Source organism: Phyllostomus discolor, chromosome 5 (genome assembly GCF_004126475.2).
Source record: "Phyllostomus discolor isolate MPI-MPIP mPhyDis1 chromosome 5, mPhyDis1.pri.v3, whole genome shotgun sequence".
Lineage (NCBI taxonomy): Eukaryota > Metazoa > Chordata > Mammalia > Chiroptera > Phyllostomidae > Phyllostomus > Phyllostomus discolor.
Window position 1 is genome coordinate 142,797,066 of NC_040907.2, and position 59,201 is coordinate 142,856,266.

The 59,201-nt window shown below is 36.0% G+C and overlaps 1 protein-coding gene, 1 long non-coding RNA gene and 1 pseudogene across 2 annotated transcripts; 1 reads left to right on the forward strand and 2 right to left on the reverse strand.

The window, feature by feature from the left end:
• Positions 1 to 3,858: 3,858 nt before the first annotated feature.
• Positions 3,859 to 43,697, reverse strand: ATAD1 (ATPase family AAA domain containing 1). Its single transcript, XM_036026956.1, has 10 exons — positions 43,646 to 43,697; positions 39,838 to 40,010; positions 35,551 to 35,649; positions 33,437 to 33,557; positions 29,494 to 29,694; positions 22,615 to 22,721; positions 14,598 to 14,687; positions 11,877 to 11,927; positions 7,521 to 7,654; positions 3,859 to 5,468 (listed from the first exon to the last, which is right to left on the reverse strand). Exons 2-10 carry the CDS (start codon positions 39,883 to 39,885, stop codon positions 5,348 to 5,350), a joined length of 972 nt encoding a protein of 323 aa, XP_035882849.1. The 5' UTR covers positions 39,886 to 40,010; positions 43,646 to 43,697; the 3' UTR covers positions 3,859 to 5,347.
• On the reverse strand, positions 42,665 to 42,824 carry LOC114498149 (annotated as a pseudogene).
• An 88-nt stretch (positions 43,698 to 43,785) lies between the features above and the next one.
• LOC118500849 lies at positions 43,786 to 47,597 on the forward strand. Its single transcript, XR_004903433.1, has 2 exons — positions 43,786 to 43,943; positions 44,396 to 47,597. It is a non-coding gene; the product is annotated as an uncharacterized LOC118500849 (long non-coding RNA).
• Positions 47,598 to 59,201: the final 11,604 nt, after the last annotated feature.

A 59,201-nucleotide genomic window follows, 5' to 3' on the forward strand; every position in this document is an offset into this window, starting at 1 on the left:
CAGCCAACACTCAGACAAGAGTGACTGAAAACTGGAAACATTCAAGAACAAACTGCCAGGCTAGACAGTCCCCCTTCCCTGGATTTTGCAGAGAAAATGACAGAAGAGGGGCTGGAAGTCTTGTGCATTCTTATGGTGACTGGATGCCAGAAACTTGTCAGAACGGAACAAAACATATAAACCTGCAACCCAAATTCCTCCCAGCTCAAACACTGTGAAGAACAAAAGGCAGCTTGCATGGGAGGCTAAGGGTTGGATAAGACCAGTCAACTCAACCTCATTAAGGCTACAGCCCACAACCAGCCTGACCAGACCAGAAGGAAGGGGAATGGCCAGCCCTTCACTGTGACTGCTTATCAGAGGAAAGGAGTTACATTGCCTGGAAATAAAACAAAAACCAGTGTTATGCTTCAGTCTCCACTGTTCTTTTTGATACCCACTACCTGGGAACATATATATTACAAGGTAAAAATTGATCACCTAGCTAAAGAGTTGGGCACACCAAATAGCACTCCACCATTATGAGCTCGTGGGATGGGATCAAACTGTCCCTGAAGCTGTCCACACAAACTGTATACATTGCTCATTCTTCCAGCATGGGCACTTGAGTTACAATACTGACCTTCATTTAGCATATGCTTAGGGCTCCATGTGACCAGCTGGTCATTTGTCATTTTTTGTGTCCAGCCACATTCCTCACAATATTCAAGTTTCCTTTGGATGAAAATATTGCTCCCCTTTTGCATTTAGTCTTGATGAGTCACTAAATCCAGATACTTGCTCTCAAACCCTTTAGGCTAAAGGAGTTCATGGAGGGTCATTCTCCCAAAGCTCCAGGACTGCCAGGGTGATTTCTGACCTGTGTTTATACACTCACTTCCCAGATTTTCAATCCTGAATGAATAATTTAAAGATAAACAGTTGGGAGTTAATTTAATCCAGTGCAAGAATAAAAGCAAGATTCTTATGCAATTCCTCATTAAAAAAAAAAAACTTTCTGAACTTTCTGAGTTTCTAACCTAAACCCAGTTCTTTAGCTTCCCTTTGATCTTATGAGCTCCAATATCCTTCAAATAAATTCTTTATTGCTTAGGTCAGCTGGAGGTGCCTGCTTGCAACAGAACCTCCCTGGTACTCTTTTCAATACTATGGCCCAGTAGACAACGCTCACCTCCCTCAGACATGACTGTAAAGGACTCTATTATACGGGGTGATGTAGTATCATCCTCTATTTGAGTACCTTGGCTATTCTTAGAATTTCTGGAAGCTGGAGGCACGCTCATATTTCAAAGCACAAAAGCTTATATCTAAAAGTGTTCTCAGATTTATAACTACAAATATTAGACAATCACAAAAATATACTCCCAGTTCAACATCTGAATAATGAGAGTTTTATGAGCTGTTAAGTTATAATAGTATAAATTTTACACCAGTATTACTGAGAATATTTTGTTTTCAGTCTCATTGCTAAATGGTTTCTTTTACATTGGATCTCATTTGCGTCTGGCATATACACTGTATATCTTCTCAATACAACTTCACGAACATGTTCTAGAATTTTCACCTGTATGTTAAGGAGAGCTTTAACTTTTGAGACAATAAGGAAACTCTACCTTTGATGACTAAATCAACATATTTAACAATGAAGGCACTCTAAAGATTTCTGTCAGCTCTGAATGGAATGATTCAATGGCTTTATTTGAGGCTTCTAGATAATGCTGAAGTTTTAGTCATGCAGGAGATATGCTCAGCATATCAGAATATTCAATATTCTGATACTGACCTTAAGAGAAGCTAAAAAGAGAATTCTAAAATATACATTATCCAATTTATTTTCTTTATCCCAAAGAAAGTTGTAACATTTGTCCACAAACAACACAAATGCAGTGAAATAAAACAAAACCAACCAAACAAAAAAACCCTTACCAATGAGGGATGCTGTTATATTTACACAGGTACACTCACAGCTTGAGACAGCCTCACCTAACACCAAACCTAGGAGTACTTATAGCTGCTAATGTTAGGCCATTATAATCCATATAGACTATTTAGATGATCTAAACCCAGCTCTTGATAACATGGTGAATGCTGGGTCACTCTGCACAGGTGTGTGTGTGGTGGGGGTAGCGGAAAGGGGGTTGAATGAGATAGAAAGAAATCATAAAGGAGACACTGAATTGATTCAAATATTGAGGTACTAAGCTCTGTTTTTAAAAAAGGTCTAGGCAAACTTTGAGACACATCAGAAGTCTTCCAACAATGAGGCTTTTAAAGGACATTACACAGGTGTTCCATTTTAATCCTAAGTGTAGGCTTCAGGATCATAGAACTGATTTAAGCATGCATGGAAAACACTCAACATGTGAGCCTGGTCACCAGATATGTACATCAGTGTGTAAAAGTAATGATGTGGTAGCTAACATCTGGGCAGTTTAACTGTGCCAGACCCTGTGCTGAGTGCTTTGTATGTCTCATTTTACTGCACAGCCCGGTAAGGTGGGTGCCACTGTCACTACAGTTTATAATGAGAAGCTGAGGCTCAAAGAAGTTAGATAACCAGTCCAAGGACACACCGTTAATGGGGAGCTTGGATTCAAAGTCCAACTCCAGATCTGGTGTGCCTGACGATACCTGAAAGGAAAGAACCTAGACTCCACCTACATATGCCATGTGCATGCCTACATCAGAGTGACAGATCATATAACACTAAATGTTCTTTAAAAGTATACAATAAAGTTTCCTCAATTCCACTTCGAGCTATCTGAGGAAAACCAAAACACTAATTTGAAAAGAAATTTGCATTCCTATCTGTATTCACTGCAGCATTAGTCACAGTAGGCAAGATATAGAAGTGACCTAAGTATCCACTGACTGCTGAGTGGGATGAAGATGTGGCACACACACACACACAACATGGAATATGGCTATTACTCAGCCATAAAAAAGAACGAAATTTTGCCGTTTATGACAACATGGATAGGCTGCGAGGGTATTATGCTAAGTTGAAATAAGGCAAGGTAAAAACTCTACTATTTCACTTATATGTAGAATCTAAAAAACAAAATGGAAACAGATTCACTGAGATAGAAAACAAAATGATGATTGCGGGGGGGCGGGGGGGGGGGGCGGGGGGCGGAGATGAAAGGGAATAAGAAGTACAAACTTCCAGTTATAAAATAAGTAAGTTACAAGGATGTGATGTACAACAGGAGGGAGTACAGCCTGTAGTAGTAACTTATACAGTGAAAGGTGGTTACTAGATTTATTGTGGTGATCGATCATCATAAGATATATAAACATTGAATAACTATGTTGTGTATCTGAAACTCATATAATAATGCACTCAAAAATATTTTAGTAAAAATAAATACATAAATAAGGCCTTTCCCAACATTGATCACCCAGGGAAGTGCACGTTCTCACTCAGAAACTATAAGCAAAATAATAATAATAATAATAATAATAAGTTTCCTCAATTACTTTAAGGCATTAAGTTGCCTAGATGAAACATAATTGCTGGAATTAGTAGTGTATCTCTCTAACGTCATTTGATGATTAAAACCATGATAAATTTAATTTAACTACTGCTATTGGATATTCTGAATTTAAGAGAAACTAAAAAGAAGGGATATGGGAAGGAATATATCACCTCTTATTTTTGATTACTATGTCATCAGATTAAAATTAGTGATTACTGAAATTCATATTAAAAAAGAATGATTAAATACCAGTATGTATGTTATAAAGTGTGAAAGCTACACAGCAAGACAAGAGCAGTCTGAGGGCAGGTTCTGCAAACCAAAACCGCCCGGAACGTTTCCATAACTGACAAAGACACGGCATAAGTAGAGAAAAATCAATTAACAGGGACCTCTTTATTACACATTTATAAAATAATAGTATAATTATTAAAAGCTATATTTTTTGGTATCTTGTGTTTTGCATTCAATTTATCACTCATCTTCACAGTTTTTCAAAACTTGATTTTTGTATCCACAGTGTTCTCTCACAACCTCTACCCCACCCGCCATTCAAAGCACAAGTAAAGAGCGAACCATTCAATAGGGTTCTAGTGAGAGACTTACTATCAAAGACATTAATCCAATAACTCACAAATAGAGATTGAGTGTTTTCAAAGAAATACAATAAAAACAAAAATATATAAAGCATCATTTAATCTTTCTGATGATTCAGAACGTGCCTGAATATCAGAGAGTGCCGTGTTCCTCCTGCTGTGTGTTCGGAGTTCTAATGCGCACAGCACCGGTGACTCCAGGCACAATATGAGGCTTTTTCTGTGTGTGTTTGCACTGGTTGGGGTGCAATTTGTAATAGGCTAAGAAAACTTTTAAAATTTCAGTTACAAAAATGAGTATTTTTAGCACATTTAATAAAAGCTACTTGTTTTAAATTACCATTTTATTTTTGATGACCAAATTATATTTGACCATAAATAATGAACATACAACTTTAAAATAACATTAAAAAATCATGGTTACAACAGAACTATGTTACATTAAATGAAGAAAGGAAAAGTCACTTACATGTATTGTATGGCACTGAGGAGTTTCAAAGCCATTCTTCTGAGTGACTTTCAATCCCCTTTATGTCTATCAATTTGAAAATGTCTCTCAGTGTGCTCGCAGACCGGTGGAATCAGTGCTGATCATGCGACTGCCTGAAAACCATTCCACAGTATTATCCTGACCACCAAAATAACTGAGCCACATCTAAACATTCAGATGTGGTAGACTCCAACTATTCAACAGCAGAGAAATACTCAATTAAAAAAAAAGCTGAAACAAGTAAAAACTGAAAGTGGCTGAATCACTGTACCTTTTAGATACAACATTCAATCTTATTTTTGCTATATAGTATTTGGTACTTTTTGATTCAGTAGTTGGGGTAAAAAAAAGTTTCTGTATTCAAACCTATCTACAGAATGTCAATATAAAATGTGTGAATATATACATTTAACACACATACACACTCTCTCTCACATATCTAGAAAGCAGCACTTAACCACATCCCCATTTCTCACTAATGACTCAATCTATGAACTGTTACTTTAAGACCAGCTTAGATGCTATAAGGCTGCAATGTATGGCTAAAAAGGTCAAACACAAGCACCTACACTCAGGCTGGATTAAATTGTTCCTCCTCATGATTTCTGACAAGTGGTAATACCGTTTATATAACAGCTATGTCTCAATAACTTAGAATTCAGAGTATAAAACCAGTGTCATTCCACTCCCTCACTGTTCAAAGAATACTCCTGCTTCCATTCTGGTTCCACTAATGATAACAGGGCACACCGACTGCTGACCTGTACAAATGACCTTTACTCTTAATCTAAACAAACATGTGTTAAAACATTCTGAAATGCCGCATCCTTTGATTTCTTCATCTTTTCAATTGCCCGATGCAGGTCCTGCTGTTGAACAGGTCGAATTTCATCTTCATCGTGGCTAAAATGCAAACAAAACCACCAAACATTCAAATAACTTTAGGACAGACCTCCTTAAAATATCCTTACCATGATTAAAAATTAAAATCTCCTTCCCATTTCAGACCCCAAAGACCACCACAATTAAAAGCTTCTCGTAGACTCTGTCAGGAGTTACCTATGCACACACAAGTCTTAGGTTTTTAAAAAGCACAGACTGAGAAGAGGCAGGAAGCTGCGGTGGCTGCTGTAAACATGACAGCCGTGGTAACGAGAATCGCCCATTTCCCACTGAGACTCTAAGGGCAGTGCAGAACCATGTGGTGACAATGTTACATAAAGGCGAGTCAGTTTGCCCAAGTGGAGATACTAACTCCAATCAAGGAGTCAAAGGTTATTCCCATGAAAACTGGAATTAAAAAGTAGCTCTCCTACTTGTATATTATGTATATGTTTAGCTTTCGATGAACTGAAAATTCCTTACTATTAATAAAAACCAACTAATCTAAGTCCTCCCTCTTGGGTTAATAATACTAAGAAAAACAAAACACAATATATAATGTCTCCTTTGTAATTTATAGATACTAAGGAAAAAACACTTGGGGAAATAGTTATGATAATCCAATCTACTGGCTAGATTTTTCACAAAGAAATGAAGGGTCCAGAAGTAAGGCCTCCTTGAGTGCGGTTGGTACAGTAATAACATGGGTGTAATAATTTATAGTTCTAATTTGAACATTTCACCTAAAATGTCATATGGTGTGCTCAAGTGTGATATTGTTATGTTATAGAATTACATACTTATGATTTTGTAATGAAAGATTTTATAATTAAAAAGGGACATTATTTGTGCTGGACTGTATAAAATTTTCAGGGTTTTGATGACAGCAGAAAAATAGAAATCTCATTATTAACATAATTTTATTTAAGCATAAAAAATTATACATAAGTTGTTCTGCTGTTCTCCTATTAATCTTATATACAAGAATAAAGACCTTCAGCAGATAGACTGGCTACAGAGGTAAAAGTATTTCCAACTTTAGCGCCAGAGTAATTGGATCAATCTGGCAATAAACCAATAAGTAAGTTGCCCTTACATGACAGGGCTCAAGGAAACACTAAAAAAAGGTCTAGAACTAGCACATACCTAGCTACAGTTAAAAGGGTAGTTTTTATGCAAACCTTCCTATACCAAGAGAAGCGATTTTTCTACGGCAATACACTGTAATTAAACACAAGAATATAACAAGTAAATCCAAGTCACTTGGAGTGAAAGCCTCAGGTGGATGAGGGAGACTGAGAAACAAAAGGGCAAGAGATGGAGAACTCATTCAACACAAGCTCCCAAAGTACACTAGCTTGCCAGAGTCAGAAATTCTTCATTAAGAAGGTTGATGCTTTGAACAGGGGTTTAGAACTGCAATGTTCGACTGGCTCAGGACAAGTAGCCTTTTGGAAAACTTCCTTACGGGACATGGTTCATCAGGGCTGAGTTATTCCAGTTCAGTAGTATCTTTGCTGGAATAAGGCTGGTACAAAATTGGTTTCTCAAGCTCATCATACTTTGAAACTGGTTTCAAGTGAAATTGCTGCATTGACAAATGGCTTCTTTGTTTAAGTAAATACATTATTATTAACAAGTTGAAGTCTAGTCTATATCAAGGCCCACCCACTTACATGTAACATTTCTGGAAGACAAGGCACTCATTTCCATAAGAAATGAAACTTAGGAATTTAACATGCAAAGCAATCCAGAGGACCCTGTTTTCCCAGTAGAGATGGGCAAACCTAAGTTTCTGTCAGCTTTCTGTGACTGAGTCCATAAACTTTCAGTAGAAATTTAGCTTTCATTTCTACCTCTTCATTCTAGATGCCCCTCAAGACTCCCTCCCCACAAAATCATTTTCAGAACTCACCTTTAAAAAAAGGACAATAAAGTTGCGGAGATTGTTAATTCAAACTTACCTTTTATTCCATAAGCAGGGTTGGTATTGTAAAGCAAAATGAAAGAAACTAACCTAAAAGCTCCAAAAGGATCTGATAAATATTAGAGATCAACTCTGTATACACATACCTTTCTTCTGATGTAGAGTTAACATATTCCCTGACACAGAGGAGGGCAGCATCTCGACACATCTCTTTTAGGTCGCTTCCTGAAAATCCATCAGTTTCCTGGGCAACTTCTAGCAGGTCCACATGCCTATCCACCTTAAACAAACATGTAAAAAACACACTTAAAAAACAAACATAAAATACACTGCAAAGGATATATCCAAACACTCTTCTTAGAATAAAAGAATGGTAAGCACACTGGAACACCATGGAAGAACAATCATTAAAGAGTACTTTCAGTTTCTAGAAATTTTTATAACCATAGAAGCTTAAAATTTGAAATCTCATTTTTATTAATTATTATTATGACCAAAGAGTGAAGTAATCTCAGTATATATATATTATGGAGTGATAGTGAAGAAATATTCAAACAACGTTGGATTCCTTTCAGTAACTCTAGGAAGATCCCAAGTTAACACTTTTCTATAATATATTCAACACACTTGACAAATAGTCTACATCATTTGAGTCCTAAACCTATTACAAAAAACATATTCCATTGAAATACTCTAACATCCATTTTAACTGTAATGTTCTGGTATTCTACTACCTCAATATTAATTCAGCACTTACAGTCTTGCTCTTTAACCTAAGCTTATATAAATAGTCAAGCCAATTAAGTGATTGTACTGGGAACATAGTAGACTTGGGATAATATAATCATACCAAACTTATATGTAGATGAAGAGAAAAAAGGCAAGAAAAGAAAGTACTTATAATAATTACCATCTATTAAATTATTGTCATTCACTTTACATGTGTTATTCTCATTTAGTCCTGTCAGTTAAGTAATCTCATTTTCATTTTCAGAGAACAGTGAGGCCTGAAAAGGTTAAATTGTCCACGGTTGCACCATTGCCAGATCTAGGATTTGAACGCAATGTAGTAGAGGTCCAGCTACATTGCCCCCATATAGCTAACCATTTGTCCTAACATTTACTTTCCCCCACTGATTTGAAATGCCACCTTTATTAGTTACTAAATTCCCATTTGTCTTTGTGGAAGACCCACTGTCTCAGAAAGAAGAGCAACTTTACACAGGGACTAGGGACTTGGAGGTGACAGGGCATGGGCTCTATTGTCAACTCTGCAACTGTGACCTCACATGACAATATTCTGATTCCTAAACATGGGGATTCAATAAAGAGAAATCACAGCCTTCGATAAAAAAGAACATGAACTCAGAAAGGAGGTGTGAGAGGCAAACAGTAACGGTAAGCAAAGAAAATAGTAAACATACAGATAAATCTAAATCTATAAAGCTATAGATAAAGCTATAATCTATGAACAGTATTAAGAATAATTTGGGGTAGAGAAACCATGTAGAACTAAAATGCTAGACAGTAAGAAAATGTAATAAACAGGGGACATGTAGGTCAAGGCATTCTGAAGTCTTAAAATTATTGGAAAGAGGGCAGATCTATTATCAACTTGGACTTTAAGTATATACATCAAAACAATTAAGGGTACCACTGAATTTTAAGAGGACCAGTCAAAGAGGATGTTTCACTTCCAAACCAGGGGAGGAATAAAGAATACAGGAGCAACACCAAAGAACACAGGGCAGGGGTGCGTTATGTGGAGAAAAAGCAAAGCAAAGCATAACACATGGAAAACACTAAAATAAAAAGGAATGAATCTAAATTCATGAGCAATCACAAATGCAAGCAGACTAAACCAGGCTGGTAAAAGACAAGATCATACTGTATAAAAACCAAAATGCAGCTCTTTGAGGTTTATAATAGCCACATCCTGTCAAAAGGTAAAAGAACAGGCTTAATGTTACATTTGAAAGGAAAAAAGCCAAAATTGAAAGTAGAAGACTGGAAAATGATATGCAAGGCAAGTATTAACGAAAAGAAAGCTAATGTAGTTCTGTGTCCATCAGCTCAACAATTTTTTTTTTTTTTTACTCTAAGTGCATGATTTGGAATTCATTACATAATGATAAAAAAAATTCATCAGCAAAATATAACAATTCTTCACTGGTAAACACTAATAACATGGTCTCAAAACACAAACAGCAAAATTAACATAATTCCATAGAGAAATGAACAAGTACACAAAAACACTGGGAGAGTTTAAACTCTTGTTTTATATACTGACATCAGACACCAAGTTCCTAGGAACGGTTATAGTTAGCACCTGTAATCCAATAGTGTACAAATAAAACCTGACAAACTGATTACAGTAATTTTGTGTAATTTGGATATTGTCTTTTGTTAGTTATAAGGTTGCAAATGTTTTCCCAGTACCCTGTTCTTTCACATTTTTCTTTCTCTTTCAATTATAATTTATGCTTTTTGTATCTGAGGAATTCTCCTTACAAACATACATTTGAAATCAGATACATACAGTGATCTAATTTCCCTACTGTTTGTAAATAGTGTAATAGTGAACACGTAAAAATAACCTACACCTGAATTAATGTATCTACCCACACCCATCACTGGAACTAATGCACACTACCAGCTTCAGGACAGTGGACCACCAATGATGGTGATTAGGGGGATGCAAAGCAAAATATGTTAAGATTACCTGTTAAATCTGGGTGGTAGATATAAGGTTATTTGTGTGTATGTTTCAAATCTTTCATAAGTTTAAAAAATTGCTTAGAAAGATCTTCCAAATTATGCCCTGAGATGTTACAAATTAGCACTCCTCCCTACAACAATCACCACTTCCACCCTGTGCTGTGAAGCCTCTTCTGGGGTCACACTATGTTCTAACCACTCACAAATGTTGTGCACAACAGTGATAAAGTTACAAAGATGAACAAAACAAGGATGAGAAAAGAACAAAAAGGAGAAGACTCCAGTCGCTGGGGAAGCAAGATTAACTAGCAGGTAGCATACCATAGTGGTTAAGAGAAAGGCTCCATCACTGCTTTGCTTTATGAGCCTGGGCAACATATTCTAATGTAACTTATCTGGGTTTCACTTTCCTCAACTGTAGCACTAGTATGGACTCCTTCTATGAATTGAGCATTAAATAAAACAATGTACAGTTGACCCCTGAACAACATGGGGGTTTAAGGGACAATAGCCTCCATTTAGTCAAAAATCCTCATGTAACTTCTGGCTCCCCCCAAAACTTTACTAATAGCCCACTGTTGACCAGAAGCCTTACTGATAACATGAACAGTTCAGTGACATATATTTTGTATGTTATCTGTATTACATACATAAAAATAATGAAGCCAGCCAGAGAAAAGAAAATGTTATTAAGAAAACATAAGGAAGACAAAATATGTTTATAGCATTATATGTAATTACTTTTTAAAAATTCCACATATAAGTGGACAGGCACTGTTAAAACTCGTGTCGTTCAAGGGTCACTCTCACAATGCTTGGCACATAGCAAACACTCTTAAGAGAATCCCTTAACGTAACAGCTATTAGCCCTAGCTGGTTGCTCAGATGGTTGGAGCATCACCTTGTGCACGCAAAAGTTGCAGACTCAATACTGGATCGGGGCACACACGTAGGTTGGGGGTTCTGTCCCCACTTGAGGGCATGTGGGAAGCAAATGATTAATGTTTCTCTCTAATGTCTTGCTCACTCTCTCTCTCTGAAATCAATAAGCATATCCTGGGGTGAGGATTTTTTTAAAAAATTTAAAAAAATAACAGCTATTAGATAAACCATGAAGTAATGAGAACTGTTTTCTATAGGCAACTATGAAGGCAATTCCCAAGTTAAAAAGAGGTTTTGAATACTGGGAGCAATGCTGGAATAAGCTAACAAACTTCTAAAAGAGCTTCAAAAAACAGCACTTGTGTGCAGTTATTTACATTACCTACCACCAGCTGCATGCTTACATGGTCCTATAAGCATCTCAAATACAGCATTTACTTTACATTCTCAAAATGATTATATGTGATTGTTGGCACTATTTTTAATTTCCAAGTGAGAAAAAGGTTTTAAATCTGATTAAAAACCTAAAACACAAACTCCTGAAGATTTTGATTACCACATCTTTTAAAATCTAAATTCCAACTTCAAAAATACTATAATTAAATAAAAAACAAAACCCTCATACTTCTGTACAAAAATGAACATCTTATATAATTGAAAAACAGTCTGAAAAATGTCAAAGAGGATTTTAATCTGTAGATATGAAAACACATGGCTTTTTAAAAAGCAGGTTAGCTTTAATTGGGTCAAGTATACCATAGTTATTAAGTTACATGGACAGCCAAGAGTTTTGTGATTTAAGTTCCAAGTTCCATTATTCTCAACTTTTTCATTTCTAAAATGATTTAATGAACATAAACATGGTATTTATAGGATGGGAAAAATTATTATTTTCTACTTACATTTTCATTTTTCAAGATGAGTTTCAGGATTGCTTCTCTTTGTTTTAGAGCCTAAAACCAGGATAATTTCCAGTTAGCTTTTTAAAATAAATAAATAAATAAATAAATAAATAAATAAAGGATCGACTAGGTTTCCTAATGTTTCTTCTTCCTTCCCTGCAAACTACCTGACAATTGCTATAGGAAATGACAGAAACTCTGACAGAGGTTACAGAAACTAGTGACTACCGTAATTACCTGTGGTTGTCCTACTCAACTGTGTCTTCGTATTCTGACTCCCCAACGCCCAGAACAACATCTGGGCGATGATAACATGCCCTTCAGTGTTTCTTCAGTGAGTAGATGAATACCTATGACCACCGATGTCATTCCTCTACTGCTCTGCAAACCCCTTTCCTTCATTTAGGAAACTTCTGAAAACACCACTGCCATAAAATTTCTACCAGGAATTGAAGAGATGGCAACAGTGCCTTCAGTTCCTCTGCTTTAACAATATTAACTTCCATATTCACTAATTTACATGAGTGAATTTTTATTTAGAGTCAATGTACACTTGTTCATATTCTTGTATGCTCCCCCCAATGATGCTTCATACACTAGAGAATAAAAGCTGTTACACAATATGTTACACACAGTAAGTATAAATGCTTTTAAGAGCCATTATGGCTAAAGTCGTCCCTGTTCCCACAACCATTGAAAAAACAGCCAATTACAATGAATATCAAATCAAATGACCTGAAAAACAAAATCAAACTCCACTGTTTCTGTAACTTAAGTATATTAAGTATGAAGGTGAATTTGGTGTATTAGGTGATCACCAAAAACTACTTATTTAAAAATAAATATTTAACTTGGAGAGGAGTTTTAAGGTTAATCATACAGTTTGACATCATACAGTTATGCAATTAAAAAAAAATACCATCTTCTCTAAAAACAAAATGAAAAGAGGATTACAAAATCCCCGTTTCTACATCAACAGTACTCAGATTTACAACAAATCTGTTAAACCTTTTACAACTTATTTTGATAACTCACAATATTAAACTAAAACTTTAGTGAAATGTACCTTCCAGGCTGTGTGGCCTGTGTTCTACACTGCTGTAATCTACTTTGTTTTCTGTTGGACTACAGGCAAAGATTCTGTCAATGTACTCTTTGTCTTTAAACAACTGAGGTAAACTAATTTTCCGTGAAAATGTTCTGATGTCTAATTAACAAAATAAAATAAAAATTTTTGTGTGAAGCATAACAAGTTCATCTAAATCTGGCAGAAGTCTACCTGTTCAATCTCATCATCTACTTTCCTTGATGTCCTAACTGAACTACTCAGAATCGCAGCTAAACATGAGCTTCCACACCTCCTTGCCTTTATCCATTTGGGCAGGAAAGCCTTTTCTTGCCTCACTTCCTATTAATTTCCTACCATCCTTCAAAACTCAGCTGGATTCTGTAAATTTGATAAACTCCTCAGACAGAATTATTAGTTTTCATCATCATCTCAGGTTCTCACAGTTCTTTAAACATGCCTTTGTAAAATACATTTTATGTTACTTATTTACTCTGACTACACTGCAACACAGAGTTTTTTATGGACAGGGACCATGTTGCAGTCACCAGAACTTCAGTGGTGTCTGATAAATATTAATGCTCAATAAGTGTTAGTCATAAAAAATAAATTGTATAGTCTCCTACATCAAGTTTAAAAATTTCTCTTCATTGATTTTTCAGGTTAACTTTCTAATGTTAGTGGTTAAGTATATGTGTACTCTCAGAGGAACCAGAGGTTGTAGCTACAGCAAATAGTAGACTGGAGTAATTTTACAGAGGCCGCAACCATGGATCTTCAGGGAACAGGTTTGCTTCCACAAACTGATCTCCTAAGCTGCAGATTATAAGGTGGGACAAAGCATTTTTAGCCGGAGGTTGTATATAAATTGCAATATTTTTACTTCAGAATTTGAAGTAAATATATTTAATTCAAAATTTGACAGAAATAGTCCTAGAAGTTTGTCTACGTAGCTATACATGTAACATGTTGATTGTATAGCACATCTCTTCTATTACTAACAATGTTTTCTTTCTTTCTTCTTCTATCTAAAGGCAGAGAAAATTCAAGTTCTGAGTATTCTGTGTAAAGATCAGAGTATTAATAAACTACAACCATCTACTTGAAGGTAGTTCTTTACTAATAAAGGAATGCTTGAAAGAAGTTAATACTAGTTCAGTATCACCCTCACATTCCCAGTAAGTTAAAGTGTAATAACTTAGCTACTGGCTAATTATTAATCCTGTCGAAGGAAAGCACCGATTACAACCATCAATAATTAATCAAATAAATACTAACTGTTTATCCTGTCAGGCCCCAAAGCCCCCAATCTCATCCTATGCTAAACCAAAACTATAATTTAGGCTTTTGTATGTATCTTCCACAGATAACTTGCTACAGTCCAAAGAAAGCCCCTGAAGTGGTCTAGGCAATCTTAACACAAGTATATACTTTGAGGAGAAGCAAATAATACTGATCTTGGGGGAAAAAAAGAATTAAGAAAAAGCAAGAAAGAAAGTAGAAGAAGCAATTATGTGGATTCTTGCCCCATTTCTTCCCTGCCCATCATAAATAAGTACTACTTTTTAAAAAATCATTCCCTTCTTGAAATCACAGGTAAAGACCTTAAAAAAGTAAATATTTCACTGTTCATAACATCCACCAAAACCACTTACAGGCTGGTTGATATGAAATCTTGTAGGCATTCTTCTCATGATAGCTGAGTCCAGATCCTGAGGACGATTAGTAGCTCCCATCACTATGACCTAAATAAAGAAAACAAAGGTGTTAAGTCCAACAATAATATTCCTTTTAAGTTGTTATTAAAAGGGCTTAGAAAATACAGAAAATTAAGTAGCATTTAATCTTCTACAGGAAATCTGATATTAATCCAGTATTTATTACTCAAATACTTACAAATACAAATCGAAGTTAATCCTAAATAGATCAGGGGAGAACAAAGCTTGTCAGATTTTTTTTTTAAATTATTGTAGTTTGCAAAATATGGCTACTCAATGGCTACACACTGAATAATTGAAAGCCACTTATGTTATGGCTTAGGGATACATACAAGGGAATATTTCAAGCCCCTTGATGATGATATTAAGGAGAGAATCATTTCCCCGAAGTCTGAGGATGCTGGTAATAGTAACAGATACGTACTTTTTCCTCTACATTTCGCATCATCATCTCACGGCATATATTAGCACTACAGAGGACATCTTCTAATGCAAATAAAACCTCAAGCAATACAACTTCAACCAAGGGCAAAGGAATAAAAGTAATAATCAAAATTCTGGTGACCCTACCAACCTCTGGGTCAATGTCACTTATTTATAAAGGATGTAGAGATGAAAAATCAATACAAAGATATAAGAAACAAGTTTATTTCTGAAGGGCTTCAATATTACCATTACTGTTGATATTTCTATATGACCCAATAACAGCACACATCATTAGCTATCCAAAATGAAACTTACTGGTATTCTAATAGAAAGTTTTATTTCTTTAATATGATTTTATTTTAGCCTAAGAGGTCTTAGGTTTCTGAAATAATCAGAAGCCTAATTCCAGAACATGTTGAAAGATCTATTAAATCTTATATTCTACTTGTACATTTAATAATATTGAAGAGCCAAATTACTTTCAATTAACTGTGAGAGGTTGCCATCTAGGGGAGAAAAATATAATTACAAATACATATTTGACAAAATGTTAGTTTTACAATGCAATTTTGTGTTTGGGTTAACACATTGTATGCGGGAAACGTATTTATACGTTTTACGTTGACTGGTAGTAGAGCGTGCAATAAAAACTACCTGCAAACAATGTGTTAAGTGTTCATAAAAAATCAAAATATTAATGCTCTTATCTGTTTTCTTTATTGACTATCTGCAACTCCATAAAATTAATAAGTAAACAGTCTACTAATGTAAAACCAAAAAAGTCTTAAAGTGATCAAATAAACTGCATAAGATAAAGGCTAAATATAAGTACATTTTGAAATAGAGTGTAAGTGTTAGAAGAGATAATCGAAGTGACAGGGAGGCAGACTGAAGACTGACCGTGTTAGGCAGTAGAGACTCACAAAAGGCACTGCAGATGAGGCAGTACCTGACAAAAACTGGAACCAGCCTGTATTTTAAGAAACATTCTAACTAAACGAACAGCCTAAAACAAAACAAAGACCTCCCCAGGATGGAAGATGGAATGCTTAAAATTAGGATCAAGAACTCCAAATAAATCTAGCATAACATGGTCTAATGAATACATATAGAATAATAACAGATATTCGTTATGAAAAATCAAGAGTGAAACTACTTGCAGTCTCACTTGAAGCAATTTTTTTTAAGATTTTATTTATTTACTTTTAGAGAGAAGGGAAGGAAGGCAGGGAGGGAGAGAAACATCAATGTGAGAGAGATGTATCAATCGGTTTCCTTTTGCACGCCCCCAGCTGGGGACCTGGCCCACAACCCAGGCATGTGCCCTGACTGGGAATCAAAATAGCCACTTTTTGGTTTGCAGGCCAGCACTCAATCCACTGAACCATACCAGCCAGGGCAAGAAGCAATTTTTTTTCTTTTTTAAATATTATGCTATTTTTATTTTTATTTATTTTTTTAGATTTTATTTATTTTTAGAGAGGGAAGGGAGGGAGAAAGAGAGAGAGAGAGAAAAACATCAATGTGCAGTTGCTGGGGGCTGTGGCCTGCAACCCAGGCATGTGCCCTGACTGGGAATTGAACCTGCGACACTTTGGTTCGCAGCCCGCGCTCAATCCACTGAGCTATGCCAGCCAGGGCCGCAAGAAGCAAATTTTAAGGAATGATTTTAAGAGGCAAAAAAAAGTTACCTTTACATATATATTATCTTTATCTAGTGTAAATGAGCTAAAATTCAAAATGGGAAACAACCATAATTTTTTAGTATTTAAGCAACAAAATTAATGTACCTTTTAGGTATTAGTTGAGACTTCTAAAAATCTTTATGATGAAATATCAAGATAAACATTTATTATTTCACATTTAAAATAACTGGATCTAAATTTATGCCTTAAAACTTTATGTCTATGACTATGTTAAAACACTATTATCTTTTATGTCTCATGTCTGTCAAGATGAAGAATATGTCATCAGCTAACTTAGACTTCCAGTAGCAGTGACAGGTTTAATAAACCATTCAACTATTTTTGTTTCCTTTGTGGCCTTAGCAGACATACAAGAAAGCTTGCTGGGGTACCAGGCTCCATCTATAGTAATAGAACAGACAATTTTAGAGAAAAACTAACTGGTTCATATCAAAGAAGAATATGTCTAAAACTGTTATTCAAATTAATAATGCCAATTCTAACCCCCCTGACACAAAAAAAAGGTAATAAAAATTGTTGCTGGAGTTTAATGAAAAAGTAACATCTTTATTTGCTCCAATAAAAACCTGTCATAATGACAGATTTAGTACGGTAAGTACTATTAGTGTGATGAGGAACTATGGTTCTGAAATTCAATTTCAGGTTGTTTTGTATCAGAACCATGCCATGGGGCTCTGAATATAGTGGCTCTGGAATATGAACTTCATCTAGTTGTCACTTTTTCCTTCGCTTTTAAAATTATAATCTGCCCTGACTGGTGTGGCTTAATGGGTTGGGTGCCGTCCCACAAACGGAAGGGTTGCCAGTTAAGATTCCTGGTCAGGGAACATGCCTGGCTGGGTCGCAGGCCAGGTCCCTGGTTGGGGTCATAAGAGAGGCAACTGATTGATGCTTCCTTCTCTTATCCATTGATGTTTCTCCCCCTCCTCTTCTTCCTCCCTTTCCCTGTCTCTAAAAATAAATAAATAAAACCTAAAACATAAAAAAAAAACTGTAATAGAATAGGATATAATATTAAACTATTCTCTCTTACATGTCCTAAACTATTCAATTTTCTAAGTACTTTAAATTCGGTTGCTTAGGAGGATATTAGTTTTAGGAAACCTGTAAACTACTCCCAATGAAGAGACTTACTAGAACCAATTATTAATAAAAATAGTTTCTATTAATGTTGTATAAGTTTATCTGTTATACTTTCTTCTCTAATCATCTAACAAACACTAAAGGCAACTTTCCCTTAATGAAATTATATTTTCATAAAGGTGATAAAGAAGGGCATGTGGCTTTATTTTCCTCTTAAAAATAGTATGTTTACTACTTTTGATTTATGGTAATGTCGTGGATATAGAAGATCCTTTACCCCTCTGACCCCAAAACATACACATATAATGAAGTATTATTTTATTTACTTACTTACTTATTTATTTAGAGACAGAGGGGAAGGGACCTGGCTAGCAACCCAGGCATGTGCCCTGACTGGGAATTCAACCAGTGACCTTTCAGTTTATAAGCCAGCACTCAATCCACTGAGCCACACCAGCCAAGGCAAATAATAAAGTATTTTAAAAATTCATAAATTAATCAACAAATCTGCAAAAAACTAAAGGAATTAAGCTGAGGCCAGTAATGAAGCCTACGCATAAGGGAGGGAGGCAAGGGTAGAAGCTGACCACATTATGAAAATGTACAGATCCTAGAGAGTTGGGTGTGCACAGGCCAGAGAGCCTGATAAGAGCACACCCTCCATAAAGCTGTACTCATGAAGTACAACAGCCTGAGAAAAGTGGCAAAATATTAGAAAACTCATTCAGCAGAGTCAAGCCTTGATTCTGAGAAAGATATAAAAAGACATACACCCACATGAAATCCCAGAGATTTCATGGTTCTTGGTCAGTTCACATGGATCTTGGGCCTAAATTTACCTATTTGTGTTGGGGAAAAAATTTGGCAAAAGACAAATACAAAATCCTCTTACAGATACCAATCTTCAACGTAGGTTCCAAAAATTCATACACAGTTATTCTACCAAATACAATTTTTCCCCCCATGAAATCACAAAACACTCTAGGACATAAACACCATAAACTCAAACAAATGACAGAGACAGATACACAAAAAGTCACGTTAGAATTATTTTTTTAAATATATTTTATTGATTATGCTATTACAGTTGTCCCATTTTCCCCCTTCACTCCCCTCCCCCCTGCCCACCTCCTCCCACCCACTTCCCCCCCTTTAGTTCATGTCCATGTGTCATAAGTTCTTTCACTTCTACATTTCCCACACCATTCCTGCCCTCCCCCTGTCTATTTTCTACCTATTGTCTATGCTACTTATTCTCTGTATCTTTTCCCCCCTCTCTCCTCCTCCCACTTCCCTGTTGCTAACCCTCCATGTGATCTCCATTTCTGTGGTTCTGTTCCTGTTCTAGTTGTTTGCTTAGTTTGCTTTTGTTTTAGCTGTGGTTGTTACTGTGAGTTTGATGTCTTTTTTACTGTTCATATTTTTTATCTTCTTTTTCTTAGAAAAGTCCCTTTAACATTTCAAATAATAAGGGCTTGGTGATGGTGAACTCCTTTAAGCTGGCCTTATCTGAGAAGTACTTTATCTGCCCTTCCATTCTAAACGAAAGCTTTGCTGGATAGAGTGTTCTTGGAGGTAGGCCCTTGCTTTTCATGACTTGGAATACTTCTTTCCAGCCCCTTCTTGCCTGCAAGGTCTCTTTTGAGAAATAAGCTGACATTCTGATGGAAACTCCTTTGTAGATAACTGTCCCCTTATCTCTTGCTGCTTCTAGAATTCTCTCCTTCATTTTCATCTTGCATAATGTAATCATGATGTGCCTTGGCATGTTCCTCCTTGGGTCCAACCTCTTTGGGACTCTCTGAGCTTCCTGGAAGTCTATTTCCCTTTCCATATTGGGGAAGTTCTCCTTTATTATTTGTTCAAATAACTTTTCCACTTGTTGTGTTTCTTCTTCCCCTTCTGGTACCCCTATAATTTGGATATTGGAACATTTAAAGGTGTCCTGGAGGCCCCTAAGCCTCTCCTCATTTTTTTTGAATTCTTGTTTCTTCATTCTTTTCTGTTTGGTTGTTCCTTTCCTCCTTCTGGTCCCTTCCATTGATTTGAAACCCAGTTTTCTTTCCATCACTATTGGTTCCGTGTGCATTTTTCTTCATTTCACTTATTGTAGTCTGCATTTGTTTATCTAATTTATGACCAAATTCAACCAATTTTGTGAGCATCCTGATCACCAGTGCTTTGAACTATGCATCTGATAGGTTGGCTATTTCTCAGTCACTTAAAAAAATTGGCTCTGGGGCTTTTAACTGTTTGAGCCATCTTTTTTATTTTATTTTTTTCCTTTGGTCTGGTTGCACCTGTTACATATGAGGGGCAGAGCCTTAGGTGTTCACCAGGGCGGGGAACCTCAGTCACGGGGTTGTGACATTGTATGTGAGGGCGGGGTCCACTCTCACCAGGACTCCAGTCCCCCTTGCCGCTTCCCACAAGCAAATTGGTCCCCTCTGGTGCTGGCTCCTGGGCGGGTGGGTTTATGCACTCTCTCGGACTCTGTGGGTTTCTCCAAGAAGCCTCCTGTGAGGCTGAGAGAATCTCCTAGCCTCAACTTCCATTGGTGTTTTCAATCGGTGCCTTCAGGCTTTGTTTCCCGGCGTTGGGTCCTTGGGTTGCGCAGTCTGTGTTGCACTGCCTGTTTTCACTTAGTTTGTCTGCATGTGAATGTGCGGCTGGGGACAGCCAGCTGCCTTGCGTGCCTCACTGGGTCTGCTCATTGCCTCCCACGCCCAGGGTCGGCCACCAGTCCGTCAGCTGCCCCTGAGCATCTGGGGTCCGCCAACTGCGGTCTGTGCCCTGCCTGTGCGCGTCTGCCAGCCACTGATTTTTCCTGCCAGTACCCCTTGACCCCTCTCTGCAGGCCTCCAACTCTGCCCCTCCTTACTGGACTGCATGTATGGTATTCAGACTTCCGTTCGATTCATTTCTCTCTGTTCTGGTTGTTTTTTGCTTGTAAATTCTTGTTGTCCTTAGTTTTGGTTGTGCAAGGAGGTACAGTGCGACCGCCTATGCCTCCATTTCAGATCCCCCACATTAGAATTATTGAATATTGCCCTGGCTGGTGTGGCTCAGTAGATTGAGTGCTAGACTATGAACCGGAAGATTGCTGGTTCGATTCCCAGTTGGGGCACATGCCTCGGTTATGGTCAGGGTCCCCAGTTGGGGGTGTACAAGAGGCAACCACACACTGACATTTCTCTCCCTCTCTTTCCCTCTCCCTCTATCTAAAAATAAATAAAAACTTAAAAAAAAGAATTATTGAATATAGATTATAAAATATGTTAATATGTATAAAGGAATAAAGGCGTAATAAAAATCACATTCAAATATTTTTATAATAAATATATACAAGGCATTGTTATAAGCACCTTACTTCTATTAATTCCTTAAAAACCTACAATAATACTGAGGTGGATAATATTTACCCCCTTTTACAGATATTAACTCCTTCTACTGATAGAGTGAATTATACAATTTGGCCAAAGTCACACAGCTAGTTGATGCCAGGGCTCTAGGTTTCTAATCCAGTAGCAAACATGAGTTTCATGAGGAGCTCATGAAAAAGAATATGACAATCTGAAAAAGAATCTTAAGGAGGTTTTAGAACTAAAAAAGTTAATGACTGAAATAAATACACAATGAAAGGGTTAAATAGCAGAAGAGAGCCAAATGATTTAGAATTATCAAATTAGAAGAGGTAAAGAAATTCCCTAGATTGTAGTACAACAAAGGAAAGAAAACATGAAAAAGAACTTAAAACACATGGATTGTAAATAAGGTGCATCAATCCTTGTATAAAAACACAAGAATTATAAATAAACTGGTACTATATAGGAAGAACACATGGGAATAGAAAAGAAACAATGTTTGAAGCAATCATTTTTTAGAAGTAACACAAATGTGATTCTAAATACTTTTTTTAAATGGCAAAAACACATTACAAAGTAGAAATACTTATAAAGAACAAAACAATATTGTTAACTTTTTCAAAACTTTTCCAAGAGATATAAAAAGAAAAAAAAAAACAGTTCTAGAACTTTCCATTTTTCGGCAATATGGCAAAAAAAAAAAACCATGCCAGATAGTTTTTTTTTTTAAATTGTTCTTTTAAAATGAATTATTGATCCGGCAAGAAAGTATGAAATATTCGCAGGTGAAGAAATTAAGTGAAAACAAGAATCCAAAGAGGTAAACTGAGTAACAATAGCTGTTTTCCCTGAGGGGAACACCATGGTGCTTAACTTTGGCTTTTCATGGCTCTGGAGCAAAGAGAGGCAAAGCCTAGGACAGAAGACTGTTTTAATATAAACTGGACATCTACAGGAAAGTGCACTTAACAGGAAGTGAGAAGGTGTATGTTTCGGTAACTTAATTAAGGTGGTAAAATAAACAATAAGACAAGTACTCAGGAACGCGAGGTAAAAACTGTAAGAACTTATGGCAAGAGTCAAAAGAAACATCCCAGCGCACTGGTCACTTCCTCTTCCTTGGCATAATGGTCCTAAAAATTCCAAGGACAGACTTCACTCTGGGTTTTTCTCTTCTGCTACATTTGTTTAAGGCACTGAGGGTAGTCTCTTAACATTTTATAAACATGAAGCCCTCAAAATAAATGAAAATATATATAAACCATGTTTTTTTCAAATAAATTTCATATGAAGAAGGCGTCTGTAAAAAAAGCCAAACATTTCCTATTACCACCACCACCACGGAACAAGTTTAAGGCACATTTCTTCACATACCTGACAGCTGTGATCTGTGTCCAAACCGTCCCAGAGACTCATAAACTGAGCTTTCATCATGGCTGTAGCTTCATGGTCAGAACTTGAACGGTTTCGTAGAAAGGAGTCTTAGAAGGAAAACGTTTTAGTGTTAAAAATTAATAAATTATTTACTCTTTATATAATTTGAAATTATTCAACCTAAAGCTGACAACTTCATGAAAGATTATAAGGAAAAGGGTTCACTATGCTTTTTTACACATTATTCTGATATAACAATCTTGGCAAATTATTGGGCACATTTAAAAAACCTCATTCACTATCATTTCTTTCCTAAAATACATTTATGCCAACATATGTAGTAGAAGTAAAGAATCTGGTACTGAGAGGTTGGAGAAGGGCCCAATAGAATCTTGGAGAAAATCTATGTGCTCTGGACCTAACTTCCAGATTATCTGGCATTCTTTGTGCTCTTAATGATGTGGTGACATTATTTTCCTCACACTTTCCCTGGTAAATAGATAAATGACATTAGAATATGTCAAAAACACTATTAAGTGGGAAAATGTAGGACAGAAAATGATTTAAAACATACAAGATAGCATGCATGTATATAATGTTATACCTGGTAAAAAAATTCAAATTAATTGGTATTGGCCCAGGATAGACGTAGGAACTTTAATGTATTGTTTTGGCTTATTTTGTCTTCACAATTATCTACAATAAACATGAAATGCTTTTAAGAAGTATGGAAACATTTTCCTCCTACAATGAAAAAACTCAAAAGTAGTACTGCTAAGATTAAAAAGATGGCACAAATAAATCCTAGATTTTCTAATCCAATCCCTATTTCAAATGTTTTGTCTTATATCCCTTGAAATTACTGGCATTTCTAAGTAACTTTCACATTTCGGCCTTGAAAACTAGAACTTGAAGTGGCACCAAATACTTTGTAATGTTCTAGGTCCAAGCTTTAAAAAAATTAAAAAATAAAAAACACATTACCATGACATGATAGTCTTGTGATGGCAAACATATAATCTGGTTATTGTTATACAGTTCTAACTTTGTAAAATCTGTCCATTGTTGGACTATGTATCAAACCAACTCATAAAAAAAACTAATCATTTAAAAATTGTTTAATTTCTAAAGATAAATTGTTTAAGTCCAACTGCCTACTTAACCACCTTTGTGTGCTGCTTACAAAAGACATACTTAAATATAAGGACTCAGAATGTTGAAAAGGATGGAAAAAGACATATATAAACATTATTTTAAAAGCTGAATAACATATTTTTGTAGAAACATAATGCATATCTAATGAATGGTGCTAGAACAACTAGACACCCATCCATATGCAAAAAAAAGTTCTAGACACATGCTTCATACTTTTCACAAAAATTAACTCAAAATGGATCACAGAGCTAAATGTAAAACACAAAACTATAGCGTATAGGAAAATACCTAGGTGACCTAGGGTATGATGATGCGTTTTTACATACAACACCAAAAACAGAATCTATCAAAGACAAATTGGTGAAGTTAGAGTTTATTAAAATTAAAAATCCTCCCCTGGGAAAGATATTGTTTAGAGAAAAGGCATGGCAAGATAGGGGAAAATATTTACAAAACACATGTTTGATAAAGGGCTTGTAACCAAAATATACAAAAAACTCTTAAAATTCAACAATAGAAGAACCCCCCCCCCCCCCAGAAGACCTGATCTCACCAAAGGAAATGCAGATGGCAAATAAGGTATGAAAAGGTGTTCAACATACATCATTATGGAACTACAAATTAAAATAATAAGACACCACTACAAACTTATTAGGATAGCTAAAATCTAAAAAACTGATAAAACAACCCAATAAAATGCTAAAGAGGACGCAGAGCAACAATACCTCTTATTTTTTTTGCTGGTGGAACTGCAAAATGGTATAGCCACACTAGAAGATAGTTTTGGTAGTTTGTTACAAAGCTAAATATAGTTTTACCACAAAATCCAGCAATTGTGCTAGGTATTTATCCAACTGAGTTGAAAACTTACGTCTACACAAAAACATGCATGTTGTTGTTGTTAGTTTTATTCATAATCACCCCAAATGGATGATCTTGGAGCAACCAAGATGTCCTTCAACAGGTGAATGAATAAATTGTGGTACAATCATATAATGGAACATTATTTAGCCATAAAATGAGCCACCAGGCCATGAAAACCTATGGAGGAACCTTAAGTGCATATTGCTGAGTGAAAGAGGCAAGTCAGAAATGACTCCATGATTTCAACTACCTAACATTCTGTAAATGGCAAAACTATAGACAATAAAAAGATCAGTGGCGGCCCTGGCTGGCATACCTCAGTGGATTGAGCGTGGGCTGCGAACCAAAGTATTGCAGGTTCGATTCCCAGTCAGGGCACATGCCTGGGTTGCAGGCCACAGCCCCCAGCAACCTCACATTGATGTTTCTGTCTCTCTCTTTCTCCCTCCCTTCCCTCTCTAAAAATAAATAAATAAAAATATTTTTAAAAAACACAAAAAACTAAAAAAAAAAAAAAAATCAGTGGCTACCAGGAGTTTAGCAGGAAGTGAAGGAGGAATGAACAGGTGGAACACAGAATTTTTAAGATGGTGAAACTATTCTGTATGATACAATGTTGGTAGACAGATAACATAATGCATTTGTCAAAGCCCACAGAACTGTACAACACAAATAATAACACTTAATGTAAACTACAGACTTTAGTCATTAATTACTGATTCATTAATGGCAAAAAATATCTCACACAAATGCAGAATATTAATAGTAGGGCAAAAACTGTGGGGGCGGTATGTTGGAACTCTCTGGACATTCTGCTCAATTCTTCTGTAAACTTAAAACTGTTCCAAAAAAATAAAATCTAATAACTGAAACAAGTTACAAAATGTTATAAAATGTCACGATGCAAGAAAGCAAAAACTTCAGAGTTCAGGGAAAAAAGTAAGTGAAATAAGAGTGATCTCAAAAAAATTATGCCATTGTGTGTGTGTGTGTGTGTGTGTGTGTACACAACAGATATGCACATGTAGCACCAGAAGGTTCTGCTTTGCAGTTAATATCCATGCTAAAGCCAAGATGTACAGTCATAGGAAGTACAATCAAGAAATTCTGACCCTGACTGGTGTGGCTCAGTTGGTTGGGCATTGTCCCATAAAGCAAAAGGTCACTAGTTTGATTCCTGGTCAAGGCACATGTGGATTCAGCGCCCCCCCTGCCAGGGTACTTATGAGAGGCAACCAATCTGTATTTCTTTCTTGCATTGATGCTTCTCTCAATTTCTCTTTCCCTCTCTATCTCTCTCTCTGAAAATTGGTGATTCTTTTAAAAGAAAAAAAAAAAGAAAAAGAAAAAATTCTGCTCACCACTACAGAGAGTTAAAAAGACTTTGCTGCTCTTCCTGGACTGGACCCTGGGGAGGTGTAGGGTTCTCTAACAAGCTTGAAATCTAAGTCTGTACTGGCATTCAGTCTAGGAATATCCAAATTCAGAAGTTATCATAAAAACTAATCCTGAGCGATCAGACTCCAGAGGGTCTATATGGATGACAGAAAAACCATCTGGGTCTTCTTAGGTAACACAGAATTCTCAAATAAAAACAAGCCATAAGCCATCTAATGTTAGAAATGACACAAGGAAACGAATTATTATAAAAATAGCTAATAATATAAAGGAGAATTAGAATTTTTGACAAAAGAACAATCCAAAAAACTATACAAAATAGTACATTATGTTTAAAATTTTGAAGACAGCCCTGCATGGTGTTGCTCAGTGGATTGATTGGGTGCCGGCCTGTGAATCAAAGGGTTGCAGGTTTGATTCCTGGTCAGGCACATGCCTGGGTTGTGGGCTGGGTCCCCGGTGGAGGGTCATGTGAGAGGCAACCACATGTTGAGATTTCTCTCCCTCTCTTCTCCTCTCTCTAAAAATAAATGAATAAAATCTTTGAAGTTTTGAAGACATAAAAGGGAATGAAATTCTAACAAAAGAGCAAGCTACAGTGCAAAAAGATAAATTTGAAAAAGAACCGTATCTGAAGTTCAAATATAATCAACAGTATACAAACCTAATGGTTGTGCTATTAAACACAAACAAGCAAAGATCTGCTTTTTATAACTCACTCAAAAATTGATTTTTGAGTTGCACTGTTCTTTTATGTACCAATAAAAAATTTAAATGCTACCAATTAAATTATGATGCAAAAGAAAAAACTCTGCCTATTAAATTTTAACATGCTATCCAAATTTCAGGGATATTAAATGTAGAAAACAGTATGTTTTAGAATGATGAAATACGTAGAGAACTAGATGATAAAACTGTGAAAATGACTCAAAATTAAGAAGAGTTGAAGAATATACTTTATATAAAACAAAAGTCTTGCAACATACAAAGATATACAGATAGTGGTTGAGAATTTTCCAGAACTAACTAAAGTCACACATTCTCAAATTAAAAACCACAGTAAGTCTTAAAAGAATAACAATAAATATAGACCTACATAAACCACAAAGAGCAGAACAAGAGAAAAACCTGATAGCAATGAAGAGAAAAGACAGATTTCTTACAAAGAAATACTAGGCTACAAACAGAATTCTCAAAAGCAACCAGAAAGACTGGAAGACGATGAACTTATAGCTGCAAAATGCTAATGGAAAATAATTCTCTATCATTTAATAGTGAGAGAAGAATTGACAGACTGTTTACAGAAAGACAGGATTCACAATCTTTGCTGAAGAACTTCAACTGACTTCTGTAAGAAGAAAAATAAATCCACAGAAAAGGCAGGTGCCAAGAAGCAATAGTGAGCAAAAAACCTGGCCAAGATGGGTCTCTAAATAAGCAATGCCAATATAAAAATAATAACAAATATGGAGAGTATAAGACAAAATGTTAGTTAACAACAACATGTTAGAGATGAGAAGACTGATTAATATTCAAGAGTTCTAAGGTCCCTGTGTTATTTGGGAAGAAGGCAGAAGTGATTAGCCTAGACTTTTAAGACAAGTAGGTACGCTAAATACTTCACAAAAGAAAATGTATATAACTTTTAAACCGGCAGCAGGGAAAGGGGAATAAAGAAAGCAAACCAGTCCACTAGATTGGTAAATAAAGAGCACATAATAGTGTGGTAGAAATAAATCTAAATATGTCAGCTATTAAAATGAAGGCAAACTAACCATACCTCCCAGTTCAAGAGTCTTAGATTAAAATTTCAAAAAACCCAGCTATACGCTCTTTTGTGCAAAATGTATACCAAAAACCCAAAATAGTTGGAGTAGACTGATGAGAAAGATACAAAACACAAACAAGTAATCAAAGTACTATATTATCTAGATCTTTCTTTGATTTCTATAGAGCATATTGTACTTTAATAGTATAATTAAACTCAAAGCTATAGTTTTATTACATATGCAATAATTTTATATATTATATATGTAACTTATTATATATTGTATTTTTTTATATATAACTTATTATGCCAGGAACAGAAGAAAATATTGATGATCTATAAAAATACAGAAAAAGTCCAATAATAATAAAGTCATGAAATACATGAAAAGATATCTATATTGTAAGTTCATATGGAAAAGAATGAAATTAGATTCCTACTTCAGGCTATATATTTTTTAAAGGAGAACATTTATGGGGATAGTGAAAGGATTTGAAGAATTCCAGACACAACAAGCATAAATCATAAAGAAAAGGGACTTACAAATATAACATTCATTTTTTTAAATCCTCACCTGAGCACATTTTTTCATTCCTTTATTTACTTTTTAAAGATCTCATCTTTATTTTTAGAGAGAGGGGAAAGGAGAGAGAAAGAGAAGGAAATAAAAATGGATTGGCTGTGTCTTGCAGGTGCCCCAATGGGGACCTGGCCTGTAAGCAAGCTGGTTACCTTTTGGTTGTGTGTGGGGATCCCACAGAAGTCAGGGCTTCTCATTGCTTTCAGAGAGAGAGAGAGACGGAGAGAGGAGAGAGACGAGAGAGGGAGAGAGAGGGACAGGGGATAGGGAAAAGGGTATATTAGAGCATCTCCTACTCCTGGTTGCCTTCTTACACAGCAACCGACCCAGGAACCTAATCCACAACCTGGTTATGTGCCCTGACCGGGAATCAAACCTGTGTAACCTTTTGGTCCATTGGATGACGATCCAACCAACTGAGCCACGCCAGCTAAGGCCTACATTAAAATTTAAATCTCTGTAAAAGTCTTATCTTAAAAGTGAAAAAACAAGGCAGTCTAGAAAATATTGGCAATCATAATGAACATCAACAAAGAACTTCCAAGAAAAATCGTCCCCCAGAAAACAACAATTTACAGTCAAGGATCACAAATGACTAATCAACATGTTAAAAGACACCCAAATTTAATAGTAAGCAGTAAAACCCAAATTAAAACAATGAGATAATTCATGCTATTTAAATTGGCAAATAATAACATCTGAAAAAACGAATTTTAGCAAATATCTGGGCATACAAACTACACAGTAATCAAAGTGAAAACATGTATAACCATATGAAGAACTGGTAGTCCTAGTGAGGTTGAAGATGAACACAACACACAGGCTAATGGTTCAACTCCCAGGTGTCTACCCTGGACACACATGCGCGTGAAGAAATGTGTACATGGATGTCTTGTGCTTTCTGTTTGTAAGATGGAAAACAGAACAAACTATATCAAGCAGGATAGTGAACAGACTCTGCAACACAGAAATTACACATAGCATATCAGGATGTTGGCTATCTCTTTTGTTTTAGTAATTTGACCTAAAAAATTTTTTAAAACTCCACCTGGTCATCTAAATGTCACCCTTAAAAATGGTGTTTTAAAATATTCTCATAGAAAACACAGCATACCTATTTCATCTATAAAGATGATGGAAGGCTGTAGCTTGATGGCAAGGGAAAAAACAGCAGCAGCTAATTTCTGGGATTCTCCATACCACTTATCTGTCAGTGTTGAAGGCTGAAGGTTAATAAATCGACAGCCTGCTTCTTTGGCTGTAGCCTTGGCAATCAATGTTTTACCACAGCCTGGAGGCCCATAGAGAAGAACACCTGGAAATCAACATGTTATTTTATTATTTCCTTTAAAAGAACAAAATTTTGCTTTAGTTTATGTGATAATCAACATAACATTAGTCTGCCCACTTAAACTTTTCCCCAATATTCACTTGTTTTCATTAAATCTTTTTTAATAATAAAAAAGAATGAGTCACCCTGGCTGGCGTAGCTCAGTGGATTGAGCGCGGGCTGGGAACCAAAGTGTCCCAGGTTCGATTCCCAGCCAGGGTACATGCTTGGGTTGCAGGCCATAACCCCCAGCAACCGCACATTGATGTTTCTCTCTCTCTCTTTCTCTCCCCCCCCCCTCCCTTCCCTCTCTAAAAATAAATAAATAAAATCTTAAAAAAAAAAGAAACTGAAAACTTATTTGAAAAAATAATGAAAGAAAAAAAAATGAGTCATATTCTACATTCAGTGTCCGTGATGACAAGTATTTGGGATTACAGCACCTTATGCCTCCTGCCTTCATGAAAAGGTACGGTTCAGGATGTTACAGGCAATCATCTTGACATCCAAACTCACAACACTTGATCAGCGGTTGACAAATAAAATCATCTAACACCCTCTATAAAGATAATAGAGCTAATAGAGCACTCTTGCACACTAACAACAGCCCAGAGAAAATCTTCTTCTTCAAAACATATTGTAGCAAACACTGTTTTGCTATTGCTCAGAGACAAGTTTTACCCAAAAGGCCATGTGCCTTTTTCCAAACAGATAATGACCTCTTCCTAAAGAAATAGAAATGACCAGTCACTCCTGTTTTAATTCCCAAGGAATAAAACTGTATTATTAATCTATAGTCTCCATTGACATCAGTTTGCTCTAAGTACAATTTAAGATATTTATAAACAGGTCGGTGTCTTGAGCATTTTGGGAATCACCAACAACTGTTTTTCAAATAAAATAAGGTAGCATTTTGTAAGCTAATAAAATAATAAATTATGGCCTTGTCTACAGATCAGCTATTGACAGCCTGCACAAATTAAACTGCAGGCTTCTTTAAATATTTGCTTAATTCAGCTTCTCAACTTTTCGCATCTAATAGCACTTAAAGAATAATATATATTATAGGTAGCATGCTTAGGGTAAGATGAAGAGGATTTGAAGGTATCCAAATATTCCTATGTAATATAAATAAATACAAAATATGATAGAAGAAAAATAAATATTATATAAAATCCCCCCTTTAAATTTTCATTTTTTAAATGATAAACTTGAGCTTGTTTCCATGAACCTAACAATTTTTTTTCACATTAAGCACTTCAAAATGTTCAAATTTTTCCTCAAACACACAGAATTTTCTAGTGCTCTTCATAAGAATTCTTTAAGTTTCAACTAACACAAGTTTTAATATTTTAAACCAAACTTTTAAAAGCCTATTTTAAAATTTAAATCCGTAACTTTTACCAAAACATGTTAATGTTTTCAAGCAGTCTTTGCAATTTTTAATTAAATTCATTTAGCTAAGTGCTAAAAATTTTATTTATTAAGTCAGTTATAATTTGAAGCATCTACTGATACTCTTCTTTTGGATGTCTCATTCGAACAATACAGATTAGCAGTCTAATGCCATTTAATTCAAAGCTGGAAACAGAATGACTGCAGAAGCTTGAAATTATTATCACATTTACTATTTTGATCACAACAATTTAATACAGAATGAAGACCTACTAGCAAACTTTTAGTTACATATTACTTGAATCTCAGGGTTTTAGAACTAACTATCAATGCGACAATCCTCATGTTTGATTGTACAGCTACACCATCACTTCATAAATTTATCTAGTTCAGAAACAGGTATGGTACAAGTGTGGTACAGAACTAATTTTATACTCCACTTCTGTATACTAATATTCTATTTATATTGTGAGTCAAAACAATCAATGATTTTTCAAACTTTTATTTATGATAAAAAAAATTTATTTTCCAAAATAGCAAAGCTGAAAAAGCTCAAACAGTAAAACTTTAGATTATAATAATCGAGATACTCGTGTAAACTTTAAAAAAATTTAAAATACACATAGGAATCACCTCTAATTTTGGATAATGCTTTCAAATAAGCAGCAGATTTACACAAAACTGTCAAAGTATCTTTTCATAATTTTGAGATTTTGCTGTGCTTGGGGCTTTAAACGAAGTCCAACTGGTAAAATCACCCAATTACCTAGATTAAAACATTGCTCATGAGAAAAGCTTTCTCTAACAACATATAAAAAGCACTTGTCTGTCCTAAATTTGCTAATATTGTGAAACTGAGTAAGTAATTACCTTAGCTTTTTAATCTGGGCTCAAACCATTAGACATTTTTTTTTTTGTGGGGGAGGAATCACATAAACTAAATGCTTTTTGTTAAGGGGATAAAAGTAGCTTTGTTGTTTCGGAAAATAAAAATACCTAATAAACAACTTTGTTGTTTTAGTTAATGAAAAGAACATGACATTTTTGGTGATAATTTGTCCTCCTCTATTTACCGGAAACAAAAATTATCTACTTCATTAAAATGTATAGGTATCAGCTTTAATTACCTTTGAAATATGAATTAACACACTTTTTGATATAGTTGCAAAATAAGATTGTAAGCAACTACAACTTACACAAAGCTGCAGTTTTGATACTTACACAAAGTGCTATCGTGATACTTCTAAAGATTCTATTTTTTGAAAAATGCACTTGCCTAATAATTTGAATTCAGTCTTGATTATCAACGTAAATCAAACTTGTATAGTTTTGGCACCCCAAAAAGAGAAGGTTCAACTAGGTGAAAATAAATAAGCTACACTATAGCATTGGCATCTGAAAGTCATGGTTACACACCTCCATCTCACTGTCAAGTATTATTTAAGCTTCATTTAAGACACCTTTAACAAGGTTTAAACATGATTACTATTTGACTGAAAAAGAATGAAAATATTACATTTAAGGGTGCAGTTATAAACCCTTTCAATTCTTGAGTTCCAAGGTTTTCAAAGTGATTACTAACTAGGAACAAGAAAAAATTTCCTTTACAAATAAGGTGTATTTAATTTCTAATTCATTTGTAGTTCACTATTTTGTTTTAAAAAATCACTGCACTAAGAATAACTAAGTGGAATCATTAAGAGGGGGAAAAATCACTAAAATTGTGAAACAACAAAAAGTCTTATGGTGCACCTGAAACCTACATAATCTTACCAACCAATGTCATGCCAAAAAATTTATTTTTTTTAGGATTTTATTTATTTATTTTCAGAGAGGGAAGGGAGGGAGAAAGAGAGAGAAACATCAATGTGTGGTTGCTGGGGGCCATGGCCTGCAACCCAGGCATGTGCCCTGACTGGGAATCGAACCTGCGACACTTTGATTTGAAGCCCACGCTCAATCCACTGAGCTACGCCAGCCAGGGCTATAAATTTAAATTTAAAAAAAGTCTTATCTTGAAAACAAAACCAAAAAAATCCCAATATTGTGACTTTGAATTCTTTTTTAACCTTGACTTCCCCAATTTGCATTTACTTGGAATAAAAGAGTTTAAAAGAATGGGATTATTTTGCAATGTAATTGTTGGGGTAAAAATCTAAACTTGGGAAGCTGAAGCATGAATAATTATATCAAAACTATTATTTAAAAAAGTTTACTGGATCTTGGCATTCTCTTGAAAATCTAAATTCAAAACCACCAGTTGGATAATGACAGGAAGTTGCAATGTTTCCAAAATTTTTAATGCTGTAGTAAATATAAACTTTCACGTTACCTTTTGGAGGCTGCAAAAGCCTGGAATTTTCAAATAAATGCTTCTTTTTGATAGGTAAGATGACTGTGTCCTTCAGATCCGTAATGACATCATCTAAGCCTGCTATATCACTCCAAGTAACCTGGTAAAAGGTCAACATGAATTTTACAGGTGATGTATACTCACTAAAATTTTTAAAAAGCCCCCTAAAATGGCAACATTTAATCTAATTAGATATTAATAATAAAAGACTAAAGTTATATTAATGTGAGTAAAGACTTTTAATAGTAATAACAAAATTAAACTACCATAACACACACACAAAAATTTAATAGTCAACTCTCTAGTATTTCTTTAAAAAAAGCACTAGGTCTGACATTTAAAACTCTGCAGGGACTTAATTAGCTGAATTCATTCCATCTAAAGGGGGAAGTACAGTACCCTGCCAAGAAGATAGAGAACCGGCTCAGTTAATTCAGCACTGGTGATCGGGAAGAGATCACCAGAAGTGTGCCTAATTCCTAAATGAGGCCGCCAAACGTAACAGGAATGGACTTTAGGAAAAAAGTCTAGACCTACCAAACTGGATTTCTGAATCAAAAATAAACTTGTCTATATAAATAATAAGTACAGGATGAATACTTTCAAAATAGACCCAGCCTGTATATTTTAAAGCCCTCTGATTCAACCTTAAAAAAACTTTGGAAAAGTAACTGAAAAGACCTTAAAAGAAAATTGACATAACTCTAATATGGCTAAGCAATGGGCTGAAAGTAGAGCCAGGCAGAAGCACAATTTACAGCAGATTTACTTTCTTCACAACTTAAAAAAAGAGTGAAAAACTGCAGCCAAATCCAAAAAAGTCATCACCTATTTTCACTGTAGCTCTTACAAAAAACTGATCTGTCAGTATACTTTACTCAAAAGTGGACAGAGGTAAGGCCTCAAAAAGGTACCCCTATAAATTTATAAATCAAATTAAAATGGAGGATTAATTCTGGGGGTATTATCTTTGTGCATACAGATAACAGACATTGTAGATTTTTATTTTCTAGTTTTTGGAAAAGGGTGCTATTGTATTTCATTATACTTCTTGTCACAAAATTTATGTATTGCTCTTCTCACAAAATAAATAGGATTTTAGAGTTTAGAAATTACACTAGTCTGATCCTCAGAATAACCCTTTTTAAGTAGACACAGCAGATATTTACCGGATTATACATGAGGGAACTGACACTCAAAGAGGAAATAATTTGCCAAGGCCATGAATGGAAAACCAGGATTCAGAAGCTTGTGTTGCCTACCATAACTCCTTATGAAAACCTAGAATTAAACTCCAAATCAAATATCCATATGACTTCAAGCACTACATTTTATATGTCAAAAAGGTAAATATAAAAAAGCACAAGTTTAACTAAACAAATGTGCACAGAATTAAGTTAACATAGCAGGACTGAGATTATCATCCTCAGAAAGCCCTGCTTACAAGGCAGGCCCTTGGCTGGAGTGCGGGAACTTAGGTGTTAGAAGGGCTCCCATCTTCCCTGATAAGAACAGCTCACTGTGTGTGCCTCAACTGTGCAAACTACATGGTTTGTGGCGAATACTTGTTTTCTATCAGAATTTTGGTAGATGTTATATAAACAAAAGGCTACGTGACCAATGCCTACAAAAACCTTGGGCATGAAGTCTCTAGTGAGCTTCCCTGATGGAGAACATTTTACATGTATTCTTAAAATTTGTTGCTGGAGGAATCAAGTGCATCCCGTGTTACTTCGCTGGAAAAAGATTCTTGGAAGCTTGTGCCTGATTTCCTTCAGACTTTATCACTTTATCCCATGACCCCCTTTCCTTGCTGATTTTGCCTGGTATCCTTTTGCTGTAATGAATCATATCCGGGGTGAGGGAAGTAGAGGTGGAAGAGGGTATACAGGGATTAAATGGCAATGGGAAAATATACAATAAAAAATAAACTATGAAAAGTCAATCAATCAACAATCAATAAATCATATCCATGAGTACCACTATGCTGAGTCATGTGATTCCTAGAGAATAATCAAACCTGGTTGTAGCCTGCAAGACCACTGATGCAAAATCCTAGAAAAAAAATCTTAAATAAGATTAAAGATACATACATGCATATTAAGAGGGTCTACAAGATGAGCAGCAATACTCATTTCATATTCTGAAAGCTTCACATTTTTCACACCAATTTGCTTCATTAATTTCTCTGCCTAGAAAGAAAAAACAAACAACCTTCTTTAGTTTGATATTTAGATACTGGCATTTCAAAACAGGCATCTGTGAAACCTAAAAAGCAATGAAAAAACATACAAGAATTTTCCAAGAATATCCTAGTCCTTTTGATCTCCTTTCCCATTCTAAATCCTTAGATAAAGAAAAATTTGAGGGTCTACTCCACAGAACGAGGGAAATTTAAACCAGCTCCTGGGAAATGGGAAAATAGGAACATGACTGAAGAGATATATACAGGGCCTCACATTGCTCCAATGAGATTCTAAGATCCAAACTGATTTCTCTTTCCCAGTGGAAGGATCATACAGGTATAGATAAAATCTCAAGATGTTAAGACTGATGGTTTAAACATACCGAGAAATGGACAGGTGTTCTTACCTATCTACTCTCAAGTTGTTCTGAGATGCTGTCACTTTCAGTTAAATTCCTTCAGATATAATAAAAACGATTCTGAATTAGAAGTATACTTACATATATTTTTAGAGCTGGGAAAAACTAATCTAAAACCTATGAGTTCTACCAATGCAACAAAGCTTTCAATTAAAATAAGAATCATGATAATAATGATAAATATTTACTGGGTGTGCCAAATATGTCAAAATACTAAAAATAGATTAACTCATTGAATTCCCAGAATGAGCCTATGAGAGAGGCACATATTTCCCCAACATGGAAAAAGAAACCGAAGTTTAGCCCAGATTAAATAATGCGTTAGTTTAAAAGTGAGCCAATGAAAGAGGCAATAGGCGAATCCAGGCAATCCAATACTCAAGCCCATACTCTAACTACCGCACGAGTTACCCTGGTTTCCCCAGCTATGAGGGAAGTTTGTGACCACAAGAGAGTCTTTAATGATCTATAAATAACATTCAAATTTCAAATAAGGGAATATTTTTAGAAATGAAAGTGCTCTGCTAAATCATGTATTTACCTAAATTTTTGTTACCTTTTCCTAAAATACTTGCGATTATATAAGATCTTGCTGTTTGTCAGAGGAATGTATTGTTTTTCCAAAAGGAAATTCAAATCACACAGCATTATAGTAACAAACTAATTAGAAGATCCTAGGCTTAATAAATGTGTGGACCATATCCTAGTACTAATAACATTTTTAAAACTGCTATGACCCACATGATTATTCCTATTCAGCCATGCCCCTATAAAATTACTCAATGGATAAAGTTGCCTCATCCAGGTCCTTTTATCTCTTTCTTGTAAATATCTTCTCTTTTACTGCCTTTAAATCTTTTATGTGTCAGCTATGAAAGGTGTCCTATTTTAGTATCTGTAATAACATTAACTCTTCTTTTTCATTATGATTCTATAAATGTGAAGCCATCCCACATGTGTTCCTTTTTAGGCAATCAAATGGGTGTGATTTTTGCACCCAAGGAGACATTTGGCAAAGTCTGGAAACACTTTTGGTTGTGACAACTTGGATGAGGGGAAGAGTGCTACTGGTATCTAGTCAGCAGAGACAGGGGTGCTGCTAAACATTCTAGAAGGCACAGGATAGCCTGTCCCCAACCTACCCAACAAAGTTATCTGGCCCCAAATGACATTAGTGCCAAGTTGAGAAAACTTGCCTCTTTCCCCATTAAGTAGTTGGCCTCAAAAGTTTACTCCAGGCCAAAGTTACCTCTTGCTTTAAATAATAACAGCCCTTAACTGGGGTTTCCTTAAAAAAAAAAAAAATCAACTATGTTTTTACCCTACAGAAATAGAAATTGTCCTAGTCAAGTTTGTTTACTCAGTACCTTTTTCCCACAACAGCCGTCCCATTTAACAATGTCTTCAGTTGCATTAGTAACATTGAGAAAAGAAATGAACATTTATTGAGCATCTACCACATGCCTGGTACTGGGCTGGGTATTTTATAATTGACCCATTAAACCATCCTGAGAATAGCTATTATTATTCTCATTTTCAGATGAGGAGCTCAAGGGCCAAAGAAATTAAAACTCCAAAACTCCACAGCTAGAAACTGGCATTACCAGAACTCAAACCCTAATTTGTCTAATTTCAAAGCTGACATTCAGCTGAAACACTAATAACATTCCTTATTTGGGAAAGCAGAACATGGTTTAAAAAATAAATGAAAAGCACCCCAAAACACCATACCACTACCAAACCGTTTTCCAAGAATAAGTTATCCAATTGTCTAGCTTCAACACATTTAATGGAGCCTCTATTTCTAAAATGTTTTAACTAGAAAAACAAAATTATGATTGGATTATTCTAAAAATGGCTTATGTCCATACGCTGATTTATCACCTACAGCTTAATGACAATTACATTTTCTAATCACTAACATTTGCTTAGTATTTAAGTAGGTCTCTCCAAGTAGTTGTCTTACAGAGGGAAAATGAACTGGCTTGTGAGGGGAGTCAGAGGTAGGAGTGAAGCTTACTTTTTACTGTATACACATCTTTTAACTGTTTCACAGTATATTTTATCCTTCCATGCTATTTCTTTTTTTCTCCACAGGAAGTATGATTTAAAAAATTAAGAAGTGGGAGGAAATAGTAAACCAACATTTTTGCCTAAGCTAGGGAAAGAGAAAGTGGAGAAAAGACAATATAAAACAAACATTTCATTCAGGTTCTAAAAGATTACTAAAATTAGTTGTTCTTTTTGAAGAATAATTTTAGAAAGTTAGAGATGGCATTAATGAATGAAGAATAAAGGGAAAGAGATGAACTAGTTAAACGTAGGTTAAAAACCTTTTTACTGAGGTCACAGCTACAGTACTCCAATGTAAGTATAGACAGAGAAAATCACTGATACAAAGCTTTTAAAAATGCACATACAAGAATCAACCAATAAATAAATAAATGGAACAACAAACTGATGTTTCTCTCTTCCTTCTAATCTCTCCCTAAAATCAATCAATCGATATATAAATATCTTATCAATAATGTGAACTCAGACTTAAATTGACCTTCTCGATTCAGGTTGGGGTAGGGGGGAAGCTGCACTTATGCTGACATGTGGATATACTCAAAATCATTTCCTAAAAAATCTACACTGGTCAGACTCCTAGAGAAGTATGAATTGACTGATAGAATGATATAACCTAGACCCCGAGTTTATTATTTTATAATTGAATTCAGGGAATAAACTGACTACTGTCCAAATCGGTTTTCAGACATACATACAATAAACAGTATTTATGAAACTACCGTTTTCACTGATTTAAGAGCTAAGCATAGCACGGTAAAGCACTCCTTTCTTTACATCCCAATTTCTCACAGCAGTCTACAGCTTTTTTTAAAAAAAGATTTTATTATTTTTAGAGAGAGGGGAAGGGAGGGAGAGAAATGTCAATGTGTGGTTGCTTCTCCCGAAGCTCCTTCTGGGAACCTGGTTTGCCACCCAGGCATGTGCCCCAACTGGAAATCCAACTGGCACCCCTTTGGTTCTCAGTCTGGCACTCAATCCACTGAGCCACACCAGTCAGGACAGCCTACAACTTTTGAGAGAACAAGATCTATTCATCTTTTATTCTGGCACCAAGTATTTGTAGGAACTTAATAAAGGTTTTTTGAATGCATCAGTCAGAAGTCACAGAAGAAATCTAAAAATCTATGAATAAAACATCTTGCCTTCACACAGCAAGAGAAATTTGAACAACTCCTTGAAGGCTTTGGTTTTTTAAAGAGAAATAGAAACCAAAACAAATGGATCATCCTAATGAGGAAAACATTACAACAGGCAGTAGCTGCAAAATAAAATTACAACTTATATTAACAATAATTTTTTATAAGTTCCTTAGTTGAGTATTAGTATAATTTCTAAGTCTAAGACTGACAGCCTGGATTATGCACATTTTATATGTCATACAAAGCAAAATGTATACTTACTAAAGACAAATTTTAAGTTGTTCAAAAATTTTACCTAGATTCCTTCAGGTAACAAATAGCTGACAAAAATAATCTAATGAAAGTGTTCTCAACCAAATACTCTAATATTTTCATTCTTCATAATTTTCTCTTCCAAGTTGCTGATATATCAAAAAGGGCTTGAGAAATTAAATATGACATAACATTTTAATGTGAATCTTACAGAAGTTCTTCATTAACTATAATTCTACTATATCCTTAGTTTTATGGAAAATATTTGCTAAGTTACAAGGAAAAATGATCCTCAAATCACTTTAATCATACCTGTTTCTGAGCTTCTACCTTTTGCTTTCTGGTTGGAATCAATTGCATCTACATCCATTGATTGTGAAGTATGTTACAGCACCAAATATTGTCAAACGGAAAATTAACCCAACAACTTCATTCCGACTCAATGGACGAGAAAAGGCTTCAGCATGTACCATCTTGACAGTACCTTTAAAAAACAAACAGAGATGTCACTAGGTAATATCTAGTCATTAAAATTGGGAAGCTGATAAGTACCTTACATTAAGCAACAAAAACTACTATTCAAAATCATTATCACCTACCTTAAAAAAGTATTTTTAGGAGAAATGGATTTTCAAATTTGGGTAAACAGGCACATTTTAAGCTCCCCTTAGAAACTGAATTTATTAGAGATTTTTAATGAACTTCCTAAAAAGCTCATATAAATAACTAGAAAATAATTCTATGTGGAAAAAGGTCTCCACAGCTGTAAATAACTATTTTAAAGTCTAGAAATATACGGACTATAACACGAACCTAACTGAAGAAAGGGTAGCCCAACAAGGAATACTTGGACTAACAGGAAGGGAAAGAAGGTCTTTGGATGTAAAATGGGAAGGTAAACCAGATAAGTTGGAAGTGAAAGTGCAAAAATTGGGAAGGAGTTCCGCAGACTACTTGAAAGGCGTTCAAGCCTGCTTAAAGTGAAAGCATTCATTTCCGTAATAAGTGACCTCAATTTGTTTTGAGCCATACGGTGCTCCAAAAACCCAGCTACATCTGTACAGGATCTTCACACATTTTTGAACCACAAAAAATATAGCACATACCCACACCGAAAGGACAAAGAAGGCAATGTGCCTTCTTTGTACATTTCTCTTGAGCAGCTACATCAGTTCACAGCTAGGCTTACAGGAGGCATGCATAACCCTATCAAAAGCAATGACTACCCAGAAGAATAAGCTTGTTGGGGACAATGTAACTATCATATTTTGGGAAATGAGATCTCAGCTTCAAATAATGCTTTGTACTCTCCTAGCACAGGCAAGTGCTCAGTGTTACGTGACAAGGAAAAAACCCAAAGAGAGTATGTATTTTGCACCCATGTGAAAGGGAATAAATCAGAATTTATACAAATGACTCAGCAACAGGTAAAAACTAGGTACTGCACAGGGTAATAACTATGGTTTTTCTAGCTCTGAATTTATTTCCCTTCTCACTACCACTATCCAATTAAAGATCCTTTTCATGTGCTTCCCTCTAAAATAGTGCCAACATGTTTGAAATTCCTTTTAGACACCTCCCCTCCATTCAAGAATACAAACTCCTTCCCCTCCCCCCAAAAAGGACCCCAATCTTTCCTTTTATTTACAGGAACCCTAACCATTCAAGTCTGTTCTAGTCCAGCCTGAAAGAGTAACTTAAGCATTTTAGTTCTCATCACTTTTCAATAGGAATTCTCAATAGATGATGCCACTAGGACCTGAAAATGCCACATGTATTTTCCTTCTAGCCTATTTGCCTGATACTCTGGAAGGGCCATTTTTCCCCATTTATCTAGGGATCAGTCAAATTCTATCCAAACTCTGAAACTTAACATGCTCTATCAAGGCTTTCAAATCACATTAATCTTCTACATTATTCATTTGGTCTTACTATTGAACTTATGCAATACTGATTCTACTCAACTAGAGTTTAAATCCTTATAAACAGGAATTATATCTTACCCATTTTTATAATTCACATATAAAAAAAGAGACTCTTTAATAATTATCTGTTCAACAGATAAACTGTAACTACGGAAAAACCTCACATTCAATCATTCCAAAACAACTACTGCCAGACTTTTGAACAATTTCCAAAAAAAAGTCAAGGGTTCCATTGACTTTATGTCTCCATTACTAGAAACCATTCACTTTACAACAGGACATTATTTAATTTTTAAATGGAAAGATATACCATTTGTTTTTTAAATTTTTTAAATCATTTATTTTTCAACTGGAGTTGACTAATTTAAACTTAACTAAATAATTGAAAGCCTTCATTTTGGGGGAAGAAACATTGGCCTTAAGTGATTTAACTCCTACAATAAAACACTGGTCAAACCCGTATACATATTGCATACTATATATATTGGATACACAATAATGGCTAAGATACAATTACTTTACTCAAGGAATGCACAATGTGGTTATTAAATTAATTGTATTTTTTTAACTGGAGCTAGGGAAGAGAAGCCATCTAATTAAAATCTCTCCTCATCTAACAAAGTGTGCTTTCTTTCATATCAGGAATTCCTAAAAATACATTAATAATATTCTACTTCTTACAAGATGTGAAAAGTTGACTTCCCTAGCCTTTATCCCAAGTGTAAATTTGAAAATGCAGTTGGAATACATGGTATCATGATGTGGGGCCATTATTCATTGACGAACATAAACCAATAGGGAAAACAAGGATTTAAACCTAACAATGTGTGAAAACTAGAGATAATCTGAATTTTAAAAAAGGTTTTCATTTAAAGTTTGATTTAGTAGTGGCAAAACTGCCATCTACTGGATGTTTGAATGAACTACATGAACAACTAGAGTTGTTATCAGTACATCTCAGTCATTCAGATAGTAGCAATTTTAATCCTGTAAAAATATCAAGATACAAAACCTCTGTTAACTATGCATTTCCAATAATTAAATTATTAAATGTGATACAGTAGTCTAGACCTATGGCCACTTCTAAAATAGTTCATCTTTTAAAATGACCTAAAAACCCTGAAATGAAACTGAAACTTCTACTTGTAGGTTGTAACTGTATATACTTTATTGTACACTCATCTATCATTCATATGACATTGATATACCTACATATAAGGTCGATACAGTAACAATACCATTATAGCAGAATATACAATAAAAGCTGCATGTGCACAGTAGGGAATGTATTTCAACCTTGTGTAAAACATTAGGATCAACAACTGGTAAGAACAGATACTACACTTGATCTTAGCCAAAAGGCCGAGAAGCGATAAAATGCACACATTTACGTACATAAACATAGATGGTGCTGTACACAACTAAGAAACATCACACAACACTGAAACTCAGTTATTTGTTAGGAAAACATGAAACCAGGTAGTTTCATTTTAAAGAGTTCTCCATTTCAGACTAGATAACTTTGAAATCGAAATACCTTGTCAATCAGCAATTTACTGACAGATTAAGGGCTGAGAGTATAGTGCTCACACTATAGTTTTTCTCTCTTGTATCACTGCAGTATTTTACAAAGTTTTTCTCAACCCCAAAGTCCCAGTTCGCAAACATCAAGGTCCTATGAACACAGACTATGTCAATGAAAGACTGCCAACCTTCACATAAAGGACACGCTGTAATTAACATCATCCTCTGCGAAAGTGTGCCCGGACCTTAAAAACCACCTCTGCTTTTGCACTAGGTGGTAGCGGTGCCAGTTCAACACTCAGACCCGGCTCATTCCGGCCGCCTTTGCCTACGACCCCGGTTCTGTGGTCGCCCTGGACGAGCCCAAGCAGTAACCCCGCTGCCTACAGAGATTCCCTGTAGGAAATAGTGTTAAGTCTTGAAACCATCGCTAACAGAGACCTAAGGGCCTAGGCCGGGCGGGAAGCCAAGGGGAGGCCCGGGACGCCCTTGGAGGTTAATCCGCTAAATACCAAGGGTTGGGGGAAGTGGGGGGCAACATTGAGGTGGCACAAGGGAGGAAGGAAAGGTGACCTTTCCTGCCCGGCTCCTCAGTTCAGAGCAGGTGCCTAAAGGAGCTCAGCGGGACCCCGCGTCCCTCCCACGAGGCCCCGCGGGAACCCGCTACTCACCTCCGTGCAAATGCAGCGGGAGCAGGAGCCCTTAACTAGTATCACACAGGAAGGAAACGCCGCCTGCGAGAGAACGCTTCCGGCCGGGGCCGCGGCCCGCCCCCTCGCACGGAGCATGCGCAACCCTCTCCGTTGTCAATTTCCGCGTTCCAGAACTGGTCCCAGAATTGGGCCGGAACGAGGTCGAGTAACTAACTGCTAAATCTGTTATCTGCTGGGCTGAGGCTTTCCGCGAAGCCGTTGTATCTGTCTGCCCGCAGCATTCGCCAAGGATCTCAGTTTAGCTGTTCAGTCTCAGGTACGGAATTGGGGAACGCGCTTGTCACACAAAGTCCCTGCCCTGCTCTTGGGCTCTCGGCGCAACACTGACAAGTAGGGGAGCCTTCTTGAGAGTGCAAAGAAGTGCTCTGTGTTCCCGCAAAGAAGTTCTCTGACTTCTGGTTCAGCCATACTCCCGCTCTTCATTCTTCTCCCCCTCATGCAAACCGTCACGCTGCTGTTCTGTCCCTCAGCACTGACGCGCATGGCCAACCCTCACCACCTGCCTTTCAGTATCGAGGGTGAGCTTACTTATCCTCCACCCCCCTATCTGCTCTGACAAACACCTGGGAGTGGCGCCTGAAAATCTCTTAGCGAAACGTTTGTGCAGCCCACCCAAGCAGGCCTGGCAGTCGGAACTGAATAAGGCATCTGGTGACAGGTTTTGCATTTCGGTGACTTCCCTTTTTCTTTACCCCTTCCCCTTTCTAGAATGAGAGACGTGACACCAGAAGTCCCAAGGGAGCAAACTTGAAAGCCAGCGCCTCCTGAACACACTGCCAGGGGGCGAAACGACATTAGACACAGTCCACAGATACAAGAACCATCACTTCTTCAGATAGAGGCCGTGAAACAGAAGTGATGAGAGTTCCTCCTCTATCCTCCTAGAAAAGGCATCTTGTGCCTCTCTGCTTTAGGTGTCAACTTTTATGGCTAAAATTCGGCAGCCTGATCGTTGGATACAGTGAATGCTGCTGTTGTTGCAAGCTTGTGATACTGTTGTGAGGGTAATAGCTAAGGTTTATTGAATGTCAGTATTAGGTGTTAGGCAATATGCTTCGCATCCGTAATCTACATTCCTTAAAAAAAAAAATCAATCCTCTAAAATAGCCTTTATTTTCTTCTTTTTTATAGATGGGCACGTTTTAAAACTTAGGTAAACTTTCTTAAATTTATACACCTAGTAAGGGGCAAAATTTCATTAGCACCTAGATCTAAGTGAAAAACCCTACACATTACATATTCTCTTTGAGATAGTAATTTAATACCAGTTAAATATTAAAATCTAGGTGAAAGGGGTAAGACCATGAAATAACAGAATCATAAGGTTTTAAAGGGTAAGGATGGAATGAAAGGGATATGTGAATGTTTAAAAGCTGATTGGAGTCATTGACAAGAGTCAGAATAGAATTTACTGTAAGTGGTTCATGTTTTACAAGCAGGCCTTTTTGTCTATATGTGTGTCTATATTCATAGTATAATATTTCTTAAAATAATATGATACAATCAGACTGATTACTTACAGATGAAGATACAGCTTTGAAAAAAACAGGGTGGTTACAAGACCTGCACAATGTTTACAAAAAACACAAGCCACCTGTAAGGCCGTCTCAGAAGTCTTGGAAGCTACTCTCTCCTGCATCCCTGGGATTATCCTCAACCTGAGTCATTGCTTGGGATGCTCATGGCAATCTGCCTTGACAGAGCTAAAAGGTAAAAATCACTGAAGGAAAAAAAACATGTTTTGTGGCCTGCTAGGGTAATCTAGTAAGGAAACTGAACTGAGAAATTCAAGGTGGTAGTGGATTTGCATCATTCACTGAGTGAAGCTGGGTCAACTAAGAACCTCACCTGCTTTGCTCTAAGGACCACGGTGAACAAACTTCCCAGTTTGTCTGACATTACCGTGGTTTCTGGAACATAGGACTTTCAATGCTAAAACAAAAAGTCTCAGGCAAACCTACTAGGGACATCCTAAATGAGTTCTGGAATGAGGTGGAACTCCCCGTACAGTTGCAGCTAGTCTCAATTCATCTGCTCAGTGCTGGGGTATAATTGCATAGGAAAGGCAATTGTTGGATAAAGTAATCAACACTGACCATAAAGAATCCAAATAAATGCTGCTTCTCATTCCTTTTCCAGTGGTTTGGCTATAAACCAAACTCCTATCTATACCTTTTGGACCTAATTTTCATTTAGCAAGCCCTTAGGAATCCTCCTATGTCTGAGCCCTAAAACATCAAATTACTGCCTTTCCATATACCATTCATATTGATTTCTAGCAATCACTAAATCAAGTAGGTTCTTTTAGAATAGAGCAGAGTGAACATATGCTTTTCATCCCAGGATAGCTTTATATAATCCCTGGCAGCACAAAACACCATATTTGGCTCACAGTAGGGGCTTAATAAATAATTCATTATGTGTAATATTAATCAGGAAATTTTAACAATAGGTTTTTTTGTAGACTTTTGGGCCTTCCCTCTGTGATTGTTAGAATCAAGATATTAAAGATAATTATATTTTTAACCAATGCCCTCCCCCCAGCCCATAGAACTAAATTCTCCTTCGTTTGTGCTAGTTTACTCTACAGCCAGTGTCATTCAATGCACTGGACCCTGAAGGGGAAAGGATTCCTTAAATTTAGGAGTTTTCAAATACCACTGTGGGTCTACACAGACTTGGACAACTTGGCAAAATGCAGATTCCAAGTCCCCACCTTAGAGGTTCCCATTTAACTGCTCTAGGTTTTGACCTAGGGACTTGCATTTTGAATGAGCATCTGAGGTGATTTAGATAAACACAGTCTGGGACCATACTTTGACAAATCCTACCCTAATCAGTGATCATTTCAGATGTGTTTTTACGAAAATCTCTATTGACTCAGGCCCCAAAGCCTATCTGGTCAGTGGAACCATCAAGCCAGCTGGGATACATCTGGAAATGAAAGCAAGGGAGCCTCATGATGAGATTCGAAATAAAATCTATTTGGAAGGAAAAGCAAATCTGAAATTTTTGGACCCTATTCATTACTCATTAGAAATGATTCACTTGACAGTAATTTACAAAGAGTAGAACTTCAACAAATAGGTAAATTCTATAGCGTAATTATGCCAGTATAATACACACTTGGTAACCTTGGTTCGTTCTTAAAATATTTCATCAGAAAAGAATAATCTTAATTAGTATTTCAACAAGTTAAATTAAATAGAATGGGAAGAAGAAGAAAGTAAAGCAAGAATATTAAGCTGTACCTGAAGCCATGAAAGCACTGGGAAAGAGCAAGATTAAATGTTGGAAGCTCCAATTGAAGGAATAAAATGAAATTAAGTCCAAAATAATGGAAAATTTAAATTTCAACAGCGTAAAAGGAGTGGAAAGATGAATTATAGCACCATTCTATAAAAAGCACAGAAAGCTAAAAGATATAATAGCAAAGTTCAAAGCACATATTGTTATAAATACATTTCAAGCTCTTGTCTTTAAATTTCACATGTAACAAAATGAGTGTATGTAAAAATGAACATATATGTAACTTTTGTGTTATCAGCATAGCACTAATTCAAACCTTACATCTCTGTATATTTCTTTTTTTCAAGTCCTGCCAACTGTATATTTTTTACAGTTTATGCTATCAATAAACATTTTCTAGAACTTAGATATTTATTTTAAGTCTGCAATATTTTGTTGTTTTGCTTTAATACAGTACTGAAAATACACTGTTCAAATGACACCATCTGTGGAAAGTCAGCATTGATCACAACAGGGAATTGCTTGGGAAGCTGTCTAACCTTATTATAGTATAGCCTTATTAGTAAAAGTTTTAAGGAATAGATGAAAGAATAATCGCTTCAAAAATAAATTTTTTTAATGGGAAAGGAGATGGGAGGGAGTGGGTAAGAATATCAAAGATGCAAATTTATCAGCCAAAATAGAAGAAACACTACTGTAGCTGAAACATTAATTCTGAATTCCTGTAACAGCAGATTGATAGATGAAGCATAAAACAAGACCAGATGCTATGGTTTCCAGGATGCACTTGGCTTCCCATCCTTATAACCTGGAGCATTTTTGTTGTAAGTAGGTCACTTGCTTGCTCTCATTTACCTGAGTCTAGAAAAATGCCCTTGAAAGTATTTGGAAAATAATGTGTGCTAGTGCTTCACATTTAAAAAATTAAGATGCGCAAAACCTTTTTCCCCCTGTTTCTTTATTAGCCAGAATAACTTGTAACCTTGAAACATAAGTAAAACTAAAATGGGCAAGATAAATTTGAGATCTCTTATTTTCAAAGCCCACTAAAAATACTTTAAAAGCTGTGTCTATTCCGTTAGCCCCCATAATTCATTGTACTTAGCAATGGCATAGTACTCCTCTCACAGAATTATAATTGGGGTTTAATTTTCTCTATTCTGTCGGATGTGAACTGCTTGAGAAAAGAGGATGCCTAGGACATAGGGAGGACTTAACAAATGTTTTAATTAAATGATTTACCCCCAGATCTGACATATCTAATGGGGTCTTTCAGGATCCATTCCTACATACCTAATGTGAATAGGGAGGAGGGAAACACATGACTATCATAACGTCAGAAGTGCAGTTCATCATATAAAATTTAACTCATTTGAGCACAACATATTTTTTAAAATATTTACTATGTGCAACTCGTGGAAATGCTCCCAAAATTGGAGGAGTTCTACTGAGTAAAAGAAATGATATATCCGATTCAAAGAGTGAGCATGTAACTTCCAAAGGCACAGGCAAGGACAAAACTTGCTGTTTTTAGACGTTTAAGAATGAAATATCTACTAGAACTCTCACCCTTAGAGAGGCCCAGCAGTAGCGCATAAACAAGCTAACATTAAAATCACTCTCCCTACCTTTTCATTGTTAGTGTTTCTAGAACCAGAGAAACAAAAGGGTTAAAAAAGAAAAGAAAGAATGAATGAAAGAAAGGAAAAAAACAAAGCCTGTAATTTGAGGTACAAAAGTGCAGGAAACAAATCAAGAATATTGAGTTGGCAGTACTGCAAAGTCCCATTGAACTTCACAATAGTATGTGTGATAGAGTTTCACAAACCTTTCCACTCTCTAGTCTGCTGCTTATTACTTTAAATAGCAGAACAATTCTGAGACCTTTCAATGCCAGATAAGGCCCAGTGACAGAGGCATGCCCCACACCCATTTCTTTCTGTCCTCTGAGTTCTCAAGTAAAGGAGGGATCAGAAAAGGAGATGGTAAAGGAAAGGAGACAGAGATTGACTGTCCAAGGGTGTTTTCTTTCCCTATGGTGTTTTGCAAAAAGCTGAAGAGATGCTAATGATTCTTAAGGAGCTAAAAGCGATGTTAGAATTCTCTCAGGGTATTCTTGAACCTCTGGCTGGACAGTGTTTCACCTTCCACATTTCAATCTATCTATCATTCAATCCTACTTACGCTAGTGGCTTTGTATAGTTCATTATCATGTTTTCACAGGTTAAAGGAGCCTTCCCCTACTGTTTCCTTGGAAATTTTGGAAGTAAAAGGGAGACAGTTTAAGTAAATGGTGTTTAAAGTCATGAAATACAGTGATTGTTTTGGGGTTGTTTGTTCTTTTTTTGAGGGGGCTAAGGGAAGAGAGTGAACAAGCATATATCTTCAGTTGAGTGAATCATAAAGATTTCCAGCACATGAGCTCACACTCATAGGCCAACAACAGAAGACAACGAAAAATATTTGCAGGGGACCAGTATCTCCTCCTCATTCCATAGGAGAATGGGGTCTCTGATACTCTATTTTAATGATTATCCTCAAATTCTGATTCTGTACCCAACATAGAAAAGTGTTGCCAAGTACAGAATGCCAGGTAAGTGAAGAAAAAACACAGAATCTCTCAAACTAGTTTGAAGCATGCAAGATTCAGATTATTGAGGATAGCATTTGAGAAATTCTAGATTTCTACAGCACTAAATGAGAGGGCCCACTCTGTGACCCGTCACATGTTAGGTAGCCTTTCTGGGTTTCCTCCTCTGAAATTGGCATAGTTCTACCAACTTCATAATTCATGATTCTTTGATTTGTTCCTTCTGACCTGAGCATGGGAGAACTTTGATTTGTTTTCCCCTTCTGGAATCCAACAAATGAATACTAAATTTAAACTCTAGGTTTGGGAGTATACAGTATTAAAAAGTTATGAACATTTCTAGGAAGATATATGTCACAGGTGGCAAACACAAGGCCTGAGGGCTGAATCTGGCCCTCCACCTAGTTGTATCCTGCCCAGCACCTTGTTTCTACCTGGCGGCAGTGCCGAGCTCTCGCTTAACTGTTAAGGGTAGTTACTTTTATACAGCCCTAAAATTACATTCGGCCCTTTGAGGCAACCGCGAGGCTGAGGTGGCCCCCATGAAAATGAGTTTGACACCCCTGATATATGTAGTAATTCTTTGTCAACTATCATTTTGCCAGTTACAGTTTTGTCACAATGTGGTTTCATATTTATATGCCTAAAATTTAAAAGTTGTCATCTCAAAGAATTTAACTACAGTTATCTCTACCTCATCTCCACTCCTACCCAAATCTTATGGTCAGATGGTAGAGAGAGGAGGTCTGCTACTCTCTGCCTGAGCAGTGTAACAGTAGGAGATCAGGCCTAGAAAAACCATGCCCTTCTTTTCTGGAAAGACCAGATGGCTACTAAGAATGTTGCCAAGGCTTGCAAAAATGATACAAATGAGAAAGCAAATGCATGAAAGCATTAAATATCAGTACAGAAAGGGTTGCATCAAGAACTTTACAAAAAGAAGTGTGGTTAATATAAAATAAACCCTGTCTTCCACAGCTGATCATGGCTTTCAGGACATGATTGCATGAATAACTGAGGGAAATGGTTCTTTTCTGCTTAATTTGCACTTTTTATTGTCATACACTCTCGTAAATTACCTATTTTCTGTGAAACCTTGAACTTGCCAATGAAGGTTTTATCTAAAATTGCACTTTGCTGGAATGTAACACTAACCATTCCCAGTTAGTGAGAGATTACTGTAACAAATTCGGAAGACACTCACATGGATTCTCATGAATCATATTTTAATTGTGAATTAGCCAAAGAAAAATGGGGAGGTAAGGCTATAGCTTTATCTCTACTACTTGTATGTTCATTTGCTACTTTTATTAAAAGAGAAAAAACCATTTTACCTCTTTTTTAAAAATCTCACTCCAGGAAGTAAATTCAGGAGTAAGAAACTCCTTATCTGTTCTGCATAGTTCAATTTATTGTTAATTTCATTGTCTATTGACATCCCAGTTGGTATGTTAGTTTGGAACTCATCTCACAGACCAACATTAATAAAGGAGAGGCACATGCATTTTCCCCTCGATATAGATGGCTGCTCCAGTGTTATAGAAATGGATAGGGAAGATCTAGATATGTTTATGAAGAGATAACTTCATAGAGCTACAGTTTTTAGGGATTGAAAGGAATATTAAATGTCATGGAATCTTCAACCAGAGGCAGTGTGCAATTGTAGAAAGAATATATGCACATTACAGAGTTAAAGGATGTAGATCAAATCCCAGCTTTGCCACTTAGTAGCTGTGGATTTTGGGGCAATATATTTAACCTTTCTGAGGCTTAGTTTCCTCACCTATAAAGAGGGTGGTAGTGGCTATATTGTAGGATTGATAAGGGGTTTGAAGATAATGTATGTATAGAACCTGGGACAAATATAATAAGCATTTAGTAAATGATTGTGGTTGCTGTCATCATAATTGTCCCACTACCTAACAGGTCAGTAAGTGCGTTTGAACATTCCTGTTCACTTGAACAATGTCAATGGTGACATTGAATTTACCAACTGCTCAGGGAGCCCATCTCATGTTTGGGGAGCTCTTCAGTGTTAACTCTTCCTTTTACTGAGCCTAAATCTTTCCCCTAGAACTGTTACCTACTGTTTTCATTCTTGCCAATGGGGCTACACAGATTAAGTCTGTATAACTCAATTAACTATGTAACCTAGAATGAAATACATGCTGTAAGACTGGTGTGATCAGCATGGATACCATAGGTTAGCAACACAAGTGAGGGTCTAGCTGGCTTTCTTTTCCTGGCACCCACTCTTTGATACTTATTAAAATTGTTAAATTAATTAAAGCCTGTTTATCTTTACTGGAGCTACAGCTGAAGTCCTGCATGCTATAATTTTCACAGTTTTCAGGGAGAGACACAAGTGCAGAAACTTGCCATTATATCTTTATCATATTAATTAGTAAACTAGTGAAATTCCATTTGAGTCATGCAAATATAATTTGATTATTTAATCAGTTATAGTGTTACATGGCATATCTGTAAGGTGACATAACTGATAATGGACAAGGACTCAGTGCAGTTTTAGTTAACATTTGCATAGTGTTTAATATGTGCCACTCACTGTTCTAAGTACTTTACATATATTAACTCATTCAGTTCTCTCTGATAATAACCTTATGTAGTAAGTACCATTATTATCCTCAGATAAGAAAACTGAGGCACAGAGAGACTAAGTAACTTGTTCAAAGTCTAATAAATAGTAAGTGGTAGAGCTAGGATTCAAATCAGGCTGTCTTATTCCAGAGCCTGTGACTCATTATGCCCTGTTCCCAAATTTGTCAAAATTTTTAAAAATTCTGTTACATGGACCATTAGGGATCCTTAAAAGTGAGAAAAGCATGATTAATTAGCACTGTTGGATACACAACCTTTAAACCTTATGAAATCACCATTGAAGAGTATCCTCTGAGTTGCTATGGGTTTGATTTATGAGAATACAAAATGTTGACTGGAAGCAATATATAGCTCCATTCTAAGCAAGACTAGTCTAGACTAGTCTAATAATGTTTCATTTTATATTTCGACTATGCAGCTGAGAAGGAATTGGCGAATGCCTCTGAAATTTGACCTTCTGATATATACTTATTCTGATAAAAGTTGTTTTCAAATATTAAAACATACACATCATATTTTAGTTTTACTTTTAAATTAACATATGGTAAAATCATATGTGCATGTGTGAATTTTAATACAAAACATTCACATAACCACCACCATAATCAAAATATATAACAGTTCCATTACCCCAAATAATTCCCTTGTGTTACTTCTTTGTAGTTACCTTCTCAACCCCCGCAACCATAAACCTACTCTCCATCACCATAGTTTTGTCTTTATTAGAATCTCATACAAATTAAATCATACAGTATGTAAACTTCTCAGACTGGCTCCTTTTACTTAGCTTGCCTTTGAGATTCATCCAAGATGTTATATATGTCAATAGTTAATTAATTTTGTTGCTGAATAGTATTCCATTGTATAAATATACCACAATTAGTCTATTCACAGACATTTAGGTTGTTTCCAGCTTTTGATAATTATGAATAGAGCTGCTATAAGTATTTATGTGTAGGTTTTTGTGTGAATAGAAGTTTTTATTTCCTTAGAATAAATACCCAGGGGGTGATATTGCTAGGTCATACTATAAGAGCATTTTTAACTTTATGAGAAACTGCTGAGCAGTTTACCACAATGGCTGTAACATTTTGCATTTCCATGAGAATATATGAGCATTCTATTCTGTGTGCTCACCAGAACTTGATTATTAACAAGATTTTTTATTTTAGGTATTCTAATAGGTATTTTATTATGGTTTTAATTGGCATTTCCCTAATAACTAATGATATTAACATCTTTTCATGAGCTTATTTGTCATCCATTTATCTACTTTGGTGAAATGTCTGTTAAGTCTTTAGCTCATTTTAAAACTGGGTTGTTTACAGTATGATCATTATCAGAGGGAAAGAGAGGGAAAGGGGGCTTGGAGGAGATAGAAGAGTGGAAAGGTGAGAGAAATGGTGAGGGAAGGAGATGACTTGGGGAGGTGAGCACACAATACAATATACAGATGCTGTATTATAGAATTGTACACTTGAAACCTAGATCATTTTATGAACCAATGTCACCCCAATAAATTCAATAAAAAATAAAACAAACAAACTTAGATGCTGAGTTTATAATAAGCTTTTCTGACACATGGCACTGCATGTGTGTTGTTGCAACTTGTTGCTGGAGGAATTAAGTTTGTCCTATGTGACTCCTTCAGGAGAGAACTCGTGGACATTTGTGATTTGTTTCCTCTGGACTTCTTCCTGTGCACCTTTTCCCTTTGTTGATTTTGCTCTGCATCCTTTGCTGTAATAAATCATAGCCATGAGTGCAACTGTAGCAAACCAAAACCAAAACTGTGTTGTTTTCTTACTACTGACTTCTGAGAATTCTTTATATATTTTAGATATGAGGCATTTGTCAGTATGCAATTTGCACATATATTCTTAGAGTCTATAACTTATCTTTTTATTCTCTTGCTGGTTTCTTTTGTGTAGTTTTAAATTATGATCAAGTCCAATTTCTCAATTTTTTCTTTTATGGATCATGTCTTTGGTGGTGTCATGGGCAAGAACTTTCTGCCTAACCCCAGGTCATGAAGATTTTCTCTAAAGTTTCCTTCTGAAAGTTTTATATATTCCTATCTTAGATTTAGATCTATGACATATTTTGAATTAATTGTGGCAGGTGTGAGATTTAGGTTGAGTTTTGTTTTTAAGTATATAAATGCTCAATGTGTCTAACATCATTTGTTGAAAAGACTATTCTTTGGGTCTTTCTTTTAAAAAAATTTAATCAAATTAATTGGGGTGACATTTGTTAATTAAATTACATAGGTTTCCAGTGTACAATTCTATAACACATCATATGTATATTGCATTTTGAGTCCACCACCCTAAGTCAAATCTCCTTCTATCACCATTTATATTTGATCCGCTTTACCCATTACCACCTCCCCCTAACCTCCCATCCTCTCTGGTAACCACCATACAGTTGTATCTGTGAGTTTTCATTTGTTTATCTTGTTTGTTAATTTGTTGCTTTCCATTTTATATCCTATGTATGAATGGAATCATATGGTTCTTGACTTTTTCCATCTGACTTATTTTGCTTAGCATGATATTCTCAAGATCCATCCATGTTGGACTGGATACAAGAAGATGAAGGGTTTAGTTAAAGATCATATATGCTTAACTCATAGACACAGACAACAGTGTGGTGATGGCCAAAGGGAAGAAGGATGGGGGGTGAGGGATGAGTAGAGGTGGGCGAAGGGAGAGAAAGGGGGACATCTGTAATAGTGTCAAAAAAAAAAGATCCATCCATGTTGCCACAAATGGCAGCATTTCATCTTTTCTTATGGCTGAATAGGATGCCATTTTATATATATATATAAAATATATATAAAAGGTATATATATACACCACATCTTCCTTATCCAATTATCTATCCAAGGACATTGTTTTTTTCCATGTCTTGGCCATTATGACTAATGCTGCAATGAACACAAGGATATATATGAGCTTTTATATATCTCTATAAATAAATGTTTTAAAAATTTTCAGGTAGATATCCGAAGAGGGTTTTCTGGGTCATATAGTAATTCTCTTCTTAATCTTTGAGGAACTTCTATACTATTTTCTATACTGGCTGAACCAGTTTTCATTCCCATCAGCATGAAGAGGGTTCCTTTTTCCACATAACCTCTTCAATACTTGTTATTACTTGTCTTGTTGATAATAGCCATTTTGACAGGTATGATATGGTACCTCATTGTAGTTTTAATTTGTATTTCCTTGATAGCTAGTAAAGTTAACCATCTTTTCATATATCTGTTGACCATTTGTTAAGTCTTATTGGGAGAAGTGTCCAGTCTTCGGGCCTTTCTTAAAAATCAATTGGCCATATTTGTATGGATCTGTTCCTGAGCTGTCTGTTCAGTCCCACTGATCTATGTGACTATCCCTTCACCAATAACACACTGTTTTAGTTAATCTAGCTTTTGTAGTACAACTTAAAAATATGCTTCTCGTCAAGATGGAGGCATAGTTAAACATGGCTCACCTCCTCACACAACCATAGCCAAAAATTACCACTAAACTACAAAACAAATATCACCCAGAAACATCATAAAATTGAGCTATGTGGAGTCCGACAACCAAGGAATTAAAGAAGTCATATTGATTCAGATGGGTAGGAGAGGCAGAGAGGCAGAACGGGCTGGTCCTACACCAGTGTGTGGTATATAAAATTTGAGAGGTTTATCTTGGGAATGAGGGGTCCCAGCCCCATACCAGACCACCTAGCCTAGGGTTTCAGTGCCAGGAAGATAAGCCCCCATATCTTCTAGCTATAAAAACCAGGGACAGTTGGGGCAATGGAAGAAACTGCGGGATTCTTAGCCACCTTCTCTTAAAGGGTCCACAACGGACTCAGGAATTATTCAGACTCATTCCCTCTGGGATCCAGCACTGGGGCAGTAGCTTGATGGGCACCAGTGGCATATGGGGAGAGACTGAAGTGTCTGGTATCAGGGTGAGAACCAGGAGACAGCTTCCTCTGGGACAAAACCCCAGAAGCCAGGCAGAGTGGCTCTTATTCCTTTTCTGAGCCCTCTGCCACACAGAGCGACAAAGAGGCGACACCATATTTAATACTCCATCAACCTGGTTCACACAGAGTTGCCCCACCCTGGCAATTACCTAAGGCTCCACCCCATACAATTTATGGGTGTGCTTTTCTACATTAGGGCACACTACTAAGACAGGTAGTCAAAGCAGCTCTACCTAATACATAGAAACAAACATAGGGAGGTTGCCAAAATGAGGGGACAAAGAAATATGGCCCAAATGAAAGAACAGGACAAAACTCCAGAAAAATAACTAAGTGAAATGGAGAAAAGCAATCTATCAGAGGCAGAGTTCAAAACACTGGTTATTAGGATGACCAAGGAACTCACTGGGTATTCCAACAGCATAAAAATGACCCAATCACATGAAGGATACCCTAATTGAAGTAAAGAATAATTTATAGCGAAACAACAATAGAGCAGATGAAGCTGAGAATCAAATTAATAATTTGGAACATAAGAAAGCAAAACACAAACAATCAGAACAATAAGAAGAAAAGAGAATCCAAAAAAAATGAGGATAGGGTAAGGAGCCTCTGGGACAACTTCAAATGTACCAACATTCAAATCATAGGGGTGCCAGAAGGAGAAGAGAAAGAGAAAGAAATTGAAAACTTATTTGAAAACAATAATGAAAGTAAACTTCCCTAATTTGGCAAAGGAAAGTAAACTTCCCTAATATAAGTTCAGGAAGCACAGAAAGTCCCAAACAAGATGGATGCAAAGAGGGCCACACCAAGACACATCATAATTAAAATGTCAAACATTAAAGACAGAAAACCTTAAAAGCAGAAAGAGAAAAGCAGACAGTTACTTACAAAGGAGTTTCCATAAGACAGTCGGCTGATTTCTAAGATGAAACTTTGCAGGCAAGAAGGGACTGGTAAGAAATATTTAAAGCAATGAAAAGCAAGGACCTACAACCAAGATTACTTTATCCAGCAAAGCTATCATTTAGAATCAAAGGGCAGATAAACTAATTCCCAGATAAAGTAAAGCTAAAAGAGTCATCATACCAGACCATTATAATATGAAATGAAACTATTTAAGAAAAAGAAGATTAAAACTATGAACAATAAAATGGCAATAAATCCACAACTATCAACAGCTGAATCTAAAAAAAAACCAAACAGAATCACTGATATGGAGATCATTTTGATTTTTACCAGTTGGGAGGGGGAAGGGAGAGAATGAGGGAAAAGGTGCAGGGATTAAGAAGCACAAATTAGTAGGTACAGAATATGCAGGGGGATGTTAACAGTATAAGAAATGGAGTAGCCAAAGGACATATATGCATGACCCATGGATATGAACTAAGGGGGATGGGGATTACCAGAGGGAATGTAGGGTGCTAGGTGGAGGTGGGCAAAGGAGGAAAAATTGGGACAACTGTAAAAGCATAATCAATAAAATATATTTAAAAAAATAAAAACCTGGTAGTGTAAACCCTCCAATTTTAATCTTATTTTTAAAATATTTTGGCTTTTCCCCTGGCTGGTGTAGCTCAGTGGATTGAGCATGGGCTGCAAACCAAAGTGCTGCAGGTTCAATTCACAGCCAGGGTACATGCCTGGGTTGCAGGCCACAGCCCCCAGCAACCGCACATTGATGTTTCTCTCTCTCTCTATCTCCCTCCCTTCCCTCTCTAAAAGATAAATAAATAAAATCTTAAAAAAATATTTTGGCTTTTCTAGTTCCTTTGAATTTCTTTTTTTTCTTTTTTTTTAAGATTTATTTATTTATTTTTAGAGAGGGAAGAGAGGGAGAAAGAGAGAGAGAGAGAAACATCAATGAGCAGTTGCTGGGGGCTGTGGCCTGCAACCCAGGCATGTGCCCTGGCTGGGAATCAAACCTGTGATACTTTGGTTCGCAGCCTGCGCTCAATCCACTGAGCTACACCAGCCAGGGCAGAATTTCTATATTAATTTTAGAATTAGTTTGCTTATATCTACAAAAATTCTGCTGGGATATTTAATGGAACTGAGTTAAATCTATATATCAGTTTGGAGAGTTAAGTCTTTCCATTCCTGAACACAATATGTTTTTCTATTTATTTGCGTCTTCTTTGATTTTTTCCATTGGTGTTTTGTGATTTTCAGCATATACATCTTGTGTATGTTTTGTTAAATTTATTCCTAAGAATTTCAGTATTTTGGGAGCTATTGTAAATGGTAATATTTTAAAAATATCACTTTTGGTTGTTCATTGCTGGTATACAGATATAAAACTCTTTTTTGTGTTTCTACCTTATGTCCTATGACTTAACTCAGTTCAGGGTTGAGGTTTTTCCAGTCACTTCTTTTGGTTTCAATCATGTCATCTGCAAATATGGGTATTTTTATTTCTTCCTTTCTAATCTATATAACTTTTATTTCATTCTTTGTTTATTGTACTGGCTAGAAATTCTACTACAATGTCAAGTAACAGTGCAAGAGGTTATCCTTGCCTTGTTCCTGATCTGAAGGGGAAAGCTTTCAGTCATTGACTACTCAGTATGATACCAGATTTTGGCTTTTTGTTCATGACCTTTCTGAGGTTGAGGAAGTTCCTGTCTCTCTTAGTTATATGATAATTTTTTTTAAGATTCTATTTATTTATTCTTGGAGAGAGGGGAAGGGAAGGAGAAAAAGAGGGAAAAACAAATGGATGTGTGAGAGAAATGGAACAGTTGCCTCTTGCACACACCCTGACCAGGGATTGGCCTGCAACCCAGGCATGTGCCCTGGCAGGGAATTGAACTGGAGACCTTTTGCTTTGTGGGCCAACACTCAACCGAGATACACTGGTCAGGGTTTTGTTTTGTTTTTTTCTTTAAGATTTTATCTTAGTTATTTGAGAGTTTAAAAATTTTCAATGGATGTAGAATTTTTCAAGTACTATTTCTGTATTAATTGATATGATTATGTTGTTTTTCTTCTTTAGTCTATTAATATGGTGGATTACATTGACTAATTTTTCTTTTTTTTTGTTTTGTTTTTTTAATATATTTTATT

What these genes read in the sequence shown, in the direction of transcription:
- ATAD1 (XM_036026956.1), bottom strand. Translation starts at nt 39,885, where the DNA reads ATGCAATTGATTCCAACCAGAAAGCAAAAGGTAGAAGCTCAGAAACAG. An exon ending in GCTTTTGCAGCCTCCAAAAG is followed by an intron (nt 29,695 to 33,436) that starts GTAACGTGAAAG and finishes GTTGATTTCCAG; the next exon opens with GTGTTCTTCTCTATGGGCCT. An exon ending in TCATCTTGAAAAATGAAAAT is followed by an intron (nt 7,655 to 11,876) that starts GTAAGTAGAAAA and finishes TGTTTGTTTAAG; the next exon opens with GTGGATAGGCATGTGGACCT.